Source organism: Pleurodeles waltl, chromosome 11, assembly GCF_031143425.1.
Source record: "Pleurodeles waltl isolate 20211129_DDA chromosome 11, aPleWal1.hap1.20221129, whole genome shotgun sequence".
In the NCBI taxonomy this organism is placed as follows: Eukaryota; Metazoa; Chordata; class Amphibia; order Caudata; family Salamandridae; genus Pleurodeles; species Pleurodeles waltl.
Window position 1 is genome coordinate 754,956,482 of NC_090450.1, and position 72,089 is coordinate 755,028,570.

At 44.8% G+C, this 72,089-nt stretch overlaps 1 protein-coding gene across 1 annotated transcript; it reads right to left on the reverse strand.

The window, feature by feature from the left end:
- Positions 1–17,270: 17,270 nt before the first annotated feature.
- LOC138266101 (phosphatidylethanolamine-binding protein 1-like) lies at positions 17,271–58,122 on the reverse strand. The gene is made up of 4 exons (XM_069214485.1): positions 57,880–58,122; positions 53,984–54,093; positions 45,615–45,715; positions 17,271–18,678 (listed from the first exon to the last, which is right to left on the reverse strand). The coding sequence occupies exons 1-4, from the start codon at positions 58,105–58,107 to the stop codon at positions 18,461–18,463; spliced, it is 657 nt and encodes a 218-aa protein (XP_069070586.1). The 5' UTR covers positions 58,108–58,122; the 3' UTR covers positions 17,271–18,460.
- Between the last annotated feature and the right edge of the window lie 13,967 nt (positions 58,123–72,089).

The window sequence follows — 72,089 nt, forward strand, 5'->3', positions numbered from 1 at the left end:
TTGATTGTACCTTGATATACCTTTTGTTGGATGCACAAAACTAGGTAAGGTGAGATCACAGCCATCCCCATACATGGATGTTGTGAATGTGAAACATGTATTTGCATGACAGCATGAGCTGTGTATGCATGTTGTATGTGTAACATGAGATTTGTGTTTGCTGCCACTGAGATTTCAAACCACATCTAGCCTTGCTAAACCATTGTTCTGAAGGCATATCCTGACTCACTCTGCCCTTCAGCTTCCACAAACATACCATATGCCAAATATTGCTATTGGCTACATGATGTACTCTCATGCATTGAAGTGATAGGAATGTAGTTTCATGTAAGTTCTGTCTGCTCAGCCTGCAGAGACCAGGGCTGGTCAAATGTATCCACCAGTTTGGGTCAAAGTCTAGGATGGTGTTGAGTCACTTTTGCTATGCAGCTGTGGGGACTGTGTCTACTCCCAGTATCCCAGTAGATCCTGTTATGTAGCCAAATCTAGACTCTTTGCTAATATGCAGCTTATTGGGGCTCTTTCCCTGATAAGTATGTAAATAGTTTTAGGGGAGAGGTAATGATCTGTAACCAATGTGCACTTAACATCATTGCCAATGCGTGTCTCTGTCCCCTGACAGGAACTTACTCACAAAGCCCTGTTTTCACCTTCACACAGGTCAAATGTGTCCTGTGCAGCTAATTGCATGAATGATAGTCCCACAGTGCAAACAGTGTGATTCCTGGGAACACCTGATATGTGACTCAGTAGCTTGGTCACATGGCAGAAAATGGACAATGCATGCCTTTGGTTGTTGGATGCCATCTCTTTAGAATGGACACATATGTCCAAAAGTATGCTCTGTAGCACAGGTACATGACACAGTACCCTACCCCCCTGAGGTGGCATGAGTATGCATTTGTTAGTCCACATGTCCACACATGGACAGGGTAGACGCTTTTTGTACCCACCATGCTAGTCCATTAATGATAACCCATATGTAATGTTTGAGTTTGTACTTGGCAGTAGCCTGTATGAAGTGTATGCAGAGAATCATTCTCGCTGAGTGTGAGTGTTTCAACGCATTCATGACTAAGGAGTCTACCTTTCAGAAGTCACAGAGATTTGATGTGTCCCATAGTTCCTCAGATCTCAGTCAGATTGTTTGAGTATGTCCCACAAGGTGTCAGTTGGCCTACCTAGTCAATGGAGGGCCTGAGCAGCGTGGTGAGTTTGTAGTCATGTCCCTGTACTCAATGGCTAGTATGTGGAATACTTGGGCAGTTTGGGTAAAACAGAATGTTCTTAGCTTTGTGTACTGAAATGTATACGACTCGGCCATTTTGGATGGGACTTGTGGACATAATTTCTTGTGTTGTCTTTTGCGTCCATGCAGGTCAATGCCCATCAGAAGAAAGGGGTATGGAGAGCCATTGCCCAGGTGCAGACCCTGGGGGTCCACATCCAGCGAAGCAGCCACTGTCGCAAGAGGTGGGAGGACCTGAGATGCTGGTCCGTGGAGGCCCAGCTTGAGGCTGTCATCCCAACGTGGGCGGGTTCTCATCGGACCAGGAAACCCTTAATGGCCTGCATTCTGGCAGTGGCCGACCTGGAGCGTGATGGGCATGTGAGGGCAGCACAGCAGCCACAAGGGGGTGAGTACACACCAGATTCCTGCATTTCTCATGGCCCGGTGATTGAGTGAGGTACTGACTTCTCCCCCAGGCAATTAGGGATGAGCCATGTGTCACACAGTAGATGGGAGATTGTGTTGACATGTCATGTATATCAAACTGGTATGCCTTGCCTTTTGAACCTAGGACTTAGTACAAAACTGGGGGGGGTGGGGGGAATCCTCAAACCACTTGCTCTGCAGGGACCACAAATGGCTGTGTACAGTGATCATTCATGTACTGTTTGCTGTAATGGGTGTAACTTCTAACCTACAGATCACTACCCCTAAATGTTACAGGCCAAAGGTAAGTAGGTTGTGGATCACTGTCCTCTGTCATGTGTCTGGCTATGTGTGTATGTAGACATCTGCCATCCAGAATCTAGTTATATTTAGTATGTGATGGGTGCTGGTGCCTCACTGCAGTCTGTAATGTGTGGATGTCCATCATATATGTGACATGGCTTGCATGACTAATTGTTTGCAAATATAGCAAACTATGTACCTTAAGTGGGGAATGTCCATTTACTATAATTATGTCCCATGACTGTTGCTAACATTCTTTGTGCCTACATGTCCGCATCTGTCCTTTTTCTCTTTAGGAAACATTCTTAAACACCAGTTTCATGCATGTTCTGCCCAAATTGATGGGATGACGTCTGCATTCCCTCACATATATGCATGGAAAACTGTTTGTGGAATAGTACAGCAACAATGGTGATCATTTCATGTTCCGCCACTGACAGTGTGTCACCATTGTTTGTCTGACATACCTTCATGTGTCATAGTATGTCATTTGGCATGTACACCTGCAGTAGCAATGAGGTCCATGACAGCCAGGCCCAGATTGTGGGACTACTCTGTATTTATCTATGCCTTTGATGTGGAATCATGTGGAAAAGTGCACTGCACATGTGTAACAGTTGAGAATTGTGCCTTGACGGAGGGCTGGGGGAGTGCCACGGGGGAGACCAGGACATCATCATCGTTGACATCATCAGATTCTTCCTCCAGTGGCCACTCCCTAGTGGTGGCGGCTCCATTGGGGAATCCACCTGTACCATTCTTGTCTGCCACACCCTGTTCAATCACCTCCATCCCTGTTGCTCCCCACCTAGTTGGCGGTGCCCACTCACCCAAGAGGTTGGGCACTCCTTTACAGCTACCCTCAGTGAGGAAGCTATTGACCTCCTGAGAAGAATCTCTGTGGGTCAGACAGCCATTGTGAATGCCATCCAGGGGATGGCAAGTCAGCCCCAACAGACTGATGTATTCCTGGAAGGCAATTTTATGGTGCAATGGCTGGCCTACAGAGACCTTTTCAGGCTCTGGCCTCCACACTGATGGCAGCCAGTCACCCCCCTCCATCTTATGTTCCCCCCTCCATCTTATGTTCCCCCCTCCAACTCCCTCTTGCAGCCCAAATCCCACCTTCCCCTATCTACCCAAAGCACACAAACCGATCCGCAGACATTCACTACAACAAACAGAGTGAACACAAACTCAATCACCACAAAACACACCGGCATGCAAGTAAACATTCACCCACAGACACAGCAACACTCACAACTTACCTTGACACTACCGCCACCCCAAGTATCACACACACACACATATCAAGCATACCTACAGACACCACCACAAGTCACTGACACAGCCACCCCACTCATCCTACCCATAGACACCACTCCAGCAGACCCCCAAGCATCCACCACAAACACCACACCCACGGACACCACAACTACAGACACACATATATCCACCTTACCTATAGTCCCCACCCCACCACACAATACCACGGCATCCCTATGCACCACCATCCCACCCAAGCCCACGACACACAAAAGCCCTCACTCACCCACAAGACATCCACCGCACATAAGCATGAACCCATGGCATCCACACCTATACATCAGATAACCACTTCCTCAACCTCCAAATCTTGCCCTCCCTTCTGCTGACAGTCCCGGTGTGTCCAAAAACATTTTTTGTTTGACCTTAACCGTTGCCCTGTTAACCCCCACAGCCCCTCCATCCAAATCCCCCATCCCAGACCCAGAAGGACCCCACATAGCTCCCAGGCCATCCCTTCCACCTCCAAGGCCTTCCCTGCTGCCCCCTGCAGGTAGCTACACCTCTTCCAACCCCCCCCCCCCCCTGAAGAAGCCCATCCCTCCAAAGAAGCCTACCCCTCCCGAGCCCAAACCACCCTCTCCCAAATCTGAGCCTCCCCACCTCCGGATAATCCCTGAGGTACCTGCCTGCCCCCTTGATGCCCTTTCCTGTGGAGGTTACCTGGCAATTGGGAGATAAGTTTAAGCACAACACTGAGCCCTTATTGGAGTTGAACATGGACTGGCCAATGGCCTTCTGGACTTTAATATTATTCTAATTACTAAACCCAAATAGCTGATTTGTTGGGTATACATTTGTCCTGCAATTCATTTTCTAGCTTTGTTGTTCCCAATTGACTTTGGTTGCGTGCCTCCAGTTGTGTGAGTTTGAACCTGCTTGCTGCTCCATGTGCTGTTTGCAGTATGTGAGTTTGTGTGCAGTTCTGTTGTCCCATAAGTGAAGGGTATATGTTGTGTGTATAGGTTTGTGTTTGTAAATACAATGGTTGGGTTATGGCATTGTGTGCTGTTTTGTATGGTATTTCTTTTTCTGTTCTCCAATGTGGGTATAGATGATGTTATACTTGTCCCTCTGATATGGCTGATATATTCATCTGATGTGTATCTTGAGTTTTGTTTGTGCAGATATGGAGAGTGTTAAATTGCGGTAGCATGATTGTATTTGCCTGTGCATGTGTCCATTTCAGTGTGGTTCCCTTCCAGCTAGTTCCAGTAGAGGTATGTCCCATGCAGTAGGAGTTGAATGTGCTTTGTTGACTTGCCCTTCCCCATGATGCAGATGTACATGACATTTGGTTTTAGTATTGTTTGTCCCCGAGACCCATGTAGGGCCATTTCCTGTACACATACTGTTTGAGGGGCCTGCTCAAAGTGTTAAATGTCCCAGTGCAGTCTCCTTCCCTGGGTGTCCCGGATGGTCCCATCTCAATTGTGTAGGTAAAGTTATCATGTTGACCTTGGTCTATTTGTCTCTGTGTTTTGTGCATGCCATTGTGCTTCCACTGTTCTCTGAGATGTGTGTCCATTGCAGGGTTGTTTACTGGTGGTAGTGTTTGTGTTCCATTCCAAGGTATATGTAAGGATAGTCCCTGGCCAGCGGTGAATGTGAGTGTGTGAGCTATATTTGTATATGTGTTGTAGGATGTGTATGACAATGTTGGGTAGCCTTCAGTTTCCCTGTGCCTGACCTGTGTATTTGTGTAGTGTTACAGTGCAGTGAGAGTGTGCTGGCCAAAGTGTGCTTATTGTGACTGTGTACGTGTCTGTGTTGAGGTATGTTTGTGAGTGTGTGTGTTGCTTGAGACGTACCTGCTGCATGTGGTGTGTTTTCCCACCCCCCATTATGTGTTTGCCAGCGTTAATAGCTGTTTTTAAGGTTGGTGATGCAGGTAGGTGTGTGTACCTAATGCTTTTGGGATCCACAGCGTCATTTATTTTGTTGTCTATCGATGAGCATCAGCAGCAACATGACATTTGTGAATGGCTCCATGGCAGCACCAGATGTGCAAGGCTGCCTGCAGGTAAGTGTCTCCATTTATACTGTCCATTTCCACCTCTGATATGTGGTGGTTGGATCACCACCGTCACATTGGCGGTGTGGAACCTCGTAATGAGTCTGGTAGAAACAAAGGCTCTGCCAGTCTGATTGTGCTTTCTCGTGACTGTGGCAGTCTGTGCTGCCTCGCGGTGCCGGCGGACCGCTGTCTGTCTTCTGTTGGTACAACTGACAAACTCATAAAGCAGTGGTCACATCCGCCAGACCGATGAGTCAGACCACCACCATGGGAGTCCTGGGACCGCCAAACTCGTACTGAGGCCCTAAGTCTAATATTTTTCATTTTTACATATTTATTATTTACATTTCTATATTCTATACTTCTTTTCAAATGACTTTTAAATAAATGCATAACATTTTTTCACTTAACCTTTATTTTTTTAAATATTATTTTGTAATTGAATACATTTCTTTCTCCCAAACCTTTTTTTCTTTTGATGTACTTGGTACATACCTGGTATTAATATATATTACACAGTCTGTGATAGCAACAGTGTATGGGTCTGAGTTTCTTTTGCAAAGGCCATTTTTTTTGTTTTAACTTTGGAAACATTTTATTAAAAACAACAATTAAAACCATCTCACCAACATTCCAAAGCCAGATCTGTTGACTTTGCCAATGGTTTTTGTGTTCAGGTGATTCTCAATTATTGTTATACCCTTTAAGGAGGGGCTGTCCATTATTTTGTACCTTGTAATTGTGTAAATATTGGTAATTTGAAGGCACATACCTGAAGTTTGACTTGTGGGAAAGCTTGTGTGCAACATAGTAGGCTGTAGTTAGTTATGATGATAAGCCAATAATAAAGGTTATAGATTTGATTGTTTAGTTGGTAAAAGTTATATCAGACGCCATAGGTTTTTAATCATTTTATTCTGAAAATGTATAACCAAAGCTGAAGACCTTACCTATTTGTTGTGAAAAACATATTTTCTTCTAATAGGCCTTTAAAGGTGCATTGGTATTGTACTGGGTTTAAATTTGTAGACATGCATTTTAGTAAATAGACTTTCATGGATTACTATAGTAGGAAAGAGTTATGGTGTAGTTTGCACCTTACTGGCAAACCCTTGGGATAATAGTATCTAAATGGGGGGTCCTTTTGGGAAGAGTTGAATAATGGTGTGCCAAATGTAATTTTTGTACATTTTTATTTTATGACTGTATGCCCGATGATTGCCCTGTGGGGAAGCTTACACTCAATACAGTAGCCATGAATTGATTATGAAGAAAATCCAATGATAAAGTCTATAGCCGCAGTTGGTTCATTGAGCAAAAGTACATCCATATGTCTGATATGTTCCTTTTGAAATGTCACTGCAAACACAGTTAGCAAGGCTTGTATATTGTAACAATAATTTGCTAAAGTCAAAAGGCATTTATGTGTACATTGTTCCTATACCATGTTACAGCTGTATACAGGTATTTTAGAACAGTTAAACTCTCAGATTACCTTAGCAGGCAAGGATTTTTGCATTGGTTATCCGCCTTGACAAACGATACAGTTAAAAGATTTGTACTATGATAATAATCCTTACTACACCCTTGCAGAGAGGGGCTTGAATTTAGTAGTCCCTCAGACTCCATATATACCCCAAAATGTATTTTTATATATATACATATCTCACCGCCAAAAGATGGGTACCATGATGGCCACTTCATGATGGGCGTGTGGGAGGAGCAAGTGGTCTGGGTGGACGATCATCAGGAATATACCCCGCATGTCCTAATTTTGACTAGATACATAGATGATTTATTCATATTATGGAATGGCCCTCAGAAAAAGTCTTTTTTTTTTTTTTTTTTTTTTTTTTACAGAAGTTGAATGATAATCCTTTCAATTCAAGGTTTACAACTAGAATAAATAAAATGGAAATTGATTTTCTTGATGTGAAGTTGTGGGTTGAGGATCGGAAGGTTCACACCACCATCCACCGCAGGCAATTGCATATGGCATTATAGAAGTTACCATCCCAGAAGTCTCATTAACAGTATGGAGTTTGGGGAGATGTTCAGGATTAAAAGAGAATGCAGTACAGAAACTGAATTCCTTAAACAAAAAGCTCATGTGAAACATAGATACAGAGAGAGGGGCTATCCCACTAAGATCTTGAATGCAGCTGAAAAGAAAGCGGAACCTCTGTTTAGCGACCAGCTCCTTTACCCTAAAGCTGATAAAACCTGCAAGGTTAATCGTATTCATGTGATCATGACATAATGTTGTCTCACAAAAGATAAAAAGTCTGATATATAAACACTGGTCTATCTTGAGAAATGAGACAATTATAGGCCCAGAATTTCACTCAAGGCCCGCTGTTGCATACAGAAGAGGGAAATCATTAGGGGATAATCTGACACACAGCTACCACACTAAGATCCACAAGCACGATACCTGGCTGTCCAAACCTAATGAATTTTTTAAAGTGTGGACAATGGAAGGTCTGCAGACATATATCTGACACCTTAGTGTACCTGACCTCGAATGGCCATGAGAGAAAGACAGGACAATTTTTAAATTGCACATGAGATTTGTGCGTATTCACCTTGCAGTGTCCTTGTAACCTTATGTATATTGGGAGTATGACCTTCTCAATGAGGAAGCATATCTTTGAACATCATCATGCTATAAGGAATGTGGATTTAACCTATCCTGAGACCAGACATTTTTTGTTTTGGGGCACATTGTGCTTCTGTTTTACTTATTTTTGTGCCACTGATAGAATTGTTAGAAATGCACAGGGGGGGCAATAGAACCATGCAATTTAGACAACTTCACTGTAGGTATATTGTGGACCTTAAGGTCAAATATCCTGCAGGTGTGAACAAGGACGAGGAATTGGAAGTGCATGTGCGTTGAGTGACGCCTGTTGTTGAAGTATATTTATATATCTGTAAATGTCTTTGAATAAGTTTGATATTGGGGCATTGGCTTGTATGTACAGTAGGAAGCTGAATTACCCCAGTTTACTGGGCCTTCAATGTATGAGAAACGTGATGCAATGTATTATGATTGTTTGTTTTTCTTTTCCTGCATGGATCTTACTCAAGATGATTTGCTGTTGTATACATGTTTTTAAAACATTTTTTGTTTGAGATTATGTGGGACTATGGCAGCTAGTGGGGTGTTGAATATTTTTTTTCTGAATGTATGATACCAGACATACAATATTATGTTATATTGGAAATTGTAGCCCTCTTGAGTATCACTCCCACTTTTATCATATATGCTGACACTGCTGTGTGCACATAATGTGTGAGCTCTAGCGCATTATGAATTGGTATTTCCTATTTGAGGTCTGTGTGGATGTTTTGGGCATGTGGGGGATTCCTCAATAGATTTGGCTGCTTCGAAAGACTAAGGGAACCTAGTCTTTATTGATGTATTGTTGCATATTATCAGGTCAGTTGGACCTTAAGAGACACTTCTAGGTCTAAGGAGAAATTGGTGATTGTTTATTTAATTTTGATGTATGCACCCTTTAATTTAAGTTCCCAACAATCATGTGATCATACATTTTGGGTTATATGGACTGACATTTTTTTTTTTTGTGCCTAAATGGCGCACTGTGAACTATTCACTTATTGAGTTGTATAGGATTTCTTCAGTATTTGTATTTAATTCAATTGTGGCTGGGCTTGATCACCTTGAGAAAGGTTCATTGAGCTGGAGTGCGTTGGAACGGATCAAATCTGCTTTAAATAAATGTTTATTTTGCACATACTCTGGAGTGCAAGCCTTTTTTTTTAGAGAGAGATATCAATCTTTCCATAGGGAAGACACTTTTATTTATTTTGTTTTTTTTGTTTTCTTAAGAACTTTGGTACTGTTTGGGGAATTTTCATTGAACTTTGTTAAAAATAAAATCTACTACTTGTGTGCATTCATTATAAGATTTGTGCTGATTCATCAAGTGGGTGCTATAAAACAGGAGGATCCAGACAAGGATCTGGAGTAGCATAATTAACAGATTGCGTCAGAGTTTTGTAATGATGACTGCAACATCATCTCTCATGTTCCAGACACCCAGAGTCCTGAAGAAGAGTGTGTAAGGGGCCAGGGTTAGCATTCCTCAACTCCCAGGACTATGTGGGGGTGGGGTTGCTCTTGGAGACATTTCCTGAGGGTAATTTATTTTTTGTAGGAACTGTGGTTCCAGAGTTTGGATTTCTTGTACCCAGGAAGGCTGTCCTTTGTGGTACCTGTGATACACACCGGTACCACCAAAAAAAAAAAAGATACAAGGGTCTGATCATAGATCAGACCATGTGGCAAACCACCACTGTGCAGTTTGAAGGCTGTGAACAGTCTGGGTTTGGCACAGGGCCAACCTCCTGCTGGGCATGGGTTTCTCCACCTGTAGTGTAATCGGTATAGGTTGCTGGTGGGGTTTGTCAGTGGTTAAACCTGTTTCAAGCATTCCTCCCTTCAACGTTTGTGTTTGATATACCACCCTAAGTGGCAAGAGTATGCTCAGAAGAGGTCCCATGCTCACTGTGCCAGTGGAACCAAGCTACACTTCTCTGACTAGCCTCAGTCAGGGCAAAACCAATCTTGGGTTGCTCGTGTTCCAGCTCAGGGAAGACCTGGCCTGGCAGTTAGGGCTGGTCTGTTCTATTGGAGCAGGGTCAAGACTGATTTGCATATGACAAGGTCCAAACTAAGGAGGTGAGGTAGGCAAAAGAACACTAGTTGATGCTACCCTGAGTGATCGCAAGTGGTTAGACTTATTGCAAGCATTCTTTTGTTTGTCTGCTGATAGAGGCTGGGGCAGGACCTGTACCAAGGCCATGAGCAGTGTAGTGGGAGGGGCTTGAACACTATACACAGTGGTGGATTGGGTGCAGGCTGCCCACAGGGAATTAAACATATGACCAGTACATGTCAGGATATGATGAAAGATACCCAGAAATTCATAGTTGGGTGTTGAAATGAGATATAAATGACTGTTTAAAAATCATATAAACACTGAAATATGCCATTCATCACGAAGTGATCTAACTACAACTCGAGCCTCCATCATGCACTGTATAGGTCCTCATCTATTCCATTACTCATAACGTGTTTAAAAAAAAAAACATGACTGGTGACATCATGCAAAGATTGTATCACTATGTTGCATGCTTTGAGGCTGGGCGTAATTCAACAAGTTATAAATGGTACCAATTCTTTAAAGGTAATATACAGATAACGGACATTACTTGCTCTTTTGTTGGAGGTTAAAGATTTAAGAGGCATTGAGTGGAACTCATCCGATTTTTACATGGTTTTAATCATCTAGGGGAAAAATAACTTATCTATATGTTTTAATAGCGTCACGTACTTTTTAAAGTTTGACTACCAAGTATTCATTATTAATACGCTTTAATTGAAACACCCACCAAAACAAGTCACGATTTACAATTAAAGGCTGAAATGCGTGTGTATGCTATTTCTATCAAGCTACTCTAGCCAAAAGGCAGCAGAGTGCTGTACATGGTCAAAGACCAGCATAATGAGGGGAGGCTGGGTTATTGATGGTAAATGCGTTATGATGTAGTCTTTAAAGAGGTGAGTTTTCTAATAATTGCTAAAATGAAGTAGTGTTGAGGCAGTCCTGGTGGATATGTTTTATTGTTACCATTCCTGGAGTGCTTAGATGGAAAATGTCTGCTGTCTTTTTTTTATTTTTATTTCCTTTCTTGTTCTTCATAATCTGCAGTCTGATTGTGTCCAGGCTGCAGGTGTGCCGAAAACCACCAGAGATGATGAGGTGGTCGGCAAGATGAATAGGGTGATCGGCGTGATGGCTTTTAAATGATGCAGCTGGTTCTGAAGATGGTGCAGGACAGCAAGGGGAATCAGTGTAGTTCCATCTGGATGGAGGTGATGTGATCAAAATGCTTGATGTCCCATGGCATGTAAGATGCCCTTCAGGGAGGACCAGTGTGGAGTCTGGGAGGCCATGGAGTAGGTTATTACCATCACACAGATCTGAGATAAGGGCAGTAATGGCAGTTCTGAAGTCACTTTCTGGAATAAATGTTTTGATTGTATTTTAGAAGGACGAGCTGGTACCCGGCTGTCTTTGTTTAGTTGCAATGTGTTATTTGAAAGGTGAGGTTGCTATCCAGGTTGAATCTAAGTGAGTTGACATTTGGTGATCCTGCATTAGTCAGTGATACCATACCTTCAGCCAGTTGCAATAGATAAAACTCTGTTTTGTAAAATATACTACACACTTTGCTGAGATGAGGAGATTGTCATCCATCTTAAGATCCATGTTAAAAACACACCAATTTAAAACATTTGTAATTGTTCATCCCCACTTGGTACATTTTCCAACCATGTCCAGTTAATCAAAAGGGAAGCTCAGCATCAAAATGAAACCACCTTATAAACCTTCACTTTAACATATGATTTTTCTATAGCTCTATAAAACAACCGTTAGAAATTGGGTTTCTGGTTGGCTGGGGGATGCACCTAAGCCAGGCAGGACCCACCCACTCCAGTTAGGGCAAGGTGGGGTTAGATACCCAGGAAAACCCCTGCTCACTACCTTGGTAGATTGGCATGAGCAGTCAGGCCTAATATGGTGGCAATTTGTAAAGCATTTGCACAACACACATGATGCACTATCCCCACCACAAAGAAAAAGCAACACCAAGTTATATAAAAATAAACTATATTGTACACAACATCACTAGACCAAACACATCCGTAATACCGTGTTATCAAAGCAGTTGTCATAACATTACACAGTACTGTTACTCTGCAGACACCAGCAGTAGTCACATATAACACAAAGGTTACTCATTATTCTGCAACATAAGCAGTAGTCAGGAAAACATTACTAAAATAATGCACTTGTCATAAGCTCGTTATAAATGCCCATATTAGAAAACACATGGCAAGTCAAAAAAGGCACATTTTCATAAATGTTCAAGGGAGGGTCCTCTCCTACCCTCCGATGGGGGCACATGAGCCTCAATTGGCACTCAGGAGAGTGGTTTTGGGAGAGAAGGGCCCAGAGGTGTGGGGGGGCACTGATGAGGCTTCTACTCCACCCGAATGGAAGCACCTGCAACCAACATAGTGTGTGCTTCGGTGTAGTCCCACCAGGCCGCAGCAGTGAATCCTGACCAAAGAAAGGGCCGGCTGGAGCCCCGGGGGCGCTCCTTGCAGTGCACTTCACCCTGGGGGCACTGTTAGGAGCACACTCGCTCCGTTCTGCACTTTGCGGTGCCCCGGGGGCACGCAACACTGCACGTTTCAGATGCACTCAAGGATGTTTAAGTGCCAGGGTCATGGCAGTGATCTGCATGGCAATAGTCGCGGAGCATCTCCACACGCATGTGGGCCATAAAAGCGTTCGAGCCTGGCTCCTCACAGGGAATCAAGCTCTAACCACTCGCTACTTCTAGAGGCTTTCTGGGAGCAGGAAAGAAGCACCCTTCACATGTTGGACTTCCAGGAGGCATTCAAGGGGGAGGGAGGGGCACAAGGATAGGCAGCCGTGAACAGGGGGACTGGCACCCCACAGGGAGGCAGGGGCGATCTCTTCAGTCAGTCCAGCAGCCAATGTCCCACCCAAGTCTAGGGGAGCAGCTGGTCAGCAGGGCAACAAGCAGAAAAGTGATCCTGATGTGTCCTTTGGGCTATCTGGTAGAAGCCAGGCAGCAGGGCAGCACACAGAAGGGCAGTCCAGATCAGTCCTTTGCGCAGTCCTGTAGCCTCTGGCAGAGACTTGGTCCCAGTTCCAAAACTGCTCTAAAAATGGGAAAACCCCCGTACTTATACTCAGTTTTGCAAAGCATTTTCAATGAGGGGGAAAGGCGGTTCTAACCAGTTACAACTGGTTCCAGGAGTGTCTACTCTCTCTCCCAGCACAGGCTCAAGACAGCAGTTGGTGGTAAACGAGCCCTTTGTGTGAGACCAGGGCACAGCCTTTACAAATGCAGGTGTGCCCGCCTTCCCTTCTCTCAGCCCAGGAAGACGATTCACTGTGAAGATGCACCTCTGTGACATCTCCATCCTCCCTGTGTACAGGCTCTCTGAAAAGTATGCACAAAGCCCAGCTGTCACGCTGCCCATGCATGGATTGGAGTCAAGCTGCAAAACACCAAAATCATAAGCACAGAGAAATGCTCCCTTTCTAGAAGTGGCATTTTTGTAATGATAGTAAAATAATCCACCTACACCAGTAAGCAGCATTTCTCACTACCATTACAACCATACCAAACATGCCTACGCTACCCCTCCTAAATTAGACAATACCCCTAGACCTAAGGCAGGGCATTTCTGATGCAATCGTATGAGAAGGCAGCACGCACAGCAGTGAGAAACCAAATAGGCTGTTTGTCACTACCAGGACAGGCCTCACAACCAGTCACATGTCCTGTCTTCTACATACATAGCACTCTGCCCATAGAGTTAGCTAGGGCCTACCTTGGGGGTGACTTACATGTAGTAAAAGGAGAGTTCTGGGCCTGGCAAGTACATTTAGATGGCAGTTCCCTGTGGCAGAAAACTGCAGGTTTGAAAGGCTACTTTTGTGGGTGGCACAAACAGCGCAAGGGACTTAAAGGTAAATTAAATGTGCCAATCAAGTATAAGCCATTCATACCAGGTTTACGAGGGAGAGCAAATGCACTTTAGCACTGATTAGCAGTGATAGTGACCAGAGTTGTAACGTCAGCCAAAAAGGGTCAGAAAAATTAGGACTAGAAGGCAAAAGGTTTGGGTAATGACCCTGTAGAAAGGGCCAGGTCCAACAACAATATTTATGCAAGGGTTTGTGGCTAGATGTGTGGAGGTTGATAAACCTTTGTGAAACCGTGTTTTAGCGTCACATTTTGCCATTAAGGTAGAATTTTTACTTTAAAATATGCCTTTGCAATTCCCACCAGGTACGTTTAAACTCCACCTTGTTTCAGGAGAAGTACTGCTTGTACCTAAAACGCAACTGGTATGCAAAACGTTTATTATGTGTAAATCACAATGGTGTTGCATGTACATGACTTCGCTCTTAACTAGCAATTGTCTTTTTTTTTTTTAAATGATGTAAGGGTTTATAGATAAATATGAATAAGTATCATGCAAATTGTCATCAGTGATGTCTTTTATCATGCCAAAAGGGATGTAATAGATGAGGTCCTCTGCAGTGCATGATGGGGGCTTAAGTAATTGTGCACAAAACTATAACTGGCAAATTTCACAGTTTTTTTTTTTTTTTTTTTAAATATTAGCTGATTTGAACGCCTAACTAGAACATCATTTTAAACAATGAGTTTTTCAGTAAATATCCATCTACATAAACACACATGTAGAGATTTGGGCCAGTCCTCTTCTCTGATTGGTCTGTGCAGGTGTCATTGACATTTTGCGTCTGCCAATGATGATCTCATAGTTCATGGAGCAATCCACTTCAGTCATTGGCTCTGTTGATGTTTAAGTGGTGGCAGTTCATCTGACTATATTTGTCTGAAAAAGAATGTGGTTCTGTGCCTGGTCTAGTGGATGAGTCCTTTAGTATTCCACTTTCTCCTTTTTAAGGTTCCCTTTCATTTCTTTCCTCCCCCTCTTTTGTGTTTTTAGAGTGCTCTGCTCATCCTCAAGTAGTGTGACAGAGCCTTGTGCTTGACCCTTTGTTCGCATTGCGCAGCAACCCATGTGACTATGGCTTCAAAATGGGACAACCACCTTGTAGTGATATTGTCCACATCGCTTCATTGATTTACCATTCCAAGATGGTATCCCAGTTTTTTTAAGCACTATGGGGGTGATTCTGACCAGCACCGCCAACAGGCTGGCGGTGCCCCACAGGGCATTCTGACCGCGGCGGTTTGGCCGCGGTCAGAACAGGAAAACCGGCGGTCTCCCGCCGGTTTTCCGCTGCCCTATGGAATCCTCCATGGCGGCGCAGCTTGCTGCGCCGCCATGGGGATTCTGACACCCCATACCGCCATCCTGTTCCTGGCGGTTCGCCCGCCAGGAACAGGATGGCAGTATGGGGTGTCGTGGGGCCCCTGAGGGCCCCTGCAGTGCCCATGCCAATGGCATGGGCACTGCAGGGGCCCCCGTAAGAGGGCCCCACAAAGAATTTCAGTGTCTGCCTAGCAGACACTGAAATTCGCGACGGGTGCAACTGCACCCGTCGCACACCTCCCACTCCGCCGGCTCCATTCGGAGCCGGCTTCATCGTGGGAGGGTGTTTCCCACTGGGCTGGCGGGCGGCCTTTTGGCGGTCGCCCGCCAGCCCAGTGGGAAACCCAGAATCACTGCGGCGGTCTTCGGACCGCGGAGCGGTGTTCTGGCGGGGGAACTCTGGCGGGCGGCCTCTGCCCCCCGCCAGAGTTAGAATGACCCCCTATGTCTGAAACCTGGGATTACCATAACAATGATGCACAAAGCACAGTACGAAATAGCAGCCCAGTGTGATGTTTACTGAACAGTAATCTTGGAATGGTATTGTGCATAGTGTATCATTGTTTTATCGCTCCAGGATTGCCAACCCGTTGCCTCTAAATGTGGTTCCAAGTTGAATGTTTAACACAGTGCTCCACTATGTACTAGATCATTGCATAACAGCCTGATATTTTAATTGTATTTCTATATTGCAAGCATATATACCTGCCATGCTCGGGTCGCACAATGTCGTTTTTTTCCTACTTTTATTCTTTTAATTTATCCAGCATGTTTTTGTTGAGTTTGTGTGTTTATTGTGACAAGGTAAGTGTGTGAATAAACAATTAATTGCTTGGTAAATACATTAATGCATGAGTACAAGGAGTGTATGCATTATGACAAAGAGCATAAATTGAGTGTGTAAGCTCACAAGTAACTGAAGAGGCAGTTTCAGTTATAAGCCTGCCTTATTGGCATTGCCAATACTTATTTTATTTATTTTTACTACATAAAGACTGGCTACAATCTCAAACTCTGACTTGTATGATGAGAATCTTTCTAACCTAACCCTCAACTGTATAACATATAGCTTAACATCAGAAAAGGAGCAAAATTAAGGGTCACATGTACAAAGATCTGGTTTTGTGACTCGCAAAGTGCAAGTCTTGGCGACTCGCAATTTGTGAGTTACAAAACCGGATGTACAACAGTGTACTTTGTACTGTTTGCGATTCCCAATGGGGTTGCAAATGACCTACCTCATGAATATTCATGAGGTAGGATGCAATTTGAGACCCCATTGGGAATGGCCGCCCTCACTGGGATGGTGGCCTGCTGGAGACAGCAGACCACCATGTCTGTGACTGATTTTAAATAAAGCAGTTTATTTTTTATTTTTTGAAATGCAGCCCGTTCTCCTTAAAGGAAAACGAGATGCATTTCAAAATCAAAAATGAAAAGTTTTCTTTTTTTTAGAGCAGGCAGTGGTCCTACCGGTGCTGTGTAGGTGAGCTAAACACCGGAAAAGGCATGACGTATGCATACCTTTCACAAATGAAAGCAAGCGGATTTTAAAAGTTAAACCCATGAACCAATGAACTGCAATGCCCACGAATTGCAATTATATGCGCTAGCACAGAATAATGAGGCAGCGTAATCCTGAAGCCATCTCGGGCCTCTTTAATCCATTTCAAGCCACTCCCTGCCCTTTCAGCTCACCCTTGCAGCTTTCTGCTTTCTCCCTTTGTGACACTTTTTTGTTCTCTTCCTCAGTCTTTCCCATATGTGTCTTATGCTCACAGTAAATGCTTGACAGACAAAATGTGTTGCAGATCGTTTGAAACTCTATATAAAAAAACTCAAAGTGAATGAGATGCAAGCAACATAAAGCACGCTTTGGGTTACTGACTGTCAGAGTGATGTGGTATGATTGATAAGGTGGGCAAAGTACCTAGAGGTAATGGAAGTCATTTGAGAGTGAAATGACTACCAATGTTAACATTATGGTAAATATAAAGTAAAGGAAACTTTCACAAAGAAGATTGTAGATTCTTAAGATTTTATTAACAAGATAATGCATTTTGTGCATACGTGTCTCTGGGCCTTGGCCTTAAGCTGACATGCTTAAAAAATCTCCCTTGAGGGTGAGTGTGTGCTGAACTCCTTGTCAATTTTTCTCCCAAGAACCTTATAAAATGTTATATGACACCGAAAAGAGAGCCTCTGTGTCTTGGTTTCCCTCCTCTTTACCCCCCCAAATTACCAGACAATATTGCACATCACCCAGCATATTAGTCAAAAGTGGGTAGGCTTCAGAAAGACTGTTTTTCTCCAAAATACTGATTGCAAAACATTTGTAATAGATAGCTTGCACAGTTTGAGCCAACATTTGATTAGAAAGCTAAACAATTTAATTTAACTTTTACTTTTCAAAAGACACTTAACAGAAACTTGAACCAGTATATTTATTCAGCTAGTGTCAAATGTAATTACAAGACCGGAGGCTATCATTCTGCATTATCCTTTAATGCCACTACATGCACAGCAGTGCTTTAAAGAACACATTACATTAGAAACAAAACAAACCAGAATAGAACCTTCTCCAGCATATAAATAGTCTCTTCTCAGAATCCTCTTCCAAATGCTGCTCCTAATCAGATAAGTAGCACATTATTTTAGACTAGTGTCAAGAAATTCCCACTCACTGATGTGTAACACATGCTAGTAGCTTGATAGTGACTTCAAATGGGCTCCGAAATTCCAAAAACTAAACACATATGTCACGCTTCAAAATACCCCCAGAAAATCTTTTTCAAAGTACCCTGATTTGGCCAAAACATGAAACAATTCTGTGGTCATCATGATATGTCTTAATAACATCCCCATGTTCAGTTTCTACAAGAAGTCTGATTTTTTGATAAGCATGTTAAAAGTCCACTTTACCTTTGGGTTTAAAGGCCAAAATGTACGATAGAATGGTATGTTATGTAGCATTTCAGTTTCACTATAATGACTATTTTGTGCTTCTTCTTTTTTGTTTTAAAAAATAAATAAACAAATTGAGCCTAAAATTCCAGAGAAGCTTTTTTTACACATGCAAGACAGAACCTCCAAATCCTCTGACAAAAAATAGGATATGTAGATAGGTAACTCAATAAAGTAGTGGGTCTCGCCATATGGGCCTAGTTGTAGCCTCAATGTTTTATGTTCTTTAATTTCAAGAGAATTCAAACTATTTTGCTCCTAATTGTTCATACACCTCTGGCACATAGTCGTCATATTGAGCCAGGTAACATGTACCAGCAACAGGGGCTCCTAGATTGTATTTTTTACGGAAGGATGATGCACAGAACTCAGCACGATGTTCAACGGAGCGGTTTCCAAGGACAGGCTCTTCACATTTGATCTGGCCATGCTGCTCATATACCAGCCACAGATACCGGTGAAGGCCTAGGAGAAGGAGAATATGCATTAAAACCAAGATGGCAAAGGCGTCTGTCCAATACAAGCGCTGCAATTGATAAAGGTGGTATCACACACATTTCTCTGAACTATGCACTGTTGTCTGGTGGATTTGTAAATATTTATCATAATAAAATCTTTGCAAATATCCAAGCTGATAATGGTCAGACTAATGAAGTAAATATATTAAAGAGAAAAGCCCTCACAGCATATGAAACACCAAATATCACAATGATGAAGTCAAAGGCATTTTCATATTTGGGGTCACTAGGACTAAACCCACATCTGGAAAATTCATATCCACACCCACTGCCCTATAACTTGCTACTTCCTACCACATCACACACCAATTTAAGTGGAGCAAATCAACAGATTAAGATGTTTGATTAAAAGCTCTTTCATCTATCTCCACAAAAAATAAAATCCAAAGATTTGAGGGATGTTATAGTTGGGTTCAGATTTCATACACAAAACAATACATAGAAATTCAGCAGTTATAATTATACTTATCTCAAAAGACTGTAATTTGTGCCATAAGGTAACAAAGTTTCACCTCCACAATGCACATTTCTTTACATTCATTTTGTTGCAAATGTTGCAGTAATATTCCCAATGATGTCCTAGATGTCATGATTGATGTAATATGTGGGGTAATTAGCAGTGCATGGAGGAGCATGAGTTATAGTGACCTTAGACCACCAATTCTTCCTTTCCACTCCCTTTGATATCAGACCTCTTGACTTCCTTTCCCTCATGACTTCAAAGGCAACTTTGCCCATCACACTGATGGGTGGAGTGTGATGAGACCATACCACCTTCTTCAGAGCATTCTTCCACTGGCTACCTTCACTCAATGCCAGTTGCAAACCCTCCTTGACATACTATCGTATCTACACGGCATTGTTTACTTTTAAAAACTCCTTCATCTGTTGGGACTCATATCATGCACCATTGACAAACAATGCTTTCCGGTATTCCCTCTCTTTCTCACAACTTCCAGACAACTGATTACATCTTGAGTATTTACACAGTCCATTATTTTACGTCTGTCAACCAGGAAAGATACTGAGCATCAACAAATGGCATACTTGGTACATAAGCCAAAAAACCTATTAGGACCACAGATATCCAGACCTATTGGTGTCACAGGGGGCATCCATCATCCGTCACTTTCTACCGGAGGATACTCCACCATCTTCTGGGACTTGTCACTCCAAGCACAAGGCACATGTTCTCATACCATTCTCCCCACATCTCTGTCTAAACCTGACCACCAGTACTCAATCCTCCCCTTACACTTTGTACTACCCATGTCTGAGTGCCCCTCATGTGCCAATTTCAAGATATGTCTAATACAACCAATAGCCCTCCACCCGCAGGCATCCTCCTGCGCCTCATCCCTGGTGGCTAGTGGGCTCACTTGACCCGAGTGCCGCTTCCGCCGTCCCGTAAGTTTGTTTTTTCAGCTTTTTTCCGCTTTTCTGCGCCTCGCCGCCGGCGCTTTTTGCCCCATTGTGCCCCCCTGATTGCTGTCTCCCCGATCGTATTTAGTGCCAGTATTGTGTTTTTTCCTGCATTTGTGACTGTTTTTGCCCGATTTCTGTGCCTTTCGCCCCTTGTGCGCTCCTCGACCCCAGCCGCTGCTTCCCTGCGGCCCCGCCCCCCTCGCGCCCCCATTTGCCGCTCCCTCCCGCCTCCCAGCTGCTCCTCCCTCCCCCCTCCCTTCTTAATGGCTGGCGCTGCGCGTCGCCAGTGAGCGAATTCGGACCTGGTTCAGGTCCTGAACTCACCCCTCACGACCGCAGCACCAACCTGCTGCCTTCTGCCTCTGCCCCACGACCACGCTGCCGTCTGCGTGTTCGAGGCCCTCCTCCACCCGCAGGCATCCTCCTGCGCCTCATCCCTGGTGGCTAGTGGGCTCACTTGACCCGAGTGCCGCTTCCGCCGTCCTGTAAGTTTGTTTTTTTTTTTCAGCTTTTTTCCGCTTTTCTGCGCCTCGCCGCCGGCGCTTTTTGCCCCATTGTGCCCCCCTGATTGCTGTCTCCCCGATCGTATTTAGTGCCAGTATTGTGTCCATATTGTGTTTTTTCCTGCATTTGTGACTGTTTTTGCCCGATTTCTGTGCCTTTCGCCCCTTGTGTGCTCCTCGACCCCAGCCGCTGCTTCCCTGCGGCCCCGCCCCCCTCGCGCCCCCATTTGCCGCTCCCTCCCGCCTCCCAGCTGCTCCTCCCTCCCCCCTCCCCCCTCCCTTCTTAATGGCTGGCGCTGCGCGTCGCCAGTGAGCGAATTCAGACCTGGTTCAGGTCCTGAACTCGCCCCTCACGACCGCAGCACCAACCTGCTGCCTTCTGCCTCTGCCCCACGACCACGCTGCCGTCTGCGTGTTCGAGGCCCTCCTCCACCCGCAGGCATCCTCCTGCGCCTCATCCCTGGTGGCTAGTGGGCTCACTTGACCCGAGTGCCGCTTCCGCCGTCCCGTAAGTTTGTTTTTTCAGCTTTTTTCCGCTTTTCTGCGCCTCGCCGCCGGCGCTTTTTGCCCCATTGTGCCCCCCTGATTGCTGTCTCCCCGATCGTATTTAGTGCCAGTATTGTGTCCATATTGTGTTTTTTCCTGCATTTGTGACTGTTTTTTCCCGATTTCTGTGCCTTTCGCCCCTTGTGCGCTCCTCGACCCCAGCCGCTGCTTCCCTGCGGCCCCGCCCCCCTCGCGCCCCCATTTGCCGCTCCCTCCCGCCTCCCAGCTGCTCCTCCCTCCCCCCTCCCTTCTTAATGGCTGGCGCTGCGCTGCGCGTCGCCAGTGAGCGAATTCGGACCTGGTTCAGGTCCTGAACTCGCCCCTCACGACCGCAGCACCAACCTGCTGCCTTCTGCCTCTGCCCCACGACCACGCTGCCGTCTGCGTGTTCGAGGCCCTCCTCCACCCGCAGACATCCTCCTGCGCCTCATCCCTGGTGGCTAGTGGGCTCACTTGACCCGAGTGCCGCTTCCGCCGTCCCGTAAGTTTGTTTTTTCAGCTTTTTTCCGCTTTTCTGCGCCTCGCCGCCGGCGCTTTTTGCCCCATTGTGCCCCCCTGATTGCTGTCTCCCCGATCGTATTTAGTGCCAGTATTGTGTCCATATTGTGTTTTTTCCTGCATTTGTGACTGTGTTTGCCCGATTTCTGTGCCTTTCGCCCCTTGTGCGCTCCTCGACCCCAGCCGCTGCTTCCCTGCGGCCCCGCCCCCCTCGCGCCCCCATTTGCCGCTCCCTCCCGCCTCCCAGCTGCTCCTCCCTCCCCCCTCCCTTCTTAATGGCTGGCGCTGCGCGTCCGCGCCGCTGGCACGCCGGAGGCGCGCCAGAGGCGCGCCAGAGGCAAGCCCGTCTGCGCCCGTCCGCGCCTGTACCGCGCCCAGCGCCACCCCCCCTGGTCCTCGCGCCTCCCGCGCCCACTTCTCGGCCGAAGAGCTCCGCGCCCTCAACCCCGGGCCCTCCACTGAATGCTTCCGGGCATCCCCGAAGCTCACTAAAGGACCTTTCTCCTTTAAACTCACTAAAGCACCTGCAACTTCTCCTGCACCAGAACGACAAATCCAACTACAAAAACTTTCAACCCCAATCACCTGAACTGCATCCTCATCAACACCCGCTCCGCACGAAAACACGCCATCGAGCTCTGGGACCTGCTCGACACCACTACACCTGACGTGGCCTTCCTGACCGAAACCTGGTGGAACGACTCCTCTGCTCCGGACATCGCCATCGCCATACCGGACGGATACAAAATCACCAGAAGAGACCGGACCAACGGGATCGGCGGCGGAATAGCCATCGTTCACAAAGCCACCCTCAAAATCCACACCCACTCGGACGACACCCTCAAACACCTCCATTTCCAGATCCACACGGACCCCAAAACAACCCTCAGAGGAACCCTGATCTACCGCCCTCCAGGACCAAGAGCCCCCTTCAACGACACCATCGCAGACCTCGCAAGCTCCCACGCCCTAGCATCCACTGATTACATCCTCCTGGGAGATATCAACTACCACCTAGAAAATACTTCCGACGTCAACACTACTTCACTGACCTCCAACCTCCTCAACCTCGGACTCCGCCAACTAGTCAACACTCCCACCCACATCGCCGGACACACCCTGGACCCCCTCTTCACCTCAAGCAACCACATCGCTTTCAGCCACACCTCCGAACTCCACTGGACCGACCACCACTGCGTCCACTTCACCTACAAGAAAATCACAGAACATCACCGCATCCAGCCACCTCCCCACCGCCGCTGGGGCAAAATCACCCAGGACCAACTGGCCAGCACCCTCACCAACAACCCTCCACCCGACGCAACCGACCCGAACACACCCGCCATCAACCTCCATCAATGGATCCTTGACTGCGCTAACACCCTCGCCCCCCTAAAGAAACACACCGCCATCCAAGGAAAGAAAAAACCAGCCTGGTTCACAGATGACCTTACAACCTCCAAAAGCATCTGCCAGAAGCTCAAAAAGAAATGGATCCAAGATCGCACACCCGACAACCTCGCCACCCTCAAAAACGCCAACCGTGAACACCACCAACGGATCCGCGTCGCCAAGCGCACCCATTTCACCGAACGCATCAACAACAACGCCCACGACTGCAAAGAACTCTTCGGGATCGTGAAGGAACTCTCAAATCCTAAAGCCAACTCCAACGACATCCCGCCCTCCCAGAAACTCTGCGACGACCTCTCCACTTTCTTCCACCAGAAAATCGTTACCATCCACGACAGCTTCAACTCCAGCCCACCGCCAGACCCCACCCCCGGCGTCTCCTCCCACGACTGCCGCCTCACCGCCTGGACCCACGTGGACGATGCAGAAACCATAACAACCATGAACACCATCCACTCAGGCTCCCCTACGGACCCCTGCCCTCATCATGTTTTCAACTCTGCAAACGCCACCATCGCCCCCGAACTCCGCAAGATCATCAACCTCTCCTTCTCCTCCGCCACCTTCCCGGACAGCTGGAAACACGCAGAAATCCAACCCCTTCTCAAGAAACCCAAGGCTGACCCCAACGACCTCAAAAACTTCCGACCGATCTCTCTCCTCCCTTTTCCAGCCAAAGTCATCGAGAAGATCGCCAACTCTCAGCTCACCCACTTCCTCGAAGACAACTCAATCCTGGACCCCTCACAATCCGGATTCAGACGAAACCACAGCACTGAGACTGCTCTCCTCGCCGCCACAGATGACATCAGACTTCAAATGGACAAGGGCGAAACCTCAGCCCTCATCCTCCTCGACCTATCCGCCGCCTTTGACACAGTCTGCCACCGCACCCTACTGACCCGCCTCCAGGAAGCTGGGATCCAAGACAAAGCCCTCCACTGGATCTCATCCTTCCTCTCCGACAGAACTCAGAGAGTCCGCCTCTCCCCATTCCGCTCCAAAGCCTCCAAACTCATCTGCGGCGTCCCCCAAGGATCCTCCCTCAGCCCTACGTTGTTCAACGTCTACATGGCCCCCCTCGCCAAACTGGCCCGCCAACATCATCTCAACATCATCTGCTACGCCGACGACACCCAGCTCGTCCTCTCCCTGACCAATGACCCGCTCACCGCCAAAACCAACCTCCACGAGGGACTTAAATCCATCGCCAACTGGATGAACATCAGCCGCCTGAAGCTCAACTCCGACAAGACGGAAGTCCTCATCCTCGGGCGCACTCCCTCGGCTTGGAACGACTCTTGGTGGCCCTCCGCCCTTGGTCCCCCGCCCACCCCTGCCAACCACGCAAGAAACCTCGGCTTCATCCTGGACTCCGCCCTCACCATGTCCAAACAGGTCAGCGCCGTCTCCTCCTCCTGCTTCAACACCCTTCGTATGCTCCGCAGAATCTTCAAGTGGATTCCAACAGAAACCAGAAAGACGGTGACCCAGGCCCTCGTCAGCAGCAGACTTGACTACGGCAACGCACTCTACACAGGCATCCCTTCCAAAGACATCAAACGACTCCAACGGATCCAAAATGCCTCCGCCCGACTGATCCTCGACATACCCCGCCGATGCCACATCTCCCCACACCTGAGGGAACTCCACTGGCTCCCAGTAGACAAGAGGATCACTTTTAAACTCCTTACCCACGATCACAAGGCGCTTCACAACACCGGACCCTCCTACCTCAACACCAGACTCAACTTCTACACCCCAACACGCCAACTCCGATCCGCCAACCTCGCCCTAGCCATCGTACCCCGAATCCAGCGCAAGACCTCCGGCGGCAGATCCTTCTCTTTCCTCGCCGCCAAAACCTGGAACTCTCTCCCCACTCCGCTACGCCAGACCCAGGACCTCCTCACATTCAGAAGGCTCCTCAAGACCTGGCTCTTCGACCGCTAAACAGCCTCTCCACCCCCCCCACCTCAGCGCCTCGAAACCCTAACGGGTACATAGCGCGCTTTATAAATACTATGATTGATTGATTGATTGATTGATTGATTGTCAACATCATTTCCCCTCGGCTATTGAAAACCTGACACTCGCATTCTGAAAAAAGTCTGCACAATCAGATGACTTCACTTCGGCAGGCCAACCACTTACCATATACTTCTGAACTTCCTGCAATGTACCATCCTACTTCATTGTCTAAACCCACTCACTATACGATATCTGTACATCAGTAAGAGCACCTACACTTGCCACAAACCACTCTTCTCTGCCCACGACCTCACCCTGATTATCCACTGGCAGCCTTGACAGGCAATCAGCCACTATATTTTTCTTGCCTAGGACATATTCCATGTGGTAACAGAATTCCAGCATTTTCAACACCCATTTTGGAATCCTAGAAGAAGCCTGGAGGTTCCTTTATTGGTGAAAACATCTTCTGAGGGATGATGGTCAATGCAAATCACAAAGTTGATTCAAACATAAACTTCTTGAAATGGTTTACACCCCACCAACATGCTAAACTCTCTATCGTGAAGTATTTTGGCTCTGCTCCCCCTTAAAGGTTACAAAGCATACGCTGTGGTACCTCCTTGCCATCTCTGTACTGCATCAGGACCACCACCAAACACGTCACTAGCATCAGAGCAAACAATGCTTTTGCTGCGCGTGTCAAAATGTATCCAAGATGGAGCCAATGCTATGCTTCTTTTCAATTGCTTAAACTCACATTCACACTCTGCACTCCATTAAAACTTTGCATTATTTTACATCAATTTCTGCGTACTCTTAGTCCTATACACAAACATTTGAACAAATCAAGACTAATACTCTGATAATTGCGAACATGAACATAATTGATCTTTGTTCTGTAGTGAAGGAGCTTCTTCAATGGCCTGCACCAACTTTAGCTTGGGCACCACATGATTCCAGTCCAACCATGCAAAGTTCCCAACACCAAATGTGATACCCTATTGTGTTCCCCCTCATTCTCACCAAACACCAAAATGTAATCCACGAAAATGTCACATTTTTCTCTTCCCTGAAAACCTGGTGCATCAACCTCTGCCCCAGCTAAGGCAAGCCCAAATAACATACCTTTGAAAAGACAGACCCTCTCCGGTGCAATCAATGATGTAGGAGACATAAAAATCTGGATGCAATGAGATCTGATAAACTGACAACAAATCTAAGGTAGAGAAACAAATGTGCTCCCTTGATGGTAAAGAGCATACCACTAATGTAGAGGATGACTTTCTATCCAAATGGCCTTGTTGAGGTCAGGGATCTACACACAACCTTGAGTCTCCATTGGATTTTCTTGCTAACACAACTAGAGCCATCTAGTCTGAGGTTTCAATCTCTTCATGGATGCCTTCCTCACACAACCTCTGCAGTTCCTTCTGCAAAGGTTCTCTCATTACCACTGTGTTCCTTATGTACCTTGGAACACACACACACCATCCTTCAACACAATTCTGTGAACAAACCCCTTCAGTAAACTCAAACTATTTTTTAAAGCACTTGGATACTTCTCCTCCCACTCTCTGCTGTCCACTTCATTCACATTCACCTGGCTTCCAGGATTTGATCTGGGTGATTAGGACCCAACCTTATTAATAGTTCCCTCTGCTGCTCTGGCTCCCCAGCAGACATGATCTATCTTTGGCAATGTATACCTAAGGATTTATCTAGATACTATGAAATTCCAGAGGAACCTCAAAATATCATACAAAATCTATCGGCTTATTACAATAAGCCATTAACTTGATATCAGGAACACTCAACGTCTGGTCTGGAAATGTACTCCGGTCCTCTTCCCCAATCAAAGTTTATCGCACACCCCAATTAGCCATCATTTGCACATCCACACCATCAATTCGGTACAGTAAGGGTGATCTCTAGCTTTGGAACTACCAATTTCTTCCACTTGTAATACAAACTCTTCAGGCATAATCTCTGATTTCTTTTCACCCAAATTGTTGACAGACCCCTTAGATCTTGACTCATTGCCTACATTCCCATCCTTTCCTCTGCAAACTCCTACATATCTGATCAATGGCAGGGAATCCGAAATCTCTAGCAATGTGCCCCTTCAAACCACGTTTGTAATAGCAATTATATGTCCTATTGACAAATTGTTTTTCTTCAAAGGAATCATTGTTTCTTTCCTTTCCCCCAGCATTTTCAAATATCCCCTTGTACGCTTTTGACTCCATGAGACACCATCTGAAGTTTCCTTTAGCCCTTCTTCAGTATTTTGCGCCTTTTTTGCACTGTAGTGTTAAGTTTCCTGTATTCTATTATTATCAACCTTTTGCACCAACCGATCATGCTGCATGTCATCCAAAAATCATTTGTAATTGCAAGTGGATTCCAACAAATCACAAAGGTGGTATAAGGTTCACCTGAGAGCAGAGTTCTCTTTAAAAGAATTATATCACTCCACTACCTCATTGCTCTTTTTTAAAATCGTTCTGATCTAGCGTCATCAAAGCAATGTCGTAATCATCCCAGCATGATTCATTGTTATCTTCCTCAGGCTAATGTGGAAAATATTATAATATTTGTCACCCTTCAGCTCCCAGATAATGCTTTAGTATGGCCAACTTGCAAAAAGCTGTAAAAATGTTTCCACCTAATGCTTTCACATACCACTGGAACCCTTCTTTCCAATCCGCTCAACGGTGAATTCAAAAAAGTTGTTGGTGCAATCAGACCTTCCATGCCTAACTAAAAGTATACTTGAATATATGTGATGGAATTCCAAAAAGAGTGGTGCAGCACGGCCAGCAAGAATATTGAGGAGAACAAGCTTGCATTATCCGCAAGTATTTGGAGTGCTTAATTTTGACAAAAGAGTGCAAAATAAACTGCTGGGGTATTTGTTTTTTTTTTGTTCTTCTAAAGGAAAACTACTATTCAAAAGAGTTCAAAACAAGTTGCATATCCAAACCTCCCAAACAAAACAACCTAGGGAAGGAGCGCAACACCGAAGAAAACCATTCAGAAATATGTATTGGTCAGTGAGGCTCAAACACAGTTTAGTTCTCCCGAACTTGCACAATTTCCACCAATTGCCAAGCAATGAACAGCCACCACTCACAGGAGATCCTAATGCTGCTGCATATGAGTAAGCAGCATGTCTAAAATTTCTGGCTTGCAAGGTTATATACAGCCTTGGAAACTTGTGCCTCAAGTGGTTGCTTAGCAATGCTCTGTGGTCTCATGATTGAAGTCACACCTCAAGTAAATGCATGTGTGCGACTGTTGGCCTACATAAACAATGGAGAGCTGTCTGCTCATGCACTGAGGTCAGTTGGCAAAATTAGACACCTCAGATACATGCGGATAATGCAAGCTTGCTCTCGTCAATACTGTTGTTGGCTGTTTATCACCAGTAAGGTCGAGGCTACTCAAGGATTGATTCCAGCTTCAAATCCTGTGCGGCGGCTCATGAACCCTTCCTTCGATGCTGCTGGCCCCAGTCCTCCTGTGACTGGCGTTTGTCTTACTCGTTACCAGTAAAAAGACCAGCTCACGCCAGTGAATATGCCAGCTTTGGTTTTATTCTTTTCAGTTCATGTGAACAAGGAGGGAGCTGCCAGCCAGCTCACCTCTAATGTTCTTCTTCTTCACACTCCCCATTAGAATACTGACCCAACACCGTTGGAGAATGTAAATATGTCACATTTACAATTTCTGAAGCATACCAGGATTTAACACAGGGCACCTCACATGAGAGGTTCTTGAGTATGCAACCTAAAAAGTCCAAGATATTGAGCTGTGTATCCTCCTGTCTCACCTCAAGACTGTGTAATAATTTTCCTCAAGATCAGAGGATTGACAACCTACTATCATTCAGGAGGAGGATGAAAACTTGCCTGTTCAAAAACTATCTGTAAATAGGGGTGTGCAATAAATTCTACTCTGCCGGTGGAAGTGGCACAGTTTTGGCCACTCTGCATTGAGCATGGAACAGGGAGTTCTGGCAAAATTACAAAATTTACAAGTGTTTCGCCGTTGGCAAGAGCGAGTGAGAAATTGCTACCCAGCAACATTTTCTCAACACTGTCCATTGCAACAGCTGGCAACGTTCACACTGAAAAAGCTGCCACTCGAGTAGAAAATCTACTCGAGCAGCAGCATCCTCTGGTGTGCCATGTGGTGCCGTTGATGCTTATTTTTCACCACAGAACAAGGTGACAATGCTAAAAAAAAAACTCAGTGCGGAAACTCCACGGAACCTCAGAGTTTTCATGTAACTCTGTGGAATTCAGGCTACCCCTAACTGTAAACTTCAACCCATTGGGCATTTTCTTTTTCACCTTAAAACACTCAATGCTTTTGTATCATTTCTCCTATTAATTTGGACTTTTTCTGGTTACTTGCAAAATATTTCATTTTCCATGTGTCTTTGTCTGCAGTATATTAATAACACAAATAATTAACATATAATTCTAACAAGCACTAGGCTCCATGCAAGTGAGTAGGGCGAAACACTATGGAGGAATTGGGAAGAGATGGAGTCTGTAGGGGGAGGCAGGCATGGAAGAGGCTCTATTGGGCAAATAGCTATATCTCAAAGGACTTCTACTAAGCTGGTGACACCAATGAAACATCTGAGCCTTCAACTTTATCCTAAATAGAACTCTTCCTGTTATGGGGAAAAGAAGAAATGCAAAGAGGAGAATGGTAGGCCAAGAAGGCAGGGTATCCACTACCAGAGGGCAAGGATCATTTCTGTGGAAAAGAGCAGAAGAAGCTAGGCGTCATCAGGGATCTCAGAAAGATCAGTCTGGGGACAATTGAACCAATGACTGATTTTCAGAAAGGGGTCCATTTGCTGAGAAAACCGCATTTAAAGGCGAGGGGCGGGCAGGAGAGTAGCTGGGGCATAGGTTCTCACATTTCACACCTCTGCTGTGTAGCTGGCAATTAAGGATACCAGTGGGTTTCAGCCCAGGCATTGATACTGTGAGCCACCAGAGAGTACAATTTCACCCCACACTATTGATGATTCATGTACACCTTGACCACTTGATTAGGGGTACTCCCCTAGAGAGGATGACATTTAGAAGCCATCAATAGAGATAAGAAAATAATAACCCATCATACAGGGATGACAGCCTCAAAGCCCATGGAGGTCAGCTGTCAGTGGAGCAGAATATGACAGACATTTGCCTTCATTTAGGGCATTGCACTGCCCACAGTATGATGAACGCAAACTCACCCATGTCCCCTAGCAGCTGCAGTCAATGGTACACTGTTGGTGAATGACTCACCTAGAACATGTGGAGATGAGGATGGTGCTTCAATATCTGTGCAAAGAAAGGAAAACCGTGCCAGTGGTTGTATCGTGGGGGACCTCTTATGCACTGTGTGTGAAAGAGTAAAATCTCAAATTGACCTGGACCACTTGAAGATTAAAAGGGTATTCACATTGAGTCATCCAGGTAGCGATGAGTATGAATACCCTTATACCATAGGATAAGCTATCAAGGGCAGGATGCCCTCCAAATTGAAGACCGCTACGAAGGGTACAAAAAAAAAGAGTGGACTTGGTTGAATGTAGAAACCTGTACAAGTAAACAGCATCCATGATCCGCAAAGTGCAGGAGTCGTTGGTGGGACTTCAGGATATGAATGTTAAAGCTTGTATCTCTTAGGTCTATTGAAGTCCAGAAATCTTCGGGGAACACAGATAGAATCATGCTCTGGAGAGTGTCCATCCTGAACAGGATGGGTCTTTCAGAGACATTCACACCTTTGAGATGATGCACTGGCGGAAGCTACCTAAAAACTTTGGGACAACACGCTAGTGGCATAGACATGTAAACCTTGTTAGGGTACTAAATCCATAAAAATGGTGCGTATGCAAAAGGAAGGTCCTCAAACCCCCTGTAGGGCAATGTGCTATGCATGCTTTTGAAGCCTTGGGGAGCAATGGGGAACCTAAGCAAATGGATCATTGAAGTTCTTGGCATCCAGAATGTAAGAGCTGAAAAAATCTCAAGCTGTCCCCCACAGGAGGAAACGTGAAGGCAAGTGCCGTTTGTAGTCATAAAAGCTGTTACAAGAGGTAAAGCCAGGAAACCGCAGAACAGACCATTCACTTATTCCTTCCTTCCCCCTTGCCAAAATGACTGGTTACAAAGTCGACTTGTTGGGAGGTTACATAGTAACCAAGCAAGAAAAGATGAAAATAGAAGGTCTGCGATGAAAATGGAATAGCCGACTTTTGATCCTCTGCTACCTACTTGACTGGTTCCTTAGGCAAGGCCCACAAAGATGCTGTTCCAAAAACAAAGGCTTTAGCATTCTGACCTTCTGAGCCAGAAATATTTCCTAGAAGCCAAAGGGAAAGCAAACACAAGTGGCCTTGATAATGACCAGGAAAATGACTGAGACAAGCTATATTCACCTACTGATATTGGTTAGGAGAGTAATGCCATCATAACCCTTCTCCAAGGATTTAATAAGAATAAGTAACTTTAGGTACTTCATCAGGGGCTGAATGGGCTATACCACACAGGTCAGCAACCTAATAGAGGTAGCAGCATTTTCCCTATTGAGGGACTATTCAATCCTCTTGTCAGTTGGTTGCAAGGGAGAGGAATCCTCAAAGACAATGAAGGAACATGAGCTAGAATACAAGTGACAGGGAACGCAGGGTGGGCTCCATCTTGAACACTTCAAGGATATAATGGTCAAAGCTCTGCAGACTGTACACTTTTTTGTGCTGTAATTTTTTATTATAAAAATACGAGGTGCATTGAACCCAGCATACAGTTTAGTACAAGGCAATAAACAGAACAATAAAGGACAATGTTGAGGGAAGAAGGTGGCGGAGAGGGCGTCGGCACATTGGTTGGGGGGGGTTATGAAGAAGAGAAGGAGGGGGAAGGTTAGGGAAGATAAGGGAAAGGAAAGACCCTTATATATTACCCGGGACGGGCAGGGTCAGGGATGAACATAGACTATGTGGCTGAGAGGGCTTTGCTTGCCCTGTTGGGAACAGAGGGCTCTGGTGCGGGGGAGGGGGCAGTGATGAGGAGTGGGAGATAAGTAGCAGTGTTTCAGGGTGTTGGTTGTGGGATGCATGGCTGAATAGGAATGTGCTAGTGTATGAGACCCTGCAGGTCCTGTGACCACAGGGGAGACAGAGCTGAGGTGGGTCTGGTGAAGGCAGGGCCTCCCGGTGGGTCCGGTGAGGGAAGGGGAGTAGGGAAAGGAGGCGATGAGGGAAGGCAGAAGGGAGGGAAAATATGGGGGAAGGGAGGAAGAGTTGAGGAGGGGAAGCAGGGAGAAGAGGGGTGGGCTGGGGTGATGGAGGGGGGGAGAAGCAGGCTGGGAGGGGAATCTGGGATAAGTGGGGAAATGAGATGCCATCAGTAGAGCTTGCCTATGAGTTGTTAAAGACTGCTGGGTGTTCTTGGGGTCCTTCCGAAAAAAAGGCACCCATGTCTGTTGGATTAATGCCGATTGGTCCTATAGGTGGTAAATGACATGTTCATGGGCTACTGTCTAAACCATTGCTACTCTCCATTCTTCTGGCAAGGGTGGTGTAGGGGGAGTGCCAGTGACGGAGGATGCAACTCTTCACGAGGGCTGTATGTATAAGATGGTGTTGTGGATGGGTTAAGTCCGGGAAGTCCTTTGTGTTGTGTAGGAGGTTTGGTGAGGGGGAATAGGGCTCCTTGAGCATCATAGAAGTACCCAGGGTGGCACTAATTGCTGTCCAGAAGGGCTTAATCGAGGGGGCATTCACAGTAGATGTGGGTGAGGTTGCAACGGCGAGCTGGGCATTGCCAGCAGTTTGCATGAGACAGCATGCCTGCCCACTGGCACCTAGTACCATTCATGTAAAGTGGTAAAGTTTTAAAGAGGCAGAACTGCAAGTGAGCTTCCCAGGTGCCCCTGTCCAAATCTTCCACAATGTATGACAAGTCCTCCTCCTTGATTTCTATCCGCTGGCGGGATTGCCATTTGATGTGGAGAGTGTTGAGAGATTGTGAGAAGAGGAGGCACATAAGGACCTCGTTGAGGCCTGACATCACCCCCTTCGAAGTCGTCCCAAGACCTCTGTTATGATACCTCGGGTGAGGCAGGGATGATCCATGGGAGGGCCCCCATGCTGGGACGTAGGCAGTGAGATAATTGGAGATATCACCATGCCTGTTGGGGAGGCAGGCCAAATTCCTCTTGCAGGCATCTGAACAACTTCAGGTCACCATCAGCTAGGATGTGGTCCAGGCTGTGGATACTTGCTGCATGCCATTGTGCCCAATTAAGGGTATTTCCATCAATGCAGAGGAGATCATTGCCCCAAATAGGGGCCCGTAAATGTAGGTAAAGGTGCGTACCGAGAAGGTGATGGGCCCTGAGCCATGCTTTGTGCATGGCCTGGAGCATCGGGTTGGTATGGTGTTGTTGAGGGTGATTATTCTTGTATAGAGGGTCAAGGCCACCGTGGCTAGAAAGTAAGTCATTCAGTAGAGACCCATTGTGGTGGATCCAGGATCTCAAAGAGCATGTATGCCATTTGTAAAAAGGTGGAGGGCAAGGGTATATTGTTCTATTGAGGGGAGTCCCATGCGACTATGTGAGCGGAGTGCCATGAGATTGGCAGATGTGAAGCAGGGGGCAGGAGGATGCCCACGCAAAGGCTCAGATTTCCATTTCTTTAAGTCAGAGGGTCACCAGAGGCACTGATGGGGGGTGGGGGGGCATGCCCAGCACGCAAGTAAATCGTGTGGCGTGACCATTTTCATTGCCTGCACCCTGCCCCACCTGGATAACCCCAATCGCAACCATTTCTCAAAATCTAGTTTCATGTGGGTAATAAGGGGATCCATATTATCCATCACCATGCAATGCAGCCCTCTGTTAATGAGGATACCCAAAACCTTAAGGTGAGACAGTGTCCAGCCAAAGGGATAACTATGGATTTCCGCACTCGTGGTAGCGTTTGAGATGGGCAAGGCTTCGCTTTTGTCCCAGTTCACCCGGTAACCGGACAAGTTTGTAAAGTTGTCTATGATCCTCAGGAGGGCTCAGTGGTTTAAGTCATTCAGGATCAGTAGGATATCATCTGCATACAGATAGTATGGACATCCCTCCCTGGAGGGGTATGCCAATGAGAAGAGGCATTGACAAATGGTTGCTGCCAAGCGTTCCATGTGTAACAGAAACACAAGTGGTGACAGTGGGAAGCCTTGAAGCATCCCCCTCTGTATTGGGAAAGGGTTAGACAGGAAGCCCCCACAGTTGACCTGGGCTGTGGGATGATCATATAGTAAATGGATTTTGGCAATTAAATGGTCTTTCTCTCTGAATCTTGGCAAGGTAACAAATACGTATCCCCAATCTATGAAATCAAATGCCTTTTTGGCATCGAGGCATAGTGCCAGGGCTTCATCCAGTAAGTCTCTGTCCTCCCCGAGCGTATGAGATAAGGTGCGGAGATGATTTCTAGCAGTGCGTCCCTGTACAAATCCCAGTTGGGTGCAATGTATCAGGGATGTGATGATTTTGGAGAGGCAAGTGGCCAAGATGCTGGTGAAGATTTTGATATCCCCGTTCAGGAGGGAGATAGGTCGGCAGCTGCAGCACAGGATGGGGTCCTTCCCTGGTTTGGGGAGGACCACTTGGAAGGCATTGTAGAGAGAGTCGACATACCTATTAGCCGGCCCACTTACAGAATTCTATGGGAAAGCCATCAGTGGTGTGGGAGCTTGGATATGGCTTGCACTATCTCTGTCTTACTGATCTCACCCTCCAATAGGGCCCAGCTCTCATCTGAAAGATAGGGTATCTGTGTGCTCTCCCAGAAGGTCTCTATCTGGTCGATATTGGCCACCATCCCTGGGGTTTATAGTGTTTGGTAAAAGACTGCAAACTCATTGATATCCTATGGGTGGGTAAGGATCGCACCACTCGAATGGATGGCGGGATAGTCTGTGCCAATTCTAATCGATGCAGTTGGGCCACCAGCAGGCATCCAACCTTTTCCCCTGCTCATAATGGCAGCCTTTCAGGTGCAGTAGTGCGTATTCCACTTTTGATGTGAAGAGTTAATTGAGAGCTACTCGGGCTTGTTCTAAACAACAACGGATGGGAAGTGTGGGGTGTGTTGTGTATTGACGAGTGAAGGATGCAATGTCAGTTTCCAATTCCTTCTGGTGAGCCACATTTTGTTTGTTAGCCAGCATTGCATCTTGCATTATTTGCTCTTGTATGGTTGCCCTCGCAGATGCTCACAGCACCCTTGGGACGTGATTGAGCTCCTCCAGGTATGTGGAGATATGCATTCTCAAGGGGGACTTGCCCTGGGGAGTACTGTATCATTGCACAGGCAGGTGCCAAGGCTTACAACCTGGGTTGATAAGACCCAAGTCTACAGATAGTAGGATGACAGCATGGTTCTAAAGGGCAGCTTCTAGGATCCAAGAGTACGGATGTGGGTCACCAATCTCTGCAAGATGAAGATATAAACTAACTGCGATTGAGTACAGTGTACAGTCGAAAGAATGGTGAACTCCCTGTCTGACGGGCGGGCGAGTCTCCAATGGTCACCATGCCGTGGTCCGAGATGAGGTCCCTCAGGGCGCTTTCTGAATTGTTGCCCGCTTCTAGGGGGCTTGTCCTGTCGAGCACTGGCAAGATTCCAGTCACCCCGATTAAATACCGAGAGGCTCCGATCTCAATGAGTAGGCAATTGAGTTGGAGTACAAAGAAGCATTCTGTGCTGTGGCAGCATATACAGAGCCAATGCAAAGGGCTGTCCCCGACTTTGAATTTTGTGAAGGCATATCTGCCATTCAAGTCAGACCAGGATTTGACAACAGTGAGGGTAATGAGGGTAATGGGATACTTGGTATGGAGCTGGGGCAAGGAACCAAGGGTCTAGGTCTGTAGGCCACAGGTCCGAGCTTATGGAGCCAGCACACCCAGTGGGTTCCCTTTTGGGGGCAGGGCATGTGAAGAGGATGGGGGAGCAATTGAGGACAGGAGTGGGAGGGAGAAGGGCCCAGCAGAGCCAAGGAGCTAGCCAGGAAGGCCTCTGGGGTCCTCAGGCTCTCGCTGGGGTGGGACGGTAGGGTCTGAGCACCCCCTGCATGTTGTGTGGAGATACCTGTGATGTTTTGCAGTTGAAGGTAGCATGGGGTGGGTGGGGGGGGGGTGTTTCGAAGTAGACGAGGGAGACTTAGGCCAACCAAGATTGAGTAATCTGGTGGGTAAGGCTATATGGGCTTCAACGTGAAGCAAGTCTGGACTTCGGTGTTATTCTCAGTTTGGGAAGGATAAAAGGTAGGGTCACTGAAGACAAGGGTCATACTCCAAGGTACCATAAATGTGTTATGATGCAAACCATTAAACAGTAAAACAATTGAAACATTTGAAATGGTCATGTGACACTTATCAGATCGGAAATCTGCAGTACAGGCAGGGCTTTAAACATTACCAACCAGCAAACTCACCTGTGTGGAGGTAATAGCGGAAGGGAGGGGAAAGGAAGGGAAGAGAGGGGCTGCAGGATCATAATACGTTAAGGGCAAAGTGGCATTGTGGTTAACAAAGTGCGGCGCTGCTCCCAAGTGGTGCACAACCAAGGCAAGATGCGGCCTACGATGGTCATATCATAAGCAGTCATGAAACAAGGTACTCAGCTGTCCAGTGGATACAGAGTACAGTTCCCATCGGTCCACGCTGGGACAGAAGCGGGGAAAGAATAGAGTGGACTGTGGTCATCTCATTGTGGGCTGGGTGTAGGCTTCAGCGGGGATCATGATTTGTCCCTGTTGTTGTTTTGAATGAGATGCACCACTGCCTGCAGTTCCAGGTCCCTGTTGCTGTGAGGCCTTGTAGCTCTCTCGGTGTCCCTGCCTGCATGGTGAGTTCTACTGTTGGTGTGTAGCTGCCCATTGGGGGGTGGGGTGAAGCTGGGGGTGGGGCCCACCATGCCGTGAGGAAGATGAGCCCGGGGGTGAGTGTCCATTACTTGGGATGAGACTCCATCTAGGAAGAGGCGCTGCTCCTCTGAGTCATAGAAGTCCCTAGACTTGCCACCCTTGGTGATCCATATTCAAGCTGGCTCAATAGGCTGTATTTTATGTCCAGTTGAGGGTGTCGGGGCTAGACCGATTGGGAGACTTTGTGGTGTTCATTGGTCTCTCTTTTAAAAGTCTGTAGCAATACGTACCTCATACCCTTTGCAGTTGTATGTGTGTGAGCGAGCTGCGGAGAGGAGCGGTCTGATCTGCTCATGGCTCAGAAAACAGGCAATGATGGGGTGAGGGCATGATGAGCTATCCTGCCACATTGGACCCATCGATGTGCCCTCTGGAGCTCCCGGAGTGGATCAAAGGTGAGGCCAGTGAGTGCGGAAAGGGTAGCCTTAAGAAATCCCCTTATGTCTGACCCCTCCGCTCATTCTGGAAAGCCAAAGAAGAGGATATTGTCCCTGCGGCTCTTGTCTTCCAAGTCAATTAATTTGCTTCGGAGGAAGAGGAGTTCCTGATCTCTTTCTGGCAGGATATTGAGTCTGTCCTCCACCACCGTGACATGTTGCTCAAGATCTGTCACGCAGTTCTGGAAGCCTCAATGTCCATGCGGATGAATTTGGTCTCAGCTGTGAGTGTAGAGATGTTGGAGTCTATGCGTTCCAACCATTGTCCTACAGCTGCGATTTCCTGAAGAATACGGTCCATGGTGGTGTCCAGCATTGGGCCAGTAGGGGTTTCAGTCCGGCCAGCCGCTGACAGTCCCTTTCTGGCAGCCCAGGAGTGGAATTAGAAGAGAGTTTCTGAAAAGAGTAGTTGCCATGCAGAGTTGCCGGTGGATTTGCCATTGGATTTACCAGACGGCCTCTTCAGTGTGGGCTGGGGTGCATGAGGTGGGGTGGGGGGGGAACAGGGAGAGAGGGGCACGCAGCACTGGATGGAAGAATGCAGCCCTCAGGATAACTCTCGGGTCCAGGTGATGCGGGGGCAAGGTAGTCAATGTTTCGACCAAAGAGGTCAGAGAGAGCCCAGTGCTCCATGAATTGCCTCTGTTATCAGGCAGTCTGCACACCCCCAAGAGGCATGAAGAGAATAGGGGGGGCCTATATAGATGGAGTCCTCTGAAGATCAGAATTATGTCTTTGACGAGTGGGATGGCCTCGGTCAGATCAGATGTGGGCATGGCCACTGGCTGAAACCGTAGGCTCTGATCATCTCTGGTGTCAGGGCGAGGAGGAGGTATCTGCCGAGAGATTGAATGGCTGGTAGGTGGGCTGCCATAAAGTCCTCTTGGCTGCCTACGGGGCCACAACTAGCAGGTTGGTTGCTGTGAGTGTGGCTGGACACCTGCACCCTGATGTAGTGGTTGGTGGGAATGCTTGGGGGCTTCGGAGCAACGTTCCCTGTCCAAGTAGGGGCCACGGGAACTCAGGATCTGCAGGCAGTGTGGCTAGCGCCCACAGGAGTGGAAAAAACTCACAAATGTGGCATGATACTGGCAAAAGCAGAGGTAGTCTGGTTGATCAGCTGACTCCCTTACTTTTGATGGCCAAAGAGTTTCACATGCGTGTTTCCAGGCATTAACTGGAGAGAGGGTCCCCTCAGGTGCCTATTGCTAACTGTGCCTTATTTTGCTGCACGGCTGGAGATGCCCCCGGTTCCTGCCGCTCCAGCAGTGTGCCGGTCAGGGTGCCGGATGAGGGCAACAATAATGTTGCAGCTGCACCCCCAGCAGCCTTCAATCTGTAGGGATGGCACCCCAGCCACCGTCACTCGAGGACTGTCTTCGGGTTGGCCAGAGGCCCATTGTGAGGTGAAGGCATACCTGGGGTGGTCCTCTGAATCCTGTTTAGGCTCGCCACACATTGTAGGCCAGGAATGCGGTTTGAGGGGGATCAGCGGGTGGCTTCAGCACTCACTGCTGGCCACTCCACCCCACTTCTTAGGCCTGACTCCAACTGCCTGCACAAGGAGAGTATGAGCTCGCTATTAGTGGAGGAACCGCATTCAGGTTGTCAGGCTGGTGACTCCAGTCGGCAGCAGTGTTGAGCAGGGCACCGACGCTGTTCCTCGCTGGCTGTGAAGGGGTCGCTACCTTCATTGCGGGCCTGCCAGCATGCAGAGCTAGGGATTCAAGCGGCCATCCGTATTTGCAGCCAAACCACACACCCCCAGATGGTACACCTTACCCCAGTACTTATCAAAAACCTTTTCAGGATCATTCCATTCCTTGACCCATACCTCACAAAGGCTCTGGGGTAAGGTGGGCCCAGAGACACCAAGTGGAGGTGGTCGGCAAAATCACGGAAACCGATCTAAAGATTGCTCCCGCAGGGAGCAGTATTTCAACTGCTCCCTTTGGACAGGAGCGATGTGGGCTTCTGCTGGCAGCTGGGATTAGGCTGGGGCCATGGGGACCTTGTGCTATCCTGTGTCCCCCAATGATAGTGTTGTAGGTGCCTTGGTTGGGCACCTGGGCACCACCCTTTGTTGGCTGGGCCCCTGGGGATGGGGTCTCCAGGGCTGAAATTATCCCAGGGCGAGTGCCTTGTTCCCCCTCCCCATAAATATAGTGCTGGGCCCCAGTGCCCCATTCCCCTGGGAAGAAAATGCACTAGGCTCCAGGGGTTGCGATTCCCCAGGGCCAAAATCAGCCCGGGCAGGGAGGCCATGTGCCCCTGTTTCAAACAATGTGGCATGCTTAGGGGGATGGGGCCACCGGGACCAAAAGTGGCCCGGGAAGAGGGGCTATGTGCCCCCCCAACCCCCCAAAATGCACTAGATACTGGCAGATTGTGTGCCGGAGTCAAAATCAACGCAGTTGACCCCTGTGTGCCCCCTCCCCTCAGTTTTAAAAAGTGGCAGGGGGGTCATATGTTCCCTTCCCTTTAAAATACATATGGCCCTGTGGGCTGGGTTTTCCCAGGGCTATAATAGGTTTGGCGAGGGGGGACATCTGGTCTCCCTCTTATGTTCTTTTTTTTTTTTCCTTTCCAAAAAAAAAAAAAAGAGCCCTGGGGATGCTCACCATGAACTGCTAATTATCTTTCATATTACATCACTTATGACCTCTTTGAGATCATTGATGATATAGCTGTGCATGGCTGGGGGAGGCGAGTTATAGTTGCTTTAGGGCATGAGTTATAGTTACCGAAGGTAAATCTAACTGGTGAATTTCAGTGGTTTGTAAAGTTTAAAGGGAGCATTTAAGCGAACTATAAAGTTACTTTACCTTTGTTTATTTTTCTTTGAATTTCTATGTTAATCCAACCGCTCGCCTCTGCCCTTGCGCTGGCGTGGTGGTGGCCACGAGATCTGGCCGTGGCCAACACCCATCCTCACCAGTGCACCTCAAAGTCTACTATCTATAGCGAGTCAGATTTTATCCGGTCTAGGTATATTTAAAACCTACTTGCAAGTTCTTGTGAGTTGACAAAGAACAGGTGTTCAGTCAGGAAGTGAAGGAGAAATACAGGTACCTTTAAATCTTGCCACTCTTGCTCTGTATTCAGAGACAGAGGTCTGAATTCGGTTTACAGTTACTTTTCCTTCTCTGACTGCAAAGCTCCAGGATTTTGGAAAACAAATTGTCTGACCTCCTGAGAATTGTGTTCTTAACAGTGCCATTTTTCTTCTTTTTCATATTTAGTTATTTTGAAAGCTTTTTGTCACCTTGGATGTGGTAAACCTCGTGTACCCACTATATAATTTTCTTTACACCAGTGTAAGGTCCACACCAGATGCACAGATGCAATGTTAATTGCCAAAGTTTTCAGTATAGGTTGTTACAAAAATTTACTGTCATGATGAAGACATCAGGGATCATAATGTTGATGAACTGTGTGTCCTGGATTGCAATAAAACTGATTAGTGATTTGTGTGATTAGCAGCTGACCCTCAAATTGATGAGTTTGTTAATACATTTGTGGATAAATACGGGCAAGGTTTGTATAGTCGCCTGTGTGCACTGTGACTGATATACTATTTTATTTGTAAATGATCACCTCTTGTCATTTTGCACAATCACTTTTGATCGCTTTTTTCACAGTATGGAACAACCATTTTATTTTGTAACTATGGATTATTGAGAGATGACATCTCTGCATTTGGCAGAGGTATGTTTTTTTGTTCTTTTGTTCATTCTCTTTTTTTCATGCAAAGCAACTGATTCTGTTATCCATAATGAATACTTTTTACCAACAACATTTCTTGTCTCTATTTGTCTGCCAGCAGTCAACGTAAGAGGCCAGTCAGGTCACAGAGCCTTTTTTTTGGCTTACTGGGGTAGTTTGTGCTTAGGCCTCTGTAACTTTTTCTCAACATAAGCTACCCATGCCAAAGTTGTGTCCTTTTTGTCCAACAACCTGGGGATTCTAAAGGTGCCTGGGGTTTATGGATTTCCATGAAGCGAACTGAGAAATTAGGCAAAATATAGCTACATTTGAGTTTTCTGAGGAAAAATAGGGATAAAGTGCCCCAGAAAGGTGTCTGTTCTTTCCCTAAAAATGGCATCCACAAAAGGTTTGCTGTACTAAAGTCACCATCTTCCAAGCTTTCAGAAACATACAGAGCTGAATTTTTCCTATTTTGTTGTGCTCTCAACCTACTTCCAGTTTGTGGTGGAAACCAGTGTGAAACCCATTGGTGATCCAGAAAAGCTATAGCTTTATGAAAAGCAGACAAAATACTGGATTTAGCTAGGTGTCATGCGTGTAGATCCTTACATGTCTTCCCAAGGAAAATAACTGTTGAAATAAAGAGATAGTGAAAATGTGTAGGAAAACCACATATTTGTGACATTTTCATGTATAACAGATTGACAAAAGCAATATACCATTACGTCGGCTAACCCCTTCTGGTTGCAAGGCAATGTAGAGTTTGTAGGTTCTTCAAGAGCCCAAGGAACCCAGTGCTAACAATTGAGCTGCACCAGACAATGGTTTTTCATTGAGTACCAATTATAGACCAGTTCTTATAGTGAAATAGGCAAAATGAAACTTAAGTATTTCTGAAATGGGCACAAGATATACAGTTTTGGAGCAGTGGTTATTTATACATCTCTGAATTTGTGGGTACCCATAGTAGCATATGATTTGGAGGGTATTTTTCAAAATGTCATCTTTCTCATGCACTGGCTTACATTTGAAAGGCACAAATGCAGGGAAATTCAATTGCTAATGTTCTACTATTCTATGCTTCTACATGTTTCACCACTGTTTTTTTCCTCACATCTCTGTGATGGACAGTTCTGGAATTTGTGCGGAGCCACAAGCTTCTTTCCACCTGCCTCTCACACGCCCCTTCCTGTGAATTGTTTCCAGCACAGAAATGTATAGAAAATTAGTGACTTTAGGCAACGTTGGAGGTTTGCAGGGTATTATGGGTAGGAAAATGGCATAGTGTGCACATGAAGCACACCAAAGTGTATGGGTTTCGTAGGTTTTTTGATGTTTGAACCCTGGGGTCTCACGCCTGTCTGACCCTAGGGGGCTGATCAGGGGTAATTACTCCCACTTCCTCCCATCTGCCTTCCCCGGGGCCAGAAAGACTGTGCCCCCATTTATTAGGGATGGGTTCATGACCATACCCATGGTGGGCAGCCCCACCCTTCTTTTTGAATGTTAAAAATAAAAAAATTGTGTCTAGCTGGCTTTCTGCCCCCCCAGGGGGGAAGGTGATGGAGTAGTTAACCCCCATCTGCCCCGTACTGGGGAGCAGAAGGACTGTCCCCATTTATTTGGGGTGTGGGCATGGCCTGCTCATGGTGAGCAGCCCCCACCCCTTTTTATAAAAAAAAATAAAAAATGATTCCCTGATGTATAGTCTGCTTTTTGCCCCCAAGGGGCAGATTGGGGGATAGATCAGCTATTGCCTTATCTGCCCCGCTGGAGGGGCAGAAAAACTTTAGTCCCCATTTATTTGGAATGGAGGCATGGCCATGCCCACTGTGGGCAGCCGCTGCCCCTCTTTTATACAAAAAAACATCCCTGGTGGGTAATAACACTCATATCCCCCCTGGGGGTGGGGTTAGAAAGACTGTGCTTATTTTTTTGGGGGGAGGGATATTGGCATGCCCATTTTGGGATACCCCACCCCTACGTTGCCCTCATCTAACACCTAGGGGGGGGCGACAGACTACATTTAAAAAATAAAATGGGTGGAGCAAAAGCCCTTGCCCAAGTGGACACTCCCCCCTTTCCTGGTGTCTGGTGGTCGGTCCCTCCTTGGGGATAACTCACCTGCGGCAGTCCCCAACCCGGGATCAACTATGAAAGGGTAACGTTGAAATGGGAGATTCTCCCCTTTCAAACGATACCTCTCTTGTCTGCCTAAGTGCTTGCGGAGATATCTCAGCCCCCTGAACACTGAGGCACTGAAAGTGAAATGGGCAGATTGGTGGAATGATGCGCTGATCATCATGTCAGTGAAAATCTAAAAATGGCCACAGTTGCGGGGGAAGCTCTTCCCCAGTTTCCAAGGTCGTTTTTAGAAACAAGAAATGTAAGCAGGAAGAAATCCAGCATTAGAGGGATTTCTTAACTTGTGTGCGAGGATGGCTTCCCCATGCATTTTTCCGTGGTAAAATTGAGCAGAGACACTGTTAAAAAAATATTAAAAAATCCTAGCAGAAATACAAAATTTGGCAGAAGACTAGATCCCACTCCAGAAAGTGTGCTTTTTGTGATTTGGTGTAACTCTGTTCAGTAGTTTTTGAGAAATCACGGTTCAAATACTTTGTATACCTGGGCTGTTGGGTTGCAACGAAGTGAGAGTTCCGTGACAGTCCTGCAATTATGCAATTTAAAAATAAAATAGAGTGATTTGATTGGCAGATGGGACCTTTTTTTCCACTGTAAGCCATCTTGCTCTCTTGGAGTCAAAATGCTCCTGATGTAGATCACACTCTGATTTGATGGCCAAAACACAAAAAGAAATGTTGCACTGCCATTTCAGGTTCAGGGAGTGTGTCACCAAGATCTGAAAATTAAAATAAATAATAAGGTATAAAGGGGCAGGCTAGGATACCCTGACCACCTGGACCTCATAGTGGGCAAGCGAACAATGGGTAGGAACAATAAATGAGCAATTGTCAGTGGTTAGACTTATTGCAAGCATCTTCCCATCACCTTTTGTGTGTTTAGAATATCGGCATCTGCATACCCATTTTTGGTACGTGTGAACACGCTTCTGTTGTACGTCTTCAGTGAACAGTAAATTGAGCAATAAAAACCCTGATCATTGACAAAAATGCACATACTCAATGTATTTTTGGTGATGGGGTGTGTGTACAAATCTGGCAAGCTCATCCTTGCCTCTTAAAGAATATCGCAAGTGCACCACAGGTTTTCGTGCAGGCTTCTGTTTTACTTCAAAGTGGGCATGCCAAGTAGAGCAATGCTTGCCACAGTCCTCTTTTGTTAGGTGAGCACATTTAAGGCATCTTTAAGACCCTGAAGAAACTCGGCCATGGAAGCGTCTGCTGCCATCTTGAACTCCCAACAACCAAATCAGGCTCATTAACAAAGATCACCTCAGAAGTAGAGTGTGAAAGTGTGTCTTTGCTCTCTTGGTTTCAGGTGAAAAGATGTAGACTGCTGCTGCTGTCTGACTGAAAAAGTTATTTGAGAAAGTAAGTCCAGTCTAATTCACTCCTCTAATTCACTCCTCAATTTTAAAGTGCCATAGGTTCTGAAACCACAGTTACAGTGCTTAATTTGAGCCAGTGGTTTCCAGTGCTCAACACCAGCATGTATTTGTCAACACTGGCACTTTTGACAGTCTGACACATAGTGGTGATGTTTGTCTGGTTTAGAGATGAATACAAAAACCATTGTTAATGAATTCAATACATTATAAATGACTAATATATGCTACCCAAGACATTGTTATAGCTCTATGGGCCTGCAAAACATAAATTGTCACACATGTAGGTGTGTGATGGTTAGTAGTTGTTTTGAGACTTCCACTGGCAGCGCTGTCCGGGGCAATGGGTGTGGTGCAAGCTGCAGTGACCTCCTCTTGAGGGCCCTGACACTTCTTTTGTTACACTACAGTGCAGTGCTCGATTTGTAATACAAAATGATGGGAGAACTACTCCCATGGTAAATGATGATGGGCACTTGTGAATCCCACATCCTCCTTATATCGATAGCCTGTCGATTGAATGGGCCCCCCTGTGTCATGCCTTTAACATACGAATCCTATAGAGGGATCAAACATGTAGGTGTACTTGGAAGAGAAATGCCCTAGTTTGCTCTTGGAAAATCACATAGGCCTTGTTATGCCTGATAGAACATGAAAGGCCATTTCAAAGCAGGGTGAAATTTACCAAGAAACACTGATATTGGCCACAAGATAGATGTGTACTCTGAGATCTTATTCTGCTTGGTATCGTTTTCAAAGAAAGACAATAAAATAAAAAATACTATCAAAACTCAAGTAGATATAGCTTTTCAAAAATAATAGTCTTAAACCAACATTTTCATACTGACCTGTCCCTTTCCCAGGTGCGGATCCAACGTATTCGGTTTGGACACATCCAGAACCGAGATCGTTTCCCTTCACGTTTACTATTATGCAGTGGTGCCATTGCCTAAAGTGAAATAGATTTTCCATTGTGAGAGTGTCCATGCAGACATACAATGCAGATTAATTAACACCTTCAAATCTTAGTGTTTGTCAACTGTTTAATTTCACAAAAGTGGAACAGAGATTTCCCCTGCAGATGGGTGCCGTGAGTGACTGTGATCAGAGCCAAAGTATTCTCTTAAAGAAGTACTGGAGTTTTGTGTGTGCCGGCACTATCTGTAATACAGAAGGGGCCATATTACACACAGTGGCGCAACGGACATGCACAAATGTTTTTGCACCCTCACAGCAGTGCTGTATAACAGAATGGGCTGCAGATGCAGTTGCAATATCCTGTAACACACATAATGCCGGTGCACTAACAATACCGGTTCTATCTTAAGGTGATGTTCCCTCATTTGCATGGATGCAACACTTTAACATCATTTTATGAATGTGGGTGCAGAGGGAAAGAGGCACAGTTGATGCACAGCCCGTGCACCTCCAAAGTGAAACCCTTTGGAGGTAGGAAAAGGTAATTGATGGACCTCCCAGACATACCCCTGCAGCTGATTGCAGTCCCTCGCGGCACCTGTCTGCTGAAGATCTCTGTTCCCTCTTTGAAGAGTAGGGCGATGCTAAATTCACAGTTACAGTGCAGTTGCTTCTCTCCCAGGACAAAAGCATATTCATATCTGAAACATTACAAAAAGCGTGGGAGAAGAGGAATGCCTCGAATGCCTCAATTAACCCATACAGATCTGGGCACTTTACTGACACACCCTATACATATATTGGTGCCCTTTCAGGATTTTATTTCTCTTTATGCAGTTAACTGCAGCATTCAAGACTGGGAACATAAACTACTTTTCTGCATCTGGGATAATTCAGGGGATGGTGATTTCAACCAATCGCTTGAGGAAATAGTGAAGACAAAAGATAATCTACCTTCAAATAAGGTCCCCGGTCCATATGGAGATCCAGAAATTTTTTACAACCAATCTCTGCCTTAATACACCTAATAGCTGAGTGTTCTACCTTTGCTGGGAATCTCATTAGTCAAATGCAAGGCTCTTCCATTAAACCCTGTAACAAATATAGGCTTACTTGGAACCTTTTGGATCCATTGATTCCCCTAAATCTCATATATTTAGGGATCAGAATCAATAGAGCACTCCCCCAAAATCTCAAATATTTAAGGATCAGAGGCAATAGAGTACTCCAAAATAATATGCAAGATAACCTGGGCCCGCTTGTTGAGAAGATGCAAGGAGGCATAATTTGCTGGTCTCAACTGAACCTCTGCCTCTGGGTGAAAGCACAAACTGTAAAAATGAACATAATGCCCCAATTAAATTATCTTTGTATTGCTCCCAGTGTGTGACACATCAAATCATAAAAGCACACTATCTCAGTTATGGAATGCCTGCTTAAGCCACAGCAGAAAACCCATACTTTAAACTAGACAAGTTACACACACCCACAGAGTGGGGAGGGATTTCACTTAAGACCTATACAATCGTAATAGTTATCCTTCCAATTAGAACAACTATGATATCATATGAACACAGCACCTTAAACCCTCATTTGTATTAATATAGGAAATAGATCGTTGCAACCACCACTGGCAACTGTCTGAATATTCAGAAGACAAGTGACAGACTAAAAACAAAATTAACCTTCCCTTTTATATGACCATGTATGCATGGCATTAATTTCATGGAATGTTCTGTATAGACAAGTGTCTGCATAATAGAGCAAAATGGTGCAGTCTTTTGGGATGGGCAAAGAACCATTCTTGCCTGAATTTTGAATCGCAAGGACTCTGCGCTAGACCTCTTTTTAGGTGACTGACTCTAAACATCTGTGGAAGTGCAGGCAGAATTTCATCTTCTACCCGGACACTTCCAGAACAGCCAAAGTCTGGGGTACTGTCTTTGTCACCTGCTAGGAATGAGCCTGCTAGAAATTGGATTTCTGGTTGGCAGAGGTATGCACCCTATCCAAGCAGAAACTGCAACCTCAGTCAGAGTAAGTCAGATACACACCATTAATTATTCTATGCTCACCCTCTGGTAGCTTGGCACAGAGCAGGTAGGTTTAACGTAAGAGGGAATGTGTAAAGTATCTGTGCAACACTTCAAACAGTAACGCACTGAGAACACCACCAAAAAACTCCACACCAGCTTTAAAAAAAAATATATATATATATATATACACACACCCACACACCCACACACCCACACCCCCACCCACACACACCCACCAAACAAGACCAAAGCAACAAATCCAGTAGAGGTTTGGATATGAAATTGTAAAGAAAACACTGTAGTACCGCGGCTAACTGGTCATGGTGAACTGGGAAAAAGTCAAGAGTTCAGGCTGACCACAATTGAGCATAGGGTGGCTACAGGACCCATGCAGGACCTGCTGAGCAAAAGTAATTTAATGCGTGTCGCAATATGAGCTGCATCTATGATTCCCACTCAGACTGGGTGTTGTCCTGGATTTTGGTTCCATTGAGCGAGAAGCCGGTTCAGAGTGCTGTGGTTCCGAATGTGATGCACCGGCTTAATCCATGCTGGAGATGGCAATGTGTTGATCTCTGCCATGCAGTGGTGGCAATACTTTGGTTCCGAAGCAGTGTTTACAGAGGCGATGCAGCTGTTCTGAATGTGATGCACCTGTCCAGTTCCTGTAACAGCGGTGATGCATCAATCCTGATCTCGCAGCAGGTAATGTGTTCATTGCGATCGGTGCAATGGTGTAGATATGGAGGTTCTGACAGATGCAGCATGTCATAAGCGCTTCCAAGGGCATCCGCGCTTCCAAGGGCATCCGCACTTCCAAGGGCCCAGGAGTGGGATAGCACCATTTGGCAGGCAGGGAAAAACGTGCAACAAGCAAGCAGTTCAGGTGCTGTAAGTGATGGTGGGTTGAAGTATTTTGTGTCCTTGAAACTTCAAAAAGAACAGGAGTCAAGCCAGCAAGCCCTTTGAGCCACTTTGGGTTCATATAGGATGGGTCCAGTTCTTCCTTAGCAGGGCAGCGGGCAGCACAGCAGAAAAGCAGTTCTTCCAGAGCAGCAGCCCCAACTGGCACTCCCTGCAGTTCACAGGTCCAGTAGTGTATTGATTTGGTAGGGTCACAAGTCCAGTACTTATACCCAGTTGTGCTTTTGAAGTGGGGGTGGCATCAAAGAATGGTCTTTAAAGTGCACAGAGGTCCTTTCTTCCTCCCCTGGCTGCAGCCTCAATGCAGGGGGTTATGTAGCCCTTTATGTTGAGACAGAATACTGCTTTTCAGGTGAACGTATCAGCTCCTCCCATCCATCCTGCCCCAGATGGGCTGTCAGGATGTTGGTGGCCCATCATTCACACCTAAGATCCCTTTGTATGTAGCTGTCTGGATGGAATGCACAAACTTCAGTTGTCACCCAGCCCAGATGTGTATTGGAGACCGCTGCAAGCACATGGGGCCAAAAGCAGGAATATGCAAACTTTATAAAAGTGGCACTTTCAAAATCCGACTTTAATAGTAAAGCGTACTTATTATTACAATTCTGTAGGTACTACACATGACATATCTACTCTTCAATTAGGAACGACAGCTTATTGAATATTATAGGGAATCCCCAATGTTAGCCTATGAGAGGGGTAGCCCTCACACTAGTGAAGAATGAATTTGGGGCTTAATCACTACAGAGACATATATATCTTAAAAGTATATATCCTGCCTTTTAATTACATAGTATCCTGCCCAATGGGCTACATAAGGCCTGCCTTAGGGGTGAATTTTGCATAATAAGAGGGGAATTTAAGGCCTGACAAGTGGTTTTAAATGCCACATCAATGTGGCAGTGTAACTGCACATACAGCCCTGCAATGGCAGGCTTGAGGCATGTTTAAGGACTTGAGTGGATGTCACAAGCAGTGCTGCAGTCCCACCAGGAGCATTTAATTTAAAGACCCTGGACACATGTAGTGCACTTTACTCATGACTTATAACTAAATTAAAAATGCCAAGTGTGGATGGACCAATCAAACCATGTTTAGGGAAAAGAGCACATGCACTCTAGCATTGGTCAGCAGTGTTCAAGTGCTCAGTCTTTCTTTGCTGCTATCTTCTGTCTTCTTTGTTTCTCTCTGCATGCAGTCTTCTGCCTTCTTTCTTCACTGAAGTCTTCTTTCTTCTTTACTGCATGCCGTCTTCTGTCTTTGCTATCTTCTTTCTTCTTCAAGCATGCAGCCTTGTCTTCTTTCTTTTCTGTCTTCTTCGTTTCTTCTTTTTACACTGTCTTCTTTCTTCTTCACCACATGCCCTCACGCCATTAGGCTTCGCCTTTACTTCGTCTTTCTATCTAACTGGATTACAAATATTAGAAAAATGTTATGTTTGTTTTAAATTTGATAAACCATTAAGTTTATCAAATTTAAAACAAACATTATTCTAATTCTATGCAGTTAGATAGAAAGAAAAAACAAAGGCATAAGCTATGGGCTTTGCCAATGCTTGTTTATAATTACACCAGTTTTTCTGTACTAAAGTATGGACAAACTACTACCCCAAGGCTTCTAACATGATTGAGCCATAATCGAGCACACACAATCATTTAATTTGACAGTCCCTTCCACTAGTCACCATGGGCTGGTTCACAAAACTACAGTTCACTCCAACATCATTCATAAAGAGTCACAAAAAACAAAGAGCTAATTTGAAATGATATTGGTGGTGCCGTAGCAGAACTCTAAAATTAAAGGAAATATTACTTTGCAATTTGCATGCAAAGTCCTTCTGCATACATTCGACTATATGATTAATTCTACGAGCATGTGTCTTTTCTTGTGTATAGCATACTTTCAGTAGCTAGGCTGGTATCCAATTAATATGAAAGTGAAAGGACACTGTTCCACACGTAAAGTAACAGAGTAACTTATGACAAAAGGCTAAATGTTATCCATAATTTACTTATATTGTTAAAAATAGTGATTGCAATTTGTCTTCTCACCCATTCAGAGTCGTGATTTAGGATTCTGCTAATGTAAAGTTCATCTGCATATACTTGCATTGTGAGCGCATCTGGCCTTATTTTGTCTGTATAGGTAATTGATAAGAGGACGCTTTAGAGGTTCGATGGACCTTTAGACTCTGTTAAGAGTGATTTACCATGGACATAAACCTTATTCATCACTGAATTACCAAATAACACACCAAAATTATAACACATTTATTTAAAGAGTGAGTCAGTAAACTTTACACACCATGACCTATGTGGCCATGAGTAACCACACCTTTTAGTACGGTTAGAAAATGTGATTCCCTAGATTAAGAATGCTAAAGTCACATAAAGCGATCTCAATATTAGCTGGTAGACGTATATGAAAAACACAGGTTGACCAAAACGACAGTAGAACCTTAATTTCACTAAAGCATTCAACATCAAACATTCAATAGCTGCTACACAAATTATTATCAAAAATAACTGGACTAATGAAACAGCATACATTTAGTCATTGATAGTTAAACAAAATCAACCCTTGGTTAATTTGATTATAGGACATGAAAATGCTAACTAACCCTCTAATTCGATTGGGCATGTTGGGCTTTATGCAAAAAGGGAAAAGTCAATTTGGAAAACATCTAGCTATGGCTCTAGCAAAATATAGCGGAGGGTACCTATAAAAGAAATACAAAACCTGCAACAGAAATACTATTACATCTCATTATACCTATCCTTAATGGGTCAGCAAGCAGAGACTTCTTCATCAGCTGGACATCCATCTGGTCTGTATTCACAGTGAGAAGTGAAGGGGACTGGCTCAGCCACAATGGGCTCTAAGTTAGGCAAACCAAATCAGAAGGGCATCAAGTAATGTCCCGAAAGGGCATCTAAGTCTGCTCTGGTCTCTCTGCATCAGCTTCTGAATTCTGTGTTCTAGTCTGAGTTCTTGCCAAAGGTAGTTTGGGTATATTAGAAGTGCACAAAGTATTTTCTCACGTTGTCATTGGTCAGAATATCGGTTGTTCACAGTTGAACCAATAATTATTAATTCTCAAATCTGTGCTATAGTTAGACAGTCTTTCACATGTCGTTGATTGGCTCCTCGTCTCCTGGTTCTGTCACCAGTTCCATTGGGTAACCTTTAGTTGCAATTCATATTTTTGTTAGAGTCCATTGTTGGCTCCTGAGAACATTAGCTTCTGATGCATCGTTACAAAAGTAACATTAAAAGTTATTCTGCACTACAGCGGACAGTTCTCCTGAGAAAGTTAAGACATCATCTATAAAACATTGCAAACTATTTGGTCAACTGTGTGTACAAAGGACAAAAGAACAAGAAAACTTTTCTCTATTCATCAGATAAACATTTATGAACATTTATTTAGGCCCTGAAACTTATCATAAGTATCAGTTGAGTAGGCTTATAATTCTCAATTTGTCTATGCATAATAGGTTTAAGCAAATGCATATCAATTATACCTTAATATGGTCTACTAATACCTTTTTATTCGCTTATGCACATTATCTTAACAGTTAATGCCATTTATTTATTAATGGCGCACACGTTAGGGTGGCAACAGTGGTGGGCACATTTTCCACAAATACTTATTTTCTAGGTTACCCTAAAACATGTAGAATTCTTAATTATTTATCCATGCAAATATATTAGTGATTAGTTCAGCTTTCACACCTACCTAGTTAATGTAGAGACAATGTCCTTTAGCCTAAAAGCCTGTGGATCCGTTGCTGTCACTTGCTTTGCTCACTGTGACTGTCAAAGGTGACTTTTATGACGCACAACTTAATTCGGCTCGTGCTGCCACTGAGACTTAATAAAGATTACACCAACCAGGATTGAGACGATGACTTACTAAATCATGACAAAAACCTTTAGGGAACCCGAGTCAAATTACGCTACTATAAGAGATTGCTCAAGTGGCATTAAACCCTTATCAGGCTGAATAAAGCAGGCCTGCCTTGAGATGCTCAGCTCTGAATATTGGCATTGTCCATATTTTGTGGGAGTGACCCATCCGCCACACCTACTGAATTGAGGTTTGGTCCAGAATAAACCACCCTGTAGTGAAGAAATGTGAGAAATGTATCAAGGTGTGGAATTTGAATGGATAATGTATAGGTAGACTAATAGAGACATATTTACAATATAGAAGGATTTTGTAATAGATATGGCTGAACCATAATACAATCTTCAAAACTAGAGCCCTTAGATAACAGATATACTACACATTCAACTAATATTGACATGACAGATGTTACCACTGACAGATTACTAAGCCACCAGTGAAAATAAACAATACCTCATCCTGATTCCCATGAAGACCACCACAGATCATTGATATAGGCTGGCAGAATGATGTCTCTATCAAAAAGGGAGGGTAATGTATGATATAAGAATTACAATCTCTGGGGTACCCTTGACGCAGTTACCTCTGTACCCCCTACCATTTCCTCTTGCCCCCTTTATTTTTCTCCTTTTTTCCCCAAACATACCATTCCCCACTAATGAGCCTCCAGCCTCCTCTTAGCAGATTCCCTGCTTATAACCTACAAGGCAGTATGATGTGTGAACTTCGTAATAGCATATTTGGCCATGGCCTACAATCTTTTTGATCTTCGTACTAAATGTACTTTGACACAGTTCATAAGGTTTGGAAGTTTACTTTTGTCTTTTCTCCTTTTGATACAATAAAACTTTAGACAAGAAAGTGGCCACAAAGGGCTGTATGAGGCAATGAGGACATTTCTTCAAATGCTGAAGATTGAGACAGCAACACTCTTTGAAGATGACACATATCCTTCTCCTCCCTCCAAATGCTGAACAAATTGGCCTGCTTCAACAAATCTGGCTGTGGTGTCAAGGGCCACCTCTCTGCTTCACCGTTCTGTCTCCAGTGCATGCACTATCTCACTGTGCATTTTATATTTAATCTGGAACAGCGTCATGGTCTGCAGAGGGAAGACCAATGAGGAGTACTGGTGCATACATGGACAGTGCACCCCAACATTTAAACCAAACGCCAACCTCTAACTTTGATATCTTACCTCACAAATTGTCTAATGTTGTACAAATCTTTGGGATTGTATTTTGTAGAACTCAATTCTACTGCGTTAGACCTCCATGGTTCCCGAATATTTACCTCTTAGCACAAAATGTGGGTTTAATCTTCTACATGCCAGATCTCTATGTACACATTAATGATTGCAACATTTCTTCTTAAACACTGGTCATGTTTCTACTGTAAGTTCATCTCATAGCCTACTGCATCTTACCCCAACTTAGGATCTTCTCTGCTGGGGACATCAGGGTCTGTTAAAATTATGGTGTAAAGCTTGCTTTTGTCCACTCCTGGCCAGTCAAAGACTGTTGGTATGTTCTTAACCTTCAGTGTACAAAAAAACAGAAACATTGCATTAAAAGGCAATATAAAAGAAACTTAGCACACACCTGGTTCTATTAAATAAACTACTAAGAAATGCAGCACACTTGTGTATTGAATTTATTAATATTTATATTGAATGCATTTAAAGCAGGAGGCTACTTGTTGATATTTTGCATAACATAAAAACATAACATGAGGAACTTCTATTCCACAACATCCTGATGAATATAGTCCCTTCGCCCTGATAGTAAGCAGTTTTAAATACTGCCATGTAACTACTACTTTGAGAACAAAGATTAAACGTAAAGAATGATTTAACGAAGTTTCTCCAAACATGTTTTAGCATTACATTGCATGCATGGTCTACACAACAAAACCCCAAAATCTTTATTTTATTTGCGTGTAATGTAACTTCATTCACTTTTTTAAGTAACTTTAACTGCTGAAATGTTTAATAGCCAGCCGCCATGTTATCCTCCCTGCCCCAATTCTGAGACACATTTCAAGTACAAAAGCGGCTACTAAATTCCTTTGTGTGGATGAACCGGCATGAGTACCACGCATAGAATAACACAGTATCACGTGTCTCTGCGCTTGAAACCTGCCAGGGGAAAGGTGACTTCAACTGTTAAAGTTGGAAAACAGTCAAAAAAGTGACCTAAAACATTGACCGATGATTATCGGGGGTTGTATTGGGGGCCACCGAATGCATAAAAATGTATTGGGCGTAGCTTCCCCTTTTTAAACCGGCGTTCAGACCTGTAAATCAGGCGCCAATACTATCGTAGAACTCTAAATAAGGTTTTCGCTTGAATAGTCCCCAAAAGTAAGTACTGTCTATTTTGGTACAAAGAAAATGATGAGGGGAAAATGCCCTAGGCTGCAGACGTATTAAAATATAACATACACTGTGGTAGGAAAAAAAAGATATAACCTTGGTACCAACCACATGTTTTTCCTCATCGAAACAAGGTAGACCGAATTCACACCGTGCTGGTAAATCAACATGCTGTTAGCTATTCACATAAGTCTAGGACAGCTAATACAAGGGTCTTGCAGTGTATTCACAATTGTCAGAGACACTTTAATTATGTGATGCTGCAAGTGTTTTCTGCATAATTGTGGATTTACCACACTTGCAACTGATTGTCAGATGCTGCGTAATTGCAGGTTATGACAAAAAATATATTCTTGTTCAAATCGATTAAAAGTATTTACAAATAGTGCACCATAGGTGATGGTGGGAAGCGGCACACCCATTACAAAGAAAAACTAGTCACTGTTTAGTTGCTGTATTCAGGTGTTAGACTGGTAACAAGGTAAAACCGTTGTCCAGGCAGTATTAATGTGTCTTCAAATAGTAACTTGGCCACCAAAGCTTCTTAATTATTGTGGCTGTGGCAGGGTTAGTTTGGGACCCAAAGGCATTCCTGCTGGCATATGTTGTCATACCGGCCCACAAAAGGAATGTAGCGAGCAAGCCTGACAAAGTGTGTTTGGGGAGGAGGGGAGGCGGTGGTTCAAACCCCATTTCAGAATATGAAGCATATACAACACGTTATTAAACCTTGTTAAATCATTAGATGTTTAGCTACGTGGAGCATATAGTCTCAATGCATTGACCAAGACTGGATGCTCTTTTTTGCATTTTAGCTCTACGTTAAAACACCACCCTCTCCAGCCTGGACGATTTATCATGGGTGGTAGAGTCGTGAATGTTTCTAAGTTCATGATTAGAATATGTTACTTGTAACAACTCCCAATTAATGCAATGGTATAATTCAATATATTAAATTAAAATGTGTTGCAAAGGTCACATTGCAAAATTCAAAACAGTGCATTTTTATAGTTTTTATTGTATGTGCACTGGTTGCTCTAAAACATGCAACAGCAGGCCTCTTATCTCCTACCCCATAAGCCCTGGATATCAGCGTGAGGCAGGAGATGCCTAAAAGCATGCTTTCAAACCACTTGTTTGCATTGTTTCTAAATTTGGATGCACCACAGTAGCTCCTTGAATTTGTCTACGTGTTGTTTTTTTTTTTTACCATATGTACCTTGTGTTGCTCTAGTTCCACTTAGGCCACGTACCTGCATGTTCTGTACTATGCCAGAAGGAGGTTCCCAGAGGATGTGTTGGGGGGAGGTAGGGGGGAAGCAGCAGCAAAGAGAAGTGCGACTTCCAAGAGAGGGCGGTAATAAAAGGAACTTGTAATACAGGGGATTCTTTAAATCCCTGTATAAAACTTCATTTTCGAATTTCTTTATAACTGGCAACTTGTGACACACCCAGTCATAGAGGTATTACAGTTGAGTTCTGACGTCAAAATGCCTACTGCCAGCAGCCGAAATGAAAGGAGCAGCTGTTGAAAGCAATGGAAACTGAATGTTGTTTTTCTTTCTTCTGCGTTATTCTTCTAGCTTACAACGACAAGAAGAAAGAACATGTATATTTATTGCATTCCTTATAAAGTTGGAGAAGAGCTAGAATATTTCTGCATGTTTCTACACATTCCAAGCTACTGAAGCTTTTTTTTTTATAAATTGAAGAAATGTACTTGTGTTGAACTGTTTCTAATAGCTTTTTGCAACAAATATCTAACAGGTTTTTGATGTTTTTAAGTTTGCACAACAGGATTTTTGGGTATTCTTCATACTTGCAAACATGCTCGCTCATTCATTTGAAAGAGCTACACACCAAGGATTTAAGTGGTTTGTGGGAAAAGTGATAGTGTAATCCTATTTTATATGGAATAAAGTATTCCCCAGCATACATGGTATGGATATTGCAAGTAATATCGGAGTTCCATAACCTTATACAGGAGCTAGGCCTTCAGCCTGGTTTCTCTGTATGATTATGGAAATTCTTTGTGACTTGGAAAAGCCTTATAATGTACGGTAGGGGGTACTTTATCCCTTCCTTATACACTGAACTACTAGCTTTCAGTGTTGTATGCAAGACTATAGTACAAAGAACCTCGCCCTGCCTCCTCCAGTCGGAGACTACATGAAGTCCGTCCTTACCCTCTCCTATATAACAAATCTACACTTCTGTTCCAACCCCCTTTTTTAAATGTTGCATTATTTTGGGCGCTCCCCTTTAAGCTCCGTCTCAACTTCCGAAAACTGAAACCTTGATACACAGTTAGAAATTCACTGTTCCAGCTTTCCTGATTTCTAGGCGTTTGACTATTAAAGAACTCAAGTAAGTCACTCTCCAAACCCCACTCCCCCAGCAGCCCCCTGTAACGCTCAGGAGAATATGACACTCTCCTCAGCTAACAAACGATATTGATGGCGCGGCCGTAGTGGGCATGCTCTGTAGAAATGGAGCACGGAGTACCTGCAATGCCATAGCTGTACAGAATTTAAGCATTTATATTGCGCTTCGAACCTCTAACGAGGTCACGAAGCGTGATTCTCATGGACATATGGATTCTCATAAGTGCAACCCAAGGCTGTGGGTTGCAGCTTGTCTATTAAAAGTGGATGGACGATGGGCGCAAGGCTCCGAAATGTTTTGAAAACATACGACGCATGGGTTGCTGCTCCTAGCAAAAAGGTTGATGGATAATTTGTAGTGGTTAGAAAGAGTCTAATGAACATCCTCCTCCTCGGAAGGATAGAGTAGAGTGTGATCTTGGGTACCCCGTGGGCTTGGTGCGCGGAGGCACCATTGAGTGATGGGATAGCAAGAGTTCCTGCACCGTCCGTAGCCACACGACTATATGATTAAAGGGGTGAACTTTGTTTACTCTACGGGGGAGATCAGTCACCAATCGTTACCTGTGTGGGTGTCAGTTCCTTTCCCAGATGGTCCACCTCCACACTCCCGTACCGAACGCGCAGCGGATGCTTGGGCTTCTCGTCCACATCGGTGAGGCAAAGCGGCCCGGTCCAGCCAGACAGGTCTACCGGCATGCTGAGAGCGAGGAGTGCGAGATACGCGGACGAATCAACACGAGCTGCGAACAGACTGAAGGCAGACTCGGGCTGTGCAGAAGTGAACATCATAGTATAACGAGGTAATACTTGGCCGCCACACCCACAAGCACAGACCCGCCCCTGTAGACGGATGAGCTCCGCCCACAGACGGTCCCGGTTCAGAGCCAGAAGGGAGGAGCGCGGTAAGGGTGGTCCATCGCTCCTTCGACACTCGCCCACTGTTTAAGGTATCAGGGCAGAGAGGGCTGGGCGGATGTGACTACAGCCCATCGTGAAGAATGTTGTTAAAAGCTGAGATTGGGGGAGGGGGAGTCGCTAGTGATTGCAAACTTTTAAACGGTCATGTACGTACAGCACAGAGCAGGGTGGCAGATAGGAGCGTAGTGTAAGTCTGGTGCATTCGGACAAGAGTCAGACTAGCACAGAGTACACAGTCTGACGGAACAGTACAATACATTATTATGAATATGGATTTGCTACATAGTCCATCATCCGCTCTATAATCTTCAAATATTAACTAAGAAAAAGGTTACATTTCTAAAAACATCGATCAGTTTCCCTTATTGGAAGGTGCTTTACAAATGTTGGCTGGTCACATTTCGTGTTCTTATTACTGTATTTCGGTATTATGCTGGTGCTAATGAGGTGGAACCTTTGCTCGGACAATGCCAACTTGTGAAAACAACAAAATAATGAAATAGTACTAACAAAATCTGTGGAACCCTTGCAAAGTTTGCCATTTCTTGCCGTATAATTTAGTCATCCCTATCGCAAAATTTGGTCACCGAAAAAGGACAGAAAAAAGTAGAATGGCTTTACTGCTATCACCTATAAAGAGGTAGAGTGCTTATCGGTCACGGCGTAGGCTGACAGCAACAGTGCAGTTCAAGGTGCAGCGTGCCATAAGTTGTAATGGAGTCTAACAAGAGTACAGCATACACTAGGGTACATGAAGGATGTTAGGAGTGCAGTACATCATGGAATGAGTACAGTGTGGTGTAGACTGTAGCTTAAAAGGAGCAGGCCACAGCCTGACTGGCACATAGGTGAATCTAGAGTACAGCCTAATAGGAGTACTGAAATGTCTGACAACCTGAAGGTCGTAGCTATTTTCATGGTGAGGATAGCTAGGTGATAAAGCTAGGTATCAACAGACCGGGGTAATACATTGCCTTTAAAGGCATCAAAGTTTGGTGGTGGGAGATGTGATACTGTGTAGAAGATGTGATAGGGCTCTCAAACGTGGACGTGACCACGAAGCATAATTAAGAATTTGTTCTAAGTGATTTAGTGAGTGTAATCAACCATGCAACATACTGCATCCTGTACTAGACTCCTATGCATGACAAATGTATACCTTCCACTCCCTTTCATACGATCAACAGAAAGCTCCGTCTCAAGTTGTTCCGAATCGGTCCCAATAGTTTCTCCAACCCTGGTTTTAGTCATTGCAAACAGTGGTGGCAGCTGCCAGGAAGGGCTTGTGGGGCAGTGTGCAGGGGGTGGGGTGGGGTGCTTGGGTGAGGTTGGGGGAGGGGAGTGGGAGAGGCAATAATAATAATAAAAAAAAAAAAGACATGCCTGCTGTCTCGATGTTCTTCTGCTCCCACGCCTCAGTGCTTCTTTGCTTACTCCCCTCCTCACCCAATCTAGATGCGTCTCTCATGCTGTTGCCCAGTAGGAGTGAACACTGGGATTGGCCTGAGTGGGCTGAAATGCAACTCAGATAGGGAGTGGGAGCCTGCCCTTCGTCTCCACTTGTCTGTGCAACACAGCTCGGGTGGAGAGTTCTAAGAGCTCATGTAGGTTTGGCTGGCCTAAGATGGCCAGCCAAACTGACGTGCACTTAGAGTGCACCTACCGCTCCTTTCTCCCTGCTGAGACAGAGGATGCTGACCCCCCTGTACCCTAGGAAAGAAAGTACATTTCAATAAACAAAATGTAACCAAAACAACAGAAATCCATGAAGCAGAATTGGAGTTATGAATTTTTAAAGTTTAAATGTGAAAATATCCCGAAAAAGCATTAAGCACCAACCACGGTCATGTGGTTGTGCTTGGTGTGCACCTAGACCACAAGTTAAGGCCAACAGTAATGGAGCATTGGTTGTATTAAAACAAAAAAAGCTTTGTTCTGGTTGGAAGTTTTAATTTCAGACTTAATCTCTGAAATGGAAGGTAAAAATCCTCAGCGGGACAACACAACAGGTTATGGACAAAGAGTGTTCCAATATTGGACGAAGACTGGTTAAGCCAATGACTTTTGTCAGTTAAGCTTGGAGCGGGAGAGGTTTAAATTTTGTGTCCAAAGAAGGTCCGTTGCTGACCAGATATTTTCTGTGGTTTTGCCCAATGAAGTTTCTACTATCTGACTTAGCCACTTTTTTGGAGCTCAGATTCTTCCGGAGAGGCTAAACCTGAAGAAGGCTCCAGAAGGCCGCATACTTTCTTCACGAGGTCCAGATGAATCAGATTTGCTGCTGCAGAAAATTCCAAGCAGGAGCTAACTGAATTTTTGTCTGAGGAGCAACACACCTTTGTTGGATCAGCTTGGCAGGTGTGTCCCGGTCTTCCAGAGGTCTTTGAAACCAAAATGTTTCCAGGCTCAGAAAGGTTTAGAGTAGACTTTGATACAAGCCAAGAGTACAGAACATTGGATTCAGCACTCTTGGGGATCAAGACTCCCTCCCTCAGAGACCAGCAGCTGGGTCTAGGGCAGGTCCAATTGAAACTGGCCATTTGGGGAGTTGAATGAAAGGCTTCTTGTAACTTGTTGTGTCCCTTTAGCTTAAATAGGAGTTTGGCCTTATGACCCTTGGAGTTCACTTCTTTGTTGTAGGTGCAAGAGAGAGACCGTTTTCAGCGCTCTTCTGAATCACAGCCAGCAAGTCCAGTCCTCCCCTGTTCTTCCACAGCTCCAGTAAGTGTTCTGAGGAGGGTACTGTGGGAGCCCTATGTATGCCAGGCACCATCCTATGGGCGGGGGGAAACTCCTGGCCACTCCCTAATCAATATGATAAAAGTTCCAAGGGGTGGCACTTTTGCAGATTTTTCTGTGTGCTGTACTGTAAACAACCTCACAATGTTCCTCTTTACCTAAAGCAAAGATGGCAAAGACTTCCATCCCCTGTGCAGAGCTTCTGTGCCCAGCCTAGAGGTAGGTGTGGCCAGGGAAATGAGCAAGCCCTCCTTTGTCGTCAATCAAAACTGGTTATGGGGCAGCTCCTCTCCCATTGGTATTGCTGCCTGGCTGACTAGAGAGACAAAGGATGAGCAAGCCCAGGTGTTAGTTACATCAGCCTGTGACAGGGTAGGTCTCTTTGAAGTCAATTATTTTTCTGGGCACCTCTCAGATGGTCATTCTACCAGAAGAACTGGACACCTCACAACACCAGAGGCCTTTGTCCCAGCTCTGGGATCAAGTTCACACCTCATCAGAGGAGCTAATCGGTTCCTGGGTGACAGATGAAGCTTGAGCAAATGGGCTTCTAGAGGCTTTATACAGGGAAAATGTGACCTTCTTCTAAAACTAACTTTTAAAATATATATTAGGAATCTAATTTCACCAATAAATTAGACATGTAATAAAAATGTCATGAAGTGCAATCATGAACTGAGGCCCATATTTATACTTTTTGACGCTAAACTGCGCTAACGCAGTTTAGCGTCAAAAATTTTTGTGCCGTCTAACGCCATTCTGAAGCGCCATGCGGGCGCCGTATTTATGGAATGGCGTTAGCCGGCGCTAGCAGACCGGCGCCGCCTGGTGTGCGTGGAAAAAAACCACGTAGACCAGGCAGCGCCGGCGTAGGGGGAAAATGGCGTTAGGGCGTCTTAAAATGGGGCAAGTCAGGTTGAGGCAAAAAAATCGCCTCAACCCGATTTGCGCCATTATTTTCGACGCCCAGACGCCATTTAAATGACTCCTGTCTTAGTAAAGACAGGAGTCATGCCCCCTTGCCCAATGGCCATGCCCAGGGGACTTCTGTCCCCTGGGCATGGTCATTGGGCATAGTGGCATGTAGGGGGGCACAAATAAGGCCCCCCTATGCCACCCAAAAAAAATTAAAAAATATAAAAAATTATACTTACCTGAACTTACCTGAATGTCCCTGGGGTGGGTCCCTCCATCCTTGGGTGTCCTCCTGGGGTGGGCAGGGGTGGCAGGGGGGGTCCCTGGGGGCAGGGGAGGGCACCTGTGGGCTCATTTTGAGCCCACAGGCCCCTAAACGCCTACCCTGACCCAGGCGTTAAATAGTGGCGCAAATGCGGGGTTTTTTTGACCCGCCACCTCCCGGGCGTGATTTTTGCCCGGGAGTATAAATACGACGCATTTGCGTCGCCGTCATTTTTTTAGACGGGAACGCCTTCCTTGCATCTCATTAACGCAAGGAAGGCGTTCACGCAAAAAAATGACGCTATTTGCCCATACTTTGGCGCTAGACGCGTCGAACGCCAAAGTATAAATATGGCGTTAGTTTTGCGCCGAATTTGCGTCGAAAAAACGACGCTAATTCGGCGCAAACAGAGTATAAATACGGGCCTGAGTGTTTTCTAGCTAGGAATAGCATTATTACATTTCATTTTGGGTCCCAGTGCTTTCTTATGGAACAACTAATCCTGCTACAATGAAAATATATTTTAGTGCCTATTGACTGTAAGGACATGACTCATGTTAAAGCTCAATATGTCCTACTTTTAAACACCGTGTTCCCTGCCTTACAGGCAGTAAGGCCTACTTGTGGTGATATTAATATTTAGAATGTATATTTGTCTGTCAAAAAGGGTTATTTTGTCAGGTTGAATTTGCAGTTTGAACCTATACAGCCATGCTGCACATGGCAAGCCTGCATTCAGGTTTGCTCTGTCTCTGTAGTGAATAGCAAAATGGATACTGCAGTCGACTTGCACATTTAACTTACAGCCCCGGGATACCCTTTGGTACTATATACTAGGGACTTATAGGTATGTTAAAGTTACCCATCGTGGGCATGCCAGTTTCATTGTGTTGAAGGAGAAGTACAGGCCTTTGTCACTTATTATCAGAGGTAAAGTGCACACTTCCAGAGAAATCAGTCAAGGCAAAAATTGAAGGTACACCTTGGAAAAGTTCATAATTTCCTACACCCAAATTCACTTTCTGAGTAACTGCAGTGAAAGAATGGTTTGGCAGAATATTTTATTCTTAGTTTCATTACATCCCCTTTAGAGTGTCATTCCAGAAATTGTGCAGGCATGTTCAGTGGCGCACAATACATATGCGCTAGATATTGCTGTTATTTTCAGAACCCTGTCTTTTGAAGCTGGCTTTGTGCTCCAGTGAGCACTACAGCGCAGACATTTTTTGTGAAAAGGTCTAGTCCCACATGAAGCATACCTTATTTTTCACATTTCTAATTATAGCTGCAGATTTACATGTATTGAAAGAAAATAATTCAGTCATCAATTTTTACTCTGAGTTTGATTTTGTCCTGAATTTTGGACTTAAATAAACATTTTTTATGACATATGTGTTCACAATAACTGAAATGATGAAAAACATGCTAATAAAGAGCCAACATAGGGCTGCGGTAGCCCTGGCTGCACAGACAGTTGTTTAAGTGGCCCCGTAGAAGTTGGCAAAGTCACACTGGGCATTGTTTTCTGCTCTATCTGCTACCCTTCCCTTGTGGTGCATCTCACTGTGTGTGGGATCATGCGTAGGTGCTGGAAGTAGTGAAGCTGGGGGTGCAGCAGCACCCCTAGAAATAATCCTACTGGGGTTAAGAAGGTTAATGAGCAATACAGATGCCTTTAAATGTTGTGTTTATCTTGTCCTTATCTCCATTCCTGCACATTCAAAGACATAGGTCAAATGCAGGGCTATGTCTTCTGACAAGTTGCTGCTTATTAAGGAACTGCAGTGTACTTTTATTTCTGTGACTGCAAAGTGAGAGGATTTTTTGAAAAGTCACCTAGTTGACATTCCTGCTGGAGTAGAGGAAATGGAAGGAAAGATTGTAACATCTCAGTTTTTAATAACACAGAACAAAGCATTTAAATATTGGGAAATCAACTATGCACATATTTCAGAATATATCATTAATTAGGAAAAGCTCACATGAACCACCTTTTTGTAGCACTGTAGTGTGATAAAACAAAGAGGTTATCAGGATCAAAACAAACAAGATCCTTTTTCTTGGTGAAGCACAAATGATTAATATTCACTGAAACCAGATTTCCACGCATTGTTTTTGTGCTATATACTTTTACCAGTAACATGTATGTTTATGCAGATTTAGTGGCCAATTCAACATAAAATGTGCTCTCTGTAAATTACATTTTGCTACCACACCAGTGCTCCAAAACGCACCACCATCTACATACCAACCCCTTCCCACTCTCCTGCTGAATGGGCATTGCATGTTTGCTACTCTTGTGATATTTTGCATGATGTGTGGATGGATTTTTCACAGTCCCTATGACTTCAGGGATACAACGTTAATGGCCGCACCCCCACTTTAAAAATTGTTTCAGCACCACAGGGATTATGGCATTATCATACAATATGATCCACAACCTGGCTTTTGATCCTGGCTTCTTACATAACAAAGCAGTCTCTGTAGTGCTGAAGCAGGCTGACTGGTGCACTGACAGTCTTATAGTTTTGGTAGGTGATGTATTGTCTACCAGTGTGGTAGATGTATCCTCTTCGTTACATTGACTAGGCAAAATCAGCTGCATTAAGAGCTTGTCATCATAGTGATGTAGGTTACTCCACAAAAGTCTCCGCCATGGAAGGGACATTTTTGGGAAGGCCTCTGAAGGAAAATCCACCACTGCCCTACTGGGTAGGGTTATGTCTACTACCAACAGAGCCTACTGAGTATCTTCAAAGTGGGTGTTTTTCTTCTCTTCTGTCCTGTCATATTTCCCTAGCAGGTTGGTTGCAGTTTCACAATACTGCAGAGACAAGGGAATTATATTTTTGAGAATTTTCCTCCACCATTTCAATTGAGATCTGTCACAGAGGAACCTCTGCCATACATGGTGGTGGATCATTATTTATGACAGTTATAAGTGAACCTTTGTGGGCCCCACGGTAGAGAACCTACTGTTTTGTCACCAGATTCTTGGTTACTAGCTTCCCTTAAATCAGTCCCTTAGAAAAGAAAATTATTAGAAATAAAACATTAAAAATATTTCCGTTGCTTGCTTTTTTTTTTTCAGTTGAACTGATCATATAAAATAATACAGCATTATTGCCTAAAGCTGCGGGCAATAAAAAATGTTAATTATTTTTCCGCTGTTACAGACCCAAGCTGCAGGCGACATTACCTGCAGGAGCTGTGAATTATCCAAGCTCTACATGAAGCAGGTGAGTCAACTCTGTTCAAGAGGATACTGGGATAATGGGCACTGCTGAGGTTGTTCTGTTACATTTAAGAAGAATTTGCACACAATTAAGACTAAACATGGTAGGGGATAATCCTTTATAAGGAACACCTTTTACGATGAAATGGCTGCTTTGTGCAGTTAATCGTCTGAAACAACCCTTGGCTTTCCAACTCTTTTCATTCTGCGAGAGAAAGTTGCATGTAAATGTTAGAAATAGGCAAAGCGATCCAAGCCTGGCTCCTTGTTCCTGTGCTCTTTTGGTATCAGTGTGCACAAAAATCCTTGCCAGTATGTGATATTTAGAAAATGTATTGTTTGCGACTAGGAGAGGCAAGGGCATACTGGCACAGGTGCCCACCTCCATTCTGCAAGGTTTTGACCCAAAGCACAGGTGGTAAAATGAATGGTGGTCCCATAATTACCACCATGAATCTTATAAGATTATGTATGTTGGAGGCAGGAGTGCGACAGTCATTAGGTTGAAAGGGCTTGAGACCCAACAAACCCCCCAACCCACTCCTAAGTCATGTGCCACAGCCCAGGTTGTAGCTCCTGGGTGCTTGGCCCAGGGAGTGCCTGGGCAGAGCAATGTATGGCAAACTTTTTCTTTAGAAAGGCATGCTCAGCATCTGTGCTGCTGGAAAGTGCCTTCAAAGGAGGGGCGGAGGTCACCAGTGGCTCTAAATATGCAGTCATGGAACTCATGGTGGGGGCTCTTGTTTGCAAGGCCATGCCTTAGCATTCCTCATTGTTTTAAAGGCAATACAGTGATTGCCCATTAACTGCGTGATGACCAGACAGCCTCTGCAATTGAAAGGTAATCTCTGCCCCTTTCCCAATCAACCTTAGCCTCAGTCCATCCAAACAGAAAAGGCACACATTTTATTGTATGCAATTGTATTTATATAGTGCTTAATACACATGACAAGCAGTAGTAAGCAATATATGGACGCAAAAAAAGGGGGGAACATTTTTATTTTCTTTCTTTTTTTAAATGGTGATGCATTGAAATGATTCAGTGTCCATCAGGCAGTCCAGATATTGTTTGAAGGATGCCTAGCACCAACACAGGCATACTTGTGCCATGGTGCAGGGGCCTGTGTTAAGGCAGGATTGTGTTTGTGCAGGAATGGGTAATTTCCTGTACAAAAGCAATCCTTAAGGCATTTTCCTGTGTGTGTTGCAGAATGCAGAATATATTCAAAGAGGAAGTACGGACCTTTGCAAATCTGGGATTGTCAAAATCTTAGGTAGATGCATGGGGATACCCATATCCCACCCATGAAACGTGTTACTTTGGTTTCAGTAAACCACACAGAGCCATGCAAGGTGGCTTTGCATGGCTTAGCTATTACAACTAAAGGGCTGGCAGTGCCTTGCAACAACTTGTCATGCAAGGGCAACATAAGTCCTTAGTTAATGTGGTTCTAAGAGTGTGCAATGTGATATTGGCAAATAGGGTCTGAGTTACAGTTAGTTTAGGTGACTGATAGTAGGTGGCACCAGCCCTTATGAGTGGGGACAGGGTCTTTAAAAAGATAGTTCCTCTGGCAGTCTCTGATTAAAATGCTCCTGACTGCCTATTCTATCCTAGAAGGAAGGCTAGCCATGGGCTATCAGGCATTGTTTGAGTTAGAGTGATGGCTTGACATTAACATAATATCACTCAGTTACTTTAGCAGTCATACATTTAACTCTAACAGTCCATACCCAAGCAGTGGAAAAGAGCCACCTGCCATAGTGCTCTTCTACTTCATGATAGATATGTAGCTCAGTTTGAGTAGAGTGGCACATGTGCACCACATTAGGGACACAAATGGGGTGCAATATTCCACTGAGCCTTGTCGTATGCTGATGGGTGCTGACCTCTCCCAGTCCACCTCACAAAACAGTGTGTGTGCGCCTCGTGCCCTGCATATCTGGTAGCTAAACATGTAACAGACTGAAAGAGAGGATCGGCATATTACTGTGCATAGATAGCACCTGGCACTACATACACCAAAGCGTTCTGTTGCAACAGCATGGTGTGCCCGAAACCGCCCTGCCCTTGTGTGGTTTATCTATTGGGCCTCCTTACCGTCCCTGCAATTGGTAGTTGGTAGTTGGAACACTTAATGAAATGGGTGCCCAGCACCAAATCCAACACACAGACACTTTTTTAAAAGGCACAATTGAAAAACATTCTCGGTTCACAACATCTGGTCCTCTCAAGCTGACCCACTTTTGCAGTCAACTGGTGCTGCCCCAGCTTTTTTACTATCCTACTACTATCCTATGTCAACTTCAAACCGGCAACTGTATTCATGTACGTTAACGCACCTTCTTCTAAGACACAGTCCAAATTCCTCCCTTTTTTGAATGTCTGCCTGGAGAGGGGATTTTAAAGTTCAAGCTTAGTGCCAGAGAGGAGAGTTCACATTTTACATAGGCGGGGGAATCACAGAGGTTGAGTGGGGATGACAACACGGTGAATATACTGAAGCAACCTCATTCCCCGTCAAAGCAATGAAGTAGCCATGAGACCACCAAACTTGGTTTTGAGAATTAAACATTTTCCGACAGTATTTATTTTCTAATTGGCAAATTAATACAATTTCCTCTCTGAAATTTCTCAATCATGGTTGCTCACTGGTCTGGCCCTTCAAGCACTAGCCGTATGAAAATGTGATTTGGTCTCCCCAGATTTCCATTAGGGCCCCTACTTGGAACTTGACAAGGTGAGCTCAGCCAAAGCGTGCTGGAACTAGAGTGTTGCTGCGCAACCTAACAATCAAAGGGTCAAGACTGCCTGGGATGGAGAACCATATTTGAGTGCTTGTTTGTTTAGGTATAAGAACCCAAAACTGAAATTTGTTGCACTTCTAGATAGGCGGATGAATACCTAGAAGACATAAATGAGTTCCTACACAGAGAAAATTAGCACCTGAAGATGAAGAGAGAGTAGGATTCGTGTCATAAACAGAGCCCATCCTCTTTTAGAGCAGAGCTCATTCACAGATTGAGTTGATCTTTTTTTGCATTTTTATATAGCACAAAAATGACCTGAAGGTAATGGGGCACTTTACATGAGCACTAGTTACTTTGCACAAGATCACATACTTTTTCTTTAGGCACAGGGAGATTAAAGGCCTGATTTAGATTTTGGCGGACGGATATCCTGTCCTCCAAAATATATATCTCATTGTTTCCTATGGGATACATGTTTAGGCTGACTGTATTCCCGACACCGTTACACTGGAGTAAGCTGTCCACTGAAATCTAAATCGGGCCCGGAGTGATTTTTCCCAGGATCACAGGAGGTTGAGCTGAAGCTGAGGCGTGAACTGAGTTCCCCAGTTCATAAGTCAGTATCTCTGGTTGTAATGCAACAGCAGAGACCAAGCATACATATTGCTGAATCCCTGCATAGATACAGCAGAGTTTTTGCACATTGAACTGAGTGTCTACAGATCTTCTGTTGAGTTTCTTTACTGACTGTTCATTTCTTGCACTGAACCAGATCAGAGTCCCTGTATACATAGAGCTCAGCACCTGCTCAGCCTGAGTTGTGCTTATTAATAGATTATGTTGAGCCAGTTCACAGGAAGAGTTCTACTCTTTCAGATATTTACTACTACACTGTAAATTAATCTGTGAGTAGTGATATACTGGTGACCAGCTTCCAACCTGTGGGAGTACCACAGACCTTGCACCCAGGTTAGTCTCTGACATGGCCTGTCTCTGATAGGGGGGGTCAGGAGGAAAAGGTGGGCGAGATGATAGGAGTTGGAGAGAAGGGATTGAGAAAATATATTGGGGGTGAAAAAGAGAGACCGAGAGATGAGATAGAGTAGTGCTGAAAAGAGAGTGAGTGTGAAAGAATATCGAAAGAAGAAAGAGATGAAAAAGAAATGAGTAGAATGTGACTGATATGGGAAAGAGGACAGAAAGCATGTCCAGTGTGAGATGGCAGAGTGAGTGTTGTGTGAACAAGCAGCTGGCAATGATACCAAGGCAAACTTTACTGCACATTCTGCATTCTGCCTATTACTTTTGCTTTGTTTTTCACCGGACACCGGACTGTCCCCCTGTGAGTGGGCAATGCCACTGCTGGTGGTGTACGTTTCAGGTATAAAGAAACATTTTGGATAACACCACTTAAGGTTTTTGTTCACAAACTAAGCACTAGGCAGTGGTGAAGGTGTTTTACACAACATAATTGTCAGCCATGTTTTAGAACTGTAGGAGGTGGTATTATTACTTTTGAAACTTTCCCACGCAGCACCAAACATTTAACCTTTTGCATATTTTGCATATTTTAATGGGTTGAGACTCTTGGAGATCATGTATAAAAATAAACATTGTCAACACAATTTTGTTTGGCTTCTGTAAAGGTAAATTATGTATAAGAATGATCTCTAATACATACCACAGGACATCGTGACATTGGCAGCATCCCTAGCACAAAGAAATGGTACTGGGCATGTGGCAACAGTAGAAGGAGCAGCACAGGTGCTGTCAAAGAAAGGAAGTACAAAAAGGACAGCTGTTAAACCTTCCCTGTCGGACAGGTAGAAGATAAGCATGAGTAGAAACGTGTCCTACTCTCACGGAACAGGAACAGATGGGACAGCAGCAGCGCAAGCTGTACTTGCTTATAGAAGAGGTGCAAATTAGGTGACAGACGTGCAAGCTTCCTTTTCCTACAGAACATGTATGGCCATGGCAGCAGCAATGTAAGCTTCACTACATATCAAGTCCCTACAGTGCAATCTTTCTTTCCTCGCACAACAACAAATTAGAGATGTACTCATCATCTGGACCACTATCTCTGTTCCACCCCAATGGGTACACTGGATAGACATCATTATTAATAAATTATTACATCGTTGAGAAACACGCAAATATTTATGCATATAGACAAACCTGAATCTTTAATGTCAGACAAAAATCAGAAATGTAATTAACGTGCGACTCCTGTATGATGACTAAGTTAGCATGGGAACCTAGATTTAAATCCAGCTTGGATCATGACTGAAAATGGTGCAGTTCTGAGCAAATCACTTAATCTGGGATGATGGTGTAATTGTATTTAGCTGTGTGTAATTCAAAGATTTAGACTCCCATTTGATATACGCCGTCGTGCTTCATCTCCAACACTACCTATAATATGCAACGCTCTGTTGCTCCCCGGCTAGGTCTGTGTTATAACTATTTAAATTCATACATGTATTTGCATTCTGAAGTTATCCCACTTATTCTTGTCTGTAAATGCCCCTTCCTTTGGGCTCGCTGTGAACACCCCTCATTTTGCAACATTCACATAGAATCCCTATATAATTTTCTTTATTCAAGTATATGTGGCACACCTTTAATATGGCTCATATGAGTTTTCTTCTCAGTGTCTCAGGGAGCACTCCCTTGTGTTTAACTGAGGATCCCCCTCATAAACATATTTTTGTCCCCTAAAGCAATTTGTCTGATGTTGCTTTTAGTATGAAAAGGCATCTTTACAATAAGGCTTTCTTTTCTGTGTGTTAGACATACACACAGGCACAAGATTCACTTGGTAGAAATCATCTTGCAGACATCTGATACTCTCAGGTCTGGTGGATAGCCTCGAAGCTCCAGCAGTGCTTAGGGGCATATTTCGAGCCCCTTTGCATTGCTCTTGCACTACTTAACGTGGTGCAAGTGTGATGCAGTTGAAAAATGAGATCTATGAAGCCACCCATGGCCACCTTGCTTGGTAATGTAGTGCAAATCACTGTGTTGGATTACTCTGCACAAGGAAGGCATTTCCATGGGTGTTGCCATGCAACATCTATGGATTTTAAAACATTCCCAGATTTATCAGAAGTGGTACACCTGGGAATATGCCAAAAACATATGCTTCCCCAGGTGAAGCGTAACAAGGAGAAATGTCTTTATTTCTCATAGTTTTTTCCTCTTTCTGTGAGGAAAAAGCCTCATGGAATTGTTTGTGTATAGGAAGGTGCACCTTCCTGCACAAAAACAATCCTGCATGCAACAGAGGCAACCTTGCACCATATTGACTTAAATACAACCAATTCCCGTCCTTTCCCTGTCACACAGTGCAGCACAGCAAGGTTACTTGCTGCTCTGCACTGCATGGCAATCTCGTAAATACACCCCCAAGTGTCTGAGTGGAAATTATTAGCAAAGTCAGTAGATCTGGCTTTGTGTCCATGCATGAAAATGCAGTTATTCACCAATGTTGTTTGCATGTGTTAGTACATTAAAGGAAGACATATTGACTGTGTGCTCTTATACTGGCTCTGAGAATGTCTCTTCCCGCATTGTGTGAACTGGTAACCCCACCATTGCTTCTTGATGTACTAGCAACCCCCAAAGTTCAGGTCTAGTGGCACCCTGGTTGGAGGTGTTATTATTCTAAAAGCCTACTATTCTGTTATATTCCTGTGTGAACTAAATCCAGCAAAACAGTGAAAATATTGAAAATATGATGGCCACACAATATATGTATTACTAATCCATAGTTTTCAAAAGGGGAAATATACATTAGTCCCCATCCTGATTTAAACTGTTGTGTGTAATTTGTAATTGTTAAGATTAGCTCTTGTGGAAGACTGAGCTGGAGAAGATAAAACGCCTGCTGGAAATACTGTATTGGGGGAATAATGGGCATCAGGAATACTTGGCTATTGCAATATT

What these genes read in the sequence shown, in the direction of transcription:
- LOC138266101 (XM_069214485.1), bottom strand. Translation starts at nt 58,107, where the DNA reads ATGATGTTCACTTCTGCACAGCCCGAGTCTGCCTTCAGTCTGTTCGCA. An exon ending in AGAGAAGATCCTAAGTTGGG is followed by an intron (nt 45,716 to 53,983) that starts GTAAGATGCAGT and finishes ATTTCACTTTAG; the next exon opens with GCAATGGCACCACTGCATAA. An exon ending in CGCACCTGGGAAAGGGACAG is followed by an intron (nt 18,679 to 45,614) that starts GTCAGTATGAAA and finishes TCCTTCTCCTAG; the next exon opens with GCCTTCACCGGTATCTGTGG.